Source organism: Aegilops tauschii, chromosome 7 (genome assembly GCF_002575655.3).
Source record: "Aegilops tauschii subsp. strangulata cultivar AL8/78 chromosome 7, Aet v6.0, whole genome shotgun sequence".
NCBI lineage: Eukaryota > Viridiplantae > Streptophyta > Magnoliopsida > Poales > Poaceae > Aegilops > Aegilops tauschii.
In genome coordinates this window covers 438921854-438993942 of record NC_053041.3, presented here as the reverse complement: position 1 = coordinate 438993942, position 72089 = coordinate 438921854, and positions in this window count along the sequence as shown.

The following is a 72089-nucleotide window of genomic DNA, read 5'->3' as shown; positions in this document are numbered from 1 at the left end:
ACAATTTTCGTCTTAACTTCAAGAAACCTTTGTTGTATTTTTCAGGCTAATGACAAGTTCTGGAAGGTCAAGTATGACCATGAAGCTGCTAAGAAAGCCAGGAAGGTTAAGAAAGCCGCCAGGAGAGCCGCTCCCCGCAAGAAGGGGAGTAAGCCTAGCGCCTCAGACCTGCTTCAGCTGGATGACACCTCCGAGTCAGAGGTAGCCCTTGATTCTTTAGGCTCTTCTTTTGTTTTTTGTTTGTTTTTAACCACCTTATTGACACTGATTATCAGCAGGAGGATACCGGAGCGAGTAACCCGGTGATTGAAGAGGTAACTATACTTTCCTCCGACTCGGAGCCCTTGCCAAGGCTGAAAGTCCGAAGAGTAACCCGGAAAGTAAGGTTTTCACATCCTTTAGCTTATCAAGATCCTCAATTTCTTTTGAAGCGACAGATTCATGAAAGCCGGAGGCAAACCCGGACCAACAAGGATGCAGACCTCTCCTCCAGCTTACCTGAAGCATCAAGGAAGCACCGGACAGAGGTTATCTCCAACTTATATCCTTTTCATCCTTTGGCGGGTGTTACTCGTCAACCACTCCATTCTTCTTATTCAAACTATCAGGAAACTTCACCTTCCTCTGGGGACTCCACGCAATCTAACTTGCCGGCTTTCAAGACCACACCTGGGTAATGATGAGCAGCTTATTTTGTGCTTATCTTACTCATGTTTTTGTACTAACCTTTTGACTTTCAGTGCACAAGCAAAGCTCAGCAAAAGGGCAAAGAAAAGTAACCCGGTCGAAGAACCGGTCTTGACTGAACCCAACGCCTCTGCCTCTGAGCCGCCGTCTGCACCAGCTCCACAAACCACCGCTCCAACTGAAGAACAAGCCATGGAGGGTTCTGATAACCAGGAGATTCCCAGCCCAGCTCAACCGGCCGATGACCCGGATGTGGTGATTACCCGGACTGAATTTGTTGAGCCGGGAAGACCCACCGTGTTGGCTAAATGCTCTGCTAAGGAGGAACTTCCGGAACGCCGCAGAGCCAGGCTGGACATTACTAACTATGCCAATCTGAGCATTGGAGATATTGTCGCTGGTTATATTGGTCAAGTGCGCAACAACCGGGACCTGGAAATTGACATGGTGAAGCAGATACAGCAAAAATCTGACGTACAACTCTCTTGCTTACTCCATAGTCATCCTTACCATGCTAGCCCCCAAGTCAATTACTTATGATAGAATATGTCGTAGACTTAATACCGGCTTACCTGGTAACACTCAAGGGCCGGGTTAAACAGCCTAGGTGAACCGGTCTTTTACCTTATGTTTTAATCAAGTACTTGAGCGACTTTGCACATTAGCCCCCAAGTGCCAAGCACCTTTGCCTGCAAAGTGCTTGGGACTTATTTTCATGAACCGGCACTGTAAATAGAACTTCTCAGCCTACATTAGCTCCCAAGTGCCAAGTGTCTTTGCTTGCAAAGGGCTTGGGACTTGAATGTTGCATGATAATTACCCAAACTGTAACCCGGAATTTGTACAGGCTGCCTGCAAGAAACTTGAATCGGAAATCTCTGATCTGAAGAACCGCCTGAAGACTCAGGAAAATGAGACCCAGAAGGCCAATGCCAAATTTGAGTTCAGTGTCTCTGCACAAGAAAAACTGAAGAAAAAATTTGAAACAGAAAGAAAAGCCTGGGCCGATGAGAAGACTGCCTTGCTCAGCCGGGCCGAACAAGCGGAGGCTGCTCTTACTGAAAGAACCACCGAACTCTCCGGCTTAAAACGCCATGTATCACAGATGGTCTCCGCAATCTTCGGTAAGTTACTTTGTAGCTTTTAATAAGTTTACATCATTCATGTCTCATAAGCCCCACCATTGCTATCAGCTCACCTGCCTTTGTTATACAGGTCCCAGAAGCTCCAATCTCAATCAGAACATGCTGACCAAGCTGAAGGCTGTTTACACCTTGGTGGAGCAACTCTACACCGGGTCACAGCATGCTTTAGCCGTTGTGGCTCTGTCCAATGAGGTTCCCACCCACCTGGCAGACGTACTCAGGCGGCTTGCTGTACTTCCTCAATGCTTCCAAGAGCTGAGACGGGCTTCTGCAAGAGCCGGAGCTATAGCTGCTCTGAGCCGGGCCAAGGCATTTCTACCGGAGCTAGACCCGGCCGACATCGCTCTTGGATACCCCAGCCTGAAGGAAGACAGCACCCCCTTTGACCAGAAAGACTTTCCCGCCTGCGTGAAGAGCGTGCGCCCGGTGGCCACCTTGATTGGGAATGACACAGACCTTACCAAGTATCAGCCGGGCTATGACGCGGAGAATCAGAGGATCCCAACTCCACACTATGAAGCAGTCAGCTTGATCCCTCCGACTCGTAAGCATACCTTCGCCCCAGAGGTTGACCCGGGCGGGTTAATTGATGATGAAGCTCAATTTGAAGCTTTGAGCGGCATTGACTGGAAATCATCAACCTTCCAGGTCATGGAAACAACCGGAGGAGCGAAGAGGGATGAGCCAGAAACTTCAACCCAACGAGCACTTTAAATCTTTAGGCGGCTCATGGTATGCTTTAAAAACAATGCCTCACCTTTTGGGCTCGGGGAGTCCTGTAATAGAGTAGGACAAACACTTAATTTTTTCGTGCCATAGTGCACATGTGCGGCGCTTAACTCTGTTGAAGCTGCTCTTTTATATTCCTCCGGATTATGTTTGATCATTTGCTTTCCTTAAACTCAAAGAGCGGTCTTTAATTGTCCTGCATAGAAAACAAATCACAAGTCTCTAGGCGGCTTATCGCACTGAGAGTCATATATTTTACATATAACCCGGAATATGAACCAAAGTCATAAAAGACCGGCTCTCAACTGTATCCTCGAGGTAACTATAACAGCATACCTGCAAGCCTTCAAAAATACTTCCGGTTTATGTAACCCAAATAATGAGGTCGAGAACTCAACTCTAGGTGGAGTAAGAACCACCCGTGCACACTTTTGATTTGATCCAAAGAACTTGTTGCAAACCAAAAGATCAAAAACTTAGGGGCTTCTGATTCGAATACGACCAGAGAACCGTCCCAAAGGGGTTAAGCTAAGATTCGAATGCGATCATATAGCCCCCAGTGGCTTTGGCGTTGCCGATCAAGAGGGTACAGACAGCTATGTTCTCATTGGTTCGAATACGACCTATGTTTGAACAGGAAGCCCCCAAATGACCTTGAGAATTGTTTAACGACGCTGATTCGAATACGATCCACGTCGGTTCCCAAAGGGGGTTGAGCTATGATTCAAATATGATCAAGAAAAACTCCCCAATGAGCTCGGCACTTTGCCAATCAAGTGGGTATCGACAGCTATGTTCTCTTTGGTTCGAATACGACCTATGTTTGAACAGGAAGCCCCCAAGTGATCATATTGTTAACAGCTAGATTCGAATACGATCATAAGCCGGATCAACCTCCAAGTGACCATGTAATGTTGTAATGGAAATAACAATAATACATTTACCTTTGGAGGAAAAAAGGACAGAGGTCCTGCTTTATTATTTATCATAATATATACATGGCTATAGAAATATGTACATTATGAGAGCCGGTGGTTCAAGTGTAATAAGGCCGAAGCTGAGCTATGTTCCACGGCCGACGGGTTTCTTCCTCCGACTTACGTGAATCTTTGCGCTCCCGAACATCGATAAGGTAGTATGACCCGTTGTGCAAGTTCTTGCTGACCACAAAGGGCCCTTCCCAAGGCGGGGATAACTTGTGTGCATCTGTTTGATCTTGGATAAGCCGGAGCACCAGATCACCTTCCTGGAAGACCCTGGACTTAACCCGGCGGCTGTGATAGCGGCGCAGGTCTTGTTGGTAAATCGCCGAGCGAGCTGCTGCCACATCACGCTGTTCGTCCAACAAGTCAAGAGCATCTTGACGTGCCTGCTCATTATCCGCCTCAACATAAGCCGCCACTCGAGGTGAGTCATGACGGATGTCGCTAGGGAGGACCGCCTTCGCTCCATAAACCATGAAGAAAGGCGTGTAACCCGTAGACCTGTTAGGAGTAGTATTGATGCTCCATAACACGAAGGGTAACTCCTCCACCCAACAACCAGGCGTCCGTTGCAAAGGGACCAAAAGCCGGGGCTTGATGCCCTTCAAGATTTCCTAATTGGCTCTCTCAGCTTGACCATTGGATTGAGGGTGAGCCACTGATGAAACATCAAGCCGAATATGCTCTCGTTGACAATACTCCTCCATGGCGCCTTTAGACAGATTGGTACCATTGTTAGTTATAATGCTGTGTGGAAAACCAAAGCGAAATATCACCCTTTTCATGAACTGAACCGTTGTGGCTGCGCCACACTTACTAACTGGCTCTGCTTCAACCCACTTTGTGAACTTGTCGACCGCCACCAAGAGGTGGGTCTTCTTATCCTTGGACCTTTTAAAAGGCCCAACCATATCAAGCCCCCAGACCGCAAATGGCCAAGTGATTGGAATCATCCTCAATTCTTGAGCCGGTACATGAGCCCGTCGCGAGAACCTCTGGCAACCGTCACATTTACTGACCAAGTCTTCTGTGTCAGCATGAGCCGTCAGCCAATAAAAACCATGATGAAAAGCCTTGGCCACAAGGGATTTTGAGCCGGCATGATGGCCACAATCCCCCTCGTGAATCTCACGTAAAATTTCTTGACCTTCCTCAGGGGAAACACAACGCTGGAAAGTTCCAGTGACACTGCGACGATGCAGCTCGCCATTGAAAATTATCATTGACTTAGACCGCCGGGTTATTTGTCTGGCCAAAGTTTCATCCTCAGGCAATTCTCCCCGGGTCATGTAAGCCAAGTATGGTACTGTCCAGTCTGGGGTAATATGGAGAGCCGCCACCAACTGTGCCTCCGGGTCAGGAACAGCCAAGTCTTCCTCTGTAGGCAACTTAACAGAAGGGTTATGCAAAATGTCCAAAAAAGTATTAGGCGGCACCGACTTTCGCTGAGAGCCCAGCCGGCTTAATGCATCAGTCGCCTCGTTCTTCCTGCGATCGATGTGCTCTACTTGGTAACCCTGAAAATGCCCAGCAATGGCATCAACTTCGCGGCGATAAGCCGCCATGAGGGGGTCCTTGGAGTCCCACTTGCCTGACACTTGTTGGGCCACTAAATCTGAGTCACTAAAGCATCTTACCCGGCTTAAGCTCATCTCCTTAGCCATCCGAAGACCATGGAGAAAGGCCTCGAACTCAGCTGCATTGTTAGTACAGGGAAACATCAACCGTAGCACATAGCAAAACTTGTCACCTCGAGGGGAAGCTAATACAACTCCAGCCCCCGAGCCCTCCAACTGCCTGGACCCGTCAAAATGAATAGTCCAGTATGTATTATCCGGTTTCTCTTCAGGCACCTGCAGCTCTGTCCAATCGTTGATGAAATCCACCAATGCTTGAGACTTGATGGCAGTGCGTGGTACGTATCTCAGACCATGAGGCCCAAGTTCTATAGCCCACTTAGCCACTCTTCCTGTGGCTTCTCTGTTTTGGATGATATCTCCTAGGGGAGCAGAACTAACCACAGTGATAGGGTGACCCTGGAAATAATGCTTAAGCTTCTGGCTTGCCATGAATACCCCATAAACAAGCTTCTGCCAATGTGGATACCGTTGTTTGGACTCAATGAGTACTTCGCTGACGTAGTAGACCGGCCGCTGAACCGGATACTCCTTACCAGCTTCCTTACGTTCCACCACCACAGCCACACTGACGGCTCGTGTGTTAGCGGCCACATACAGCAATAAGGGCTCCTTGTCAACGGGAGCAGCAAGGACTGGTGGCTCAGCTAGCTGTCTTTTCAAATCCTCAAAAGCAGTATTAGCAGCATCATTCCGGATAGAGTCATCTGTTTTCTTCATCATCTGGTACAGTGGCATGGCCTTTTCGCCCAACCGGCTTATAAACCGGCTCAAAGCAGCGATGCGGCCCGCCAGACGCTGGACATCGTTTATGCACGCCGGCTTAGCCAGAGAGGTGATTGCCTTGATCTTTTCCGGGTTAGCTTCAATGCCTCTGTGAGAAACCAGAAAACCCAAGAGCTTGCCTGCAGGAATGCCAAAAACGCACTTGGCCGGGTTAAGCATCATCTTGTAGACCCGGAGATTATCAAAGGTTTCTCTCAGATCATCTATCAAGGTCTCCTTCTCCCTGGACTTAACCACGATATCATCCACATAGGCATGAACATTGCGCCCAATCTGGTTATGAAGACAATTCTGCACACAACGCTGGTAAGTCGCCTGTGCACTCTTGAGCCTAAAAGGCATAGACACATAACAGAAGGCTCCAAATGGAGTGATGAACGCCGTCTTCTCCTGGTCCTTAACTGCCATTTTAATCTAATGGTATCCAGAATAAGCATCCAAAAAGCTTAAGCGCTCACAACCCGCCATAGCATCAATAATTTGATCAATACGGGGGAGAGCAAAAGGATCAGCCGGACAAGCCTTGTTTAAATCCGTGTAATCCACACACATCCGCCAGGTGCCGTTCTTCTTGAGCACGAGCACCGGGTTAGCTAACCATTCTGGATGAAAAACTTCAACAATAAACCCGGCCGCCAAGAGCCGAGCTACCTCCTCAGCAATGGCTTTCCGCCTCTCCTCATTAAACCGCCGGAGGAATTGCCTGACCGGCTTAAATTTCGGATCAATATTGAGAGTGTGCTCAGCGAGTTCTCTAGGTACACCTGGCATGTCAGAAGGTTTCCATGCAAAAATGTCCCTGTTCTCACGGATGAACTCGATGAGCGCGCCTTCCTATTTTGGATCCAGATTGGCACTGATGCTGAACTGCTGAGATGAGTCACCTGGAACAAAGTCAACAAGTTTAGTCTCATCAGCTGACTTAAATTTCATTACCGGCTCATGCTCCGTGGTTGGCTTTTTCAAAGATGTCATATCTGCCGGGTCAACATTGTCCTTGTAAAACTTCAACTCCTCTATTGCACAAATAGATTCAGCGTAAGCCGCGTCACCTTCCTCACACTCCAAGGCTATCCTTCGGCTGCCATGAACCGTAATGGTCCCATTGTGACCCGGCATCTTGAGCTGCAAATACACGTAACACGGCCGTGCCATGAACTTGGCGTAAGCCGGCCGCCCAAATAAAGCATGATACGGACTTCTTATCTTAACCACCTCAAAGGCTAGTTTTCCGCCCTGTAGTTGTACTCATCTCCAAAGGCCACTTCCAGCTCGATCTTACCGACTGGATATGCCGACTTGCCGGGCACCACGCCATGGAAAACAGTATTGGACTGGCTGAGGTTTTTATCAGTTAAACCCATACGACGGAAGGTCTCATAATAGAGGATGTTGATGCTGCTGCCTCCGTCCATGAGCACTTTAGTGAATTTGTACCCCCAACCTGACGAGCCACCACCAAGGCCAGGTGACCCGGATTATCAACCCGGGGAGGATGATCTTCCCTACTCCACACAATAGGCTGTTCAGACCATCTTAAATAGCGTGGAACCGCCGGCTCAACAGCATTCACAGCCCTTTTCTGGAGCTTCTGCTCTCGCTTGCACAGACTGGTAGTAAACACATGATACTGCCCACCATTGAGCTGCTTTGGATTGGTCTGGTATCCCCCTTGCTGCTGCTGTTGATGACCCTGGCCGGACTGCTGATTAAAGCCCCCTTGAACATTCTGAGAATTGGAATTTGAGCCGCCGCCCGGGCCATGAAAGCCGCCGGCGCCTGAGCCGCCGCCTGGCCCATTGTTGCCATTAAAAGCATTAGAATTTTTGAAGGCCTTCATGATTGCACAGTCTTTCCATAGATGAGTGGCCGGCTTCTCCCTAGAACCATGCCTTGGACAAGGTTCATTCAACAACTGCTCAAGCGTCGGGCCTGACCCCCCGGCTCGAGGAGGTGGTCTTCCCTTACGACGGTGGTTGTTGCCCTGCGCATTGGCGTTGGCCACAAACTCCATGCTGCCATCAGCCTTACGCTTGTTACCTCCCGGCTTCGCCGGGTTATGCTGGGGGCCCTTGCCATTGCCATTCCGTTTTCCCTTCCCTGTCCTCTCATCATCCGACACGGGATCCTTGGTACTATCAGAGTCGGCGTACTTGACCAGAGCCGCCATCAGCGTACCCATATCATTGCAATCGCGCTTGAGCCGCCCGAGCTTCATCTTCAGGGGCGCAAAACGACAATTCTGCTCTAACATTAAGACTGCAGAGCCGGCATCCATCTTATCAGACGAATGTATTATTTCCTTGACCCGGCGAACCCAATGGGTTGTAGACTCACCCTCCTGCTGCTTGCAGTTAGTCAAATCCACAATGGACATAGATTGCCTACATGTGTCTTTGAAGTTTTGGATGAACCGGGCTTTTAGCTCCGCCCACGACCCGACAGAATTAGGCGGCAGTCCTTTCAACCAAGTGCGGGCAGTTCCATCCAACATCATGGTGAAGTATTTGGCCATTGCCGCTTCGCTGACCTCCAGCAACTCCATAGCCATCTCGTAGCTCTTGATCCATGCCCCGGGCTGTAAATCAGCCGTGTAATTAGGTACCTTCCTAGGTCCTTTGAAATCCTTGGGCAGACGTTCATTACGGAGAGCCGGCACCAGACAGGGGACACCTCCGGTCCTCGTAGGTATACCCGCTTCGATAGAAGCCGTCGGATAAGCCGGGAGGTGCTGGTAAGCCGTCAACTGAGGCGCCTGCTCCGCCTCTTGCCGTGCCCTGTCTTGATCTACCGCGTTGAAAACTCCATTATGAACCGGGCCGTGGCCAGGAGGCAAGTCACGGCGTCGGACATTGCTTGAGCCGGTCGCTGAGACCATGTGCCTGCTATAACTCGGGCACCGGCCTGGACGAGGGGTTGAATGAATCATGTCCCGGCTATAAGAATATGCCTCCTGTTGCGCCAGAGCCGTCTGAAGGAGTTCTCTGACCCGGCGGGTTTCGACCGCCATTGGAGAGTCGCCCTCGATTGGGAGAGCCGCCAGTCGCGCCGCCGCGGCGACCATGTTTTCCAACGGGTTGGCATAATGACCCGGTGGTATCGGCACGTATTGAGGCGGTGTAGTGTTCACACGGGGGGGCCATTACTTGCGGCTGAATCGGCGTTCCAGCCCCGGGTGCCATGATCTCCGGCGGGTTACTAGGCCCTGCACCAGGCTTGTTGAAAAGGTTTCGAGGATCGTAAACCGGAGGGAGTCGAGATTGAGCCTTCTGATGCATCCTTCTCATGATCTCATTGGACGCGTTCTGATCCATCGTGAGCCGGAAGGACTGCGCCTGAATTAACTGAGTCTGGGCGTCGAGAGCCGCCCGCTCTGCAGCCATCCTGATCCCTTCTGCTGCTAAATCTTCGTTGGCTCTTGTGATGTCCAGCTTTAACTGTGCCACCTCCACATCATGTTGAGCTTGATCCACTGGGGTGACCGTAGCGGTTAACAGGGCCGTCATCCTGTCTGTGAGATCCATCAGCACCTGAGCCGGCGAGTGCACAGGGCCTCCTACCCCGACGGCGGGGTTTTGAACAGGTTGTGCGCCGGCCATAAAGATTCCAACCCGGCTCGGCGGCTCCAAAGGGTCCGGAATACTGTCGCCATCGGAACAACCCCTGATCCCGCCATCTTGAAGTTGGTATAACGAGTCGGTCTCCTCTGTGGATGACTCGCCGTCAGAGCGAGCGGCCGTCTCATCGCCCGATCCAGATCCTTCAGAGAGTCCTCCATGGACGCATCCCACGAAAGCGTGCTTCAAGGCAGGCAGAGCCCGGGCGGGTCATGCACGCTGAGCCGTCTCGATGAGATCGGCGCAGAGGTCCGGCTCAGGGCCCGGCTCACCAATCTTGCCAATGAAGACATGGATTCCGCCGAAGGGGACCCGGTACCCGTACTCGATTGAGCCGGCGTCGGGGCCCCAGTTTGCGTCGTCAATGTAGAGCTTGCCGCGACGACTCTTGGTCATCCGGCCCACAGTGTATCCCTTGAGCCCTTCGAAGCTGCCCTTCAAGAACTCAAATCCACCATGCGAGGGCCCCACGGTGGGCGCCAACTGTCGTGGAATTGTCACGGCAGATGTCCTCGTGCAAGGACTTAGTCGTGGAGCCATCGCAGCTAGGAAGCTTAAAGGGGTTAAACGGGACAAGGGACACGAGGATTATACTGGTTCGGCCCCTTACGATGAAGGTAAAAGCCTACGTCCAGTTGAGGTGGTATTACTTAGGGTTTCGATGACCAGGGAGCTTAATCGCTATGCCTGGCTATCGATCTATTGTCTCCCGTCCTGAACCGCCGCTGGGTCATCCCTTTATATAGAGAGGTTGACGCCCCCCGGCGGCTCTCAGAGTTCCGGCCGGCTTATAACAGTGTCCGGCTCGGACTCTTAGCTATTCTTGCCTTACACTACAAGTCTTGCCATAATGGCGGTTCATCACTACAGGCCTTAAGCCGCCTCCGGGTCTTAAGCCCATTACTGACCCACCTTCCGCAAGCTTGGTACTAGGCTTCACGTGATGATCATTATAATGTAACCCAGCCCCTCCTGGGTGGCTGACTCTAATGGTTACATCCTCAACAGGTCCCAAGAGGGGTGATCGAGCACCACTTGAGGGTGTGCCCCAATGTGCGCCATGTGAAGCAGAAGGCGCGGCGACAGTCCACGGAGAAGCAGTCCTTCATTGTTCAGGAAACCCGCAAGCTGGAGGCAGCAGGTGTCATTCGCGAGGTTCGGTACCCTGAGTGGCTGGCGAACCCCGTCGTCGTGCCAAAGAAAGGCGGGAAGGAGCGCATGTGCGTCGACTTCACCAACCTCAACAAGGCCTGTCCCCAAGATCCGTTCCCGCTTCCACGCATCGACCAGATCATTGACTCCACCACCGAGTGTGACCTGCTATGCTTCCTAGACGCGTTTTCAGGCTATCACCAGATCAAGATGGCAGTAGAGGATGTGGAGAACACAGCCTTCCTAACCCCGTGCAGGGTGTACTGCTACACTTGCATGCCATTCGGGCTGCGCAACACAGGGGCGACCTTCCAACGACTGATGCACATCGCCCTGGGTCAGCAGCTCGGGAGGAACACCGAAGCCTACATCGATGACCTGGACCTGGAGGAGACCTTCGCGAGCCTATGCCAGGTGGACTTGCGGCTCAACCCGGAGAAGTGTGTGTTTGGTGTCCCCTCCGGCAAGCTGCTGGGATTCCTCGTGTCCCACAGGGGGATCGAGGCCAACCGGGAGAAGGTCAAGGCGATCGAAGACATGAGCCCGCCACAAACCCTCAAGGAGATGCAGAAGCTTGCCGGCTGCATGACTTCGCTGGGGCGCTTCATCTCCAAGCTAGGAGAGCGCGCCCTACCAGTCTTCAAGCTGATGAAGAAGAAGGGCCCATTTGAGTGGACCCCGGAGGCTGACCAAGCGTTTTGAGACCGCAAGCGATACCTGACCAGCCCTCTAGTGATGGTGGCGCCCCGCCCTCTCGAGCCCCTGGTGCTCTACCTTGCCGCCACTCCTTACTCCGCCAGCGCAACTCTGGTGGCAGTTCAGGAAGAGCGCCAGGACAATGATACGTCGCGCCGAGCCACGCCCCCAGCCGGAGTGATACAAGACCCAGAGGGCACCGCAAATGCTGCAGCAACGCCAGCGGACGACCAGGCCCAGCTAGACGACGTCCTTGGGCCAGCAGATGCCTCGATGTGCGACCAGGCTCTGGGGGTTCCATCGCCTCAGGAGGCGCCACGACCTCCGACAGACGTAGGCCCCGTCGACACGCCCGCCCTTGTCGAGCACCCGGTGTATTTCGTCAGCACGGTACAAAGGGATGCAAGGGCGCGGTACCCCATGCCTCAGAAGCTCTTGCTCGCGCTCTTGGTGGCCTCGCGTAAGCTACGACACTACTTTCAAGGTCACCCAATCAAGGTCGTCTCGGCCTACCCACTGGAGAGGGTACTCAGGATCCCCAACGCTGCTGGAAGGGTCACCGAATGGAACATTGAGCTGCTGGCATTCTAGCTGGAGTTCAGCACAACCAGGGTCATCAAGGGAGCCGTGCTCGCCGATTTCGTGGCAGAATGGACGGACGCCCCGGGGCTTGAAGCAGGCGAGGATCGATCCCGCTCGCCGGGAAGTGAAGCATCCGATGGCTAGGTTATGTACTTCGATGGTGCATTTGCACGCCAGGGTGCGGGGGCTGGAGCGATGCTCATCTCGCCCACTCAGGACAAGCTCTACTACGCCATGCAGCTCTGCTACCAGCAGGGCAAGAAGGTCTCCAACAACATCGTGGAGTACGAAGGCCTCATAGCTGGCCTTAAGGCTGCGGTGGCCCTAGGGGTGAAGCGCCTCACCATCAGGGGCGACTCGCAGCTCCTCGTGAACTTCTCCAATAAGGTATACGGGCCAAGGTATGAGCACATGGAGGCATACCTCGCGGAGGTACGCAAAATGGAAAAGCAGTTCCCGGGTCTAGAATTGCAGCACGTGCCCCGTGGCACCAACAAGGAGGCCGACGACATTGTCAAAAGAGCATCCAAGCGACTACCCCAAGAGCCTGGCGTCTTTGAGGAGCGGCTCTTCAGGCCGTCGGCAGCACCTCCGCTTTCGAGGCCGGCGCCGCTTCGGGAGGAGCTCCCCCAACCACCTGCCTCGGGAGCCCCGGTCTGTGGCCCGACCTTGGGAGCGCGCCTACTCCTGGCACTCGAGCCTCAGGAGGGGTGCTGGACCAAGGAGTTCAAGGAATACCTGACGCAAGGGACGCTGCCGGAGAAAGAGGAGGATGCGGAGCGCGTGGCCCGACAGGCCATGGCGTACTGCATCCAGGACGGTGAGTTATACAGGAAGCGGCCGAATGACGTTTCATTTCGTGGTATCTCCGGGGAATAGGGGAATGAGTTGCTAGCTGACGTACACGGCGGAGACTGCGGACACCACTCATCGTCACGAACCCTCGTTGGCAAGGCATTCCGCAGCGGATTCTACTGGCCTACGACGCTCAACGACGCGACTGAGCTGGTGTAGTCCTGCGAGGCCTGTCAATTTCACGCCAAGCAGATCCATCAGCCAACCCAGGGCCTCCAGACCATCCCGTTCTCGTGGCCATTCGCAGTATGGGGGCTGGATATCTTAGGTCCGTTCCCCCGAGCGCCCGGGGGCTACCGCTACCTCTACGTCGCCATCGACAAGTTCACCAAATGAGTGGAGGTAGAAGTTGTCCGCACCATCTCGGCCGGACCCACGGTCAAGTTCATCAAGGGCCTCGTGAGCCGGTTTAGGGTCCCTAATCGCATCATCACCGACAACGGCTCGCAGTTCACTAGCAATCTTTTCAAGACATATTGTGTTAACCTTGGAACGTGGATCTGCTATGCTTCGGTGGCACACCCTAGGAGCAATGGTCAGGCCGAACGCGTCAACGCGGGGGTCCTGAGAGGCCTCAAGACCAGGACCTTCAAGAATAAGCTCGAGGCCTGCGGCAGGGGCCGGCACGATGAGCTCCAGTCTGTGTTGTGGTCCATCTGCACCACCGCCACCAAGCCAATAGGTGAGACCCTGTTCTTCCTCGTCTACGGAGCAGAAGTGGTTCTCCCTCACGAGGTCAAGCATCGCTCCACGCGGGTCCTGGCGTTTGATGAGGCGCAACAGGATGCCATGGGGGATGGACCTCATGTTGGGGGAGGAACTCCGCCGCGAAGCCACGCTTTGAGCGGCAAGATACCAGCAGGCGCTGCGACGGTATCACTGTCGCAGCGCCCGCTCCAGGACGCTCGAGGTGGGTGACCTCGTCCTAAGGTGGGTACTCTCCAGGGAAGGGCTACATAAGCTTTCACCCATGTGGGAGGGCCCGTTTAGGGTCGCCGACGTCTCCAGGCCTGGCGTCGTGCGCCTGGAGACGCAGGACGGGGTCCCCATCTAGAACGCCTGGAACAACCAGCACCTCCTGAAGTTCTACCCATGAAGTAAGGCCCGGCTCCTGTGAAGCAAGGCCCAGTGCCTGTGAAGGTCTCCGCTCATGACACTCTCATGTAATAATGAGTGGGGTTGTACATGCCCCGGAGTCTCAGGAGTGCCGCCCTCGGGCCTCGGGGGCTCCCTCCCACGTCCTAGTGGCAGCACTTAGCTCCGCGCTGGTGAGAAGACTAGACTAGGTGACGGACGCGGCTTTTTCATTTGCTTTCCGTAGTTGGCTTGCCTCTCTTTAAATGAAAATTTGCTTTCTGGTGTTTCTTGCCGGCTTGGTTCCATCGCCTTTTGCCTCTGTTTCTGCCCTCGAGTTCCTTGTTTTGACCCGTACTCTCCCTCGCATGCCTTGCGAGGGGGCTGGACAGGTGCTCTCGTGAGTGTTTTTCCTGTTCTTCACGAGGCACCCTCGCTCGAGCTCGCAACATGGCGCACCTCTCTCAATCCGTGCCCCTCGGGTACCGTGATGCGAAGCGCTGGGTCATGGCCGGCTGCGCCTACGACCAGGGCTAGGAAGGGCTCGGAAGAATAAGAGTTTCCTAATGAATTTTTGAAGTTCCTAGACGCCTCCCAAGCCAAGGAGGCCTCGCCAGGTACTGGGAAATGTGCGCCTCACGAGGTGGAAAGTACTTCGAGCGCGTCAAGCTAAGTTATTTCTATGCGCCTACATAAAATGCCGATGCTGCAACACGACACAGGAACGATAAACATAGCATAGCAACGCGGAAATCATGGTTCATTGCACGCCCCTGCAGGGCCCCATACTTGTCTCTCTCTTAATGTAGGAAGAAAAGGAAGAACGAAACAAAAGTGGCGCGTGCCCCCGCAGCAGTTCGCGAGGATGGGCCCATGGCGCTCTCCTGGGCTCAGCCAGACCCCTCCTCGCACTTCACTGGGGTGCGGCGACGAGACGACCCACTGCCACCCTTGAAGCGGGCGCGGCAGCGTGGCGGCTGGTCGGAGCCACCGCTGCTGGAGCTGTTGCCGGACGAAGAGTCGTCGTAGCTGGACGAGCCATGGCCGACGCCGAGGACAAGCCCGCCTTCACCCTCATCGCGGCCGTCGCCAAGGCTGAGCACCTCACCGCCGTTGTTGTCCTCAGGGCAGCACCCAACGCGGCAACCATCTTCCCCGAACACCCTCACATAGAGGGTCGCATTGCCATCGTACTTGAAGTGGAGGGTGCACCGCCGGCCCAGGCCGCACGCGCCGGCAAACGTCTGCCAGCCGCGGGCCAAGGCTGCGTTGCCCGCGACGGAGACCTCGACTGCGACCCATGAAGCCTTTCTACAGCAGTCGTCCGCTTGTAGCCAGAGACCACCTGGACCCGTGGCTGGCAGCTCGCCGGCAAAGAAGCGCGGGAGCTGAAGCCAGGCGCCGACCGGGTTCTCTGACCACACGATGAACGCCGGCAGCACCTCCGCCGAGTGGAAGCACGGCCGGGAGGCCGCGCGACCATGGCGCGCCTCCCTTCATTGACAAAGCTGCCATGACCTGGGCGACTACCACCGCGCGGAGAGGCCCCGCCGCGGCCGCGAGGGGCCACGGCGGGGGCCGCGGTGTGCTTGCGGGGACGGCCGCGCCTCCTCTTGGGCGGCGGTAAGTCGGGCCCCTCCTGGCAGGCCTTCCCCTTTTCCGCGGCCGAGAACCTCTTCGCAGGCGCCATGGGTGTCGCTACTAGCAATGAAGCAAGGGAGAAGAAGCGAATGAAGCAGGAAGAGATGAGCGACGGGGGCTCCGCCCCCCTCCTCATTAATAGCGGGAGGAGGCCAACAGGCGACCCCCACGATCACAGGTAATGATGATTTTTCTCTGCATGCAGCATGGACTCGTCAAGTCGGGCAGTTCCCGAGGCAGCATGAGGAAGCGGAGAGGCCCATGTCCAATCAATCGCCACGCGTCAAACGAGGCTGCAGGCTGTTGGGGCCCGCGGCGCTCCGCACTTGCCCTTTGACTTCGCCTCGATGCCAAGTACGAGCGCGCCTTGGGCCCGGGGGCATCCTGGGAACGGGGGTCCCCAGACTTTCCTGCCTGCGGCCCACGGCGTGGCTCCACTAGCGGCCCTGTATGGCCCATCTTCCCCAGCAAACACTCAAGACCCTCGCGAGGGGCCAAGCCTCGCGAGGCAGATGACGCAAGACCTCCTCGGGGCGGCCTCACCAGGCTGGTTCGCGAGGGGCGGAGAGATCAAGGCAAGCGGCACCTCGCAAGGTTTCTGTGACGCAAGCCATGACGACCGGGGCCAGGCGGGCGCCAGCGCGCAGTGTCCTTGTTTCCTCTTTGGTGTTAAAGAGGCAAGCGCAGGCGAGGATTCCCGAGGCATGAGGCAAAAGTTTCCATATCAGTGCAACGAGACCAAGACCAGCAGGACGGCAGGACGGAGGTCACCGTGGAGCCCAAGAGGGTGTCACCACCAGAGCCTTCGGCAGGCGAAGACCACCTTTAGTCAGGATAACTTGTACTAGTTGTCTCCCTTCAAATTTGGCCGTTGTGGCATCCCTTCCCGCCAACATTTGGGGAGAGGACCAGGGCCTCTATAAATAGGGCTAGCCACCATAGTAGGAGGCAACTGGTCCGAAGCCATTCAGATCATCCTCATCCACACAAAACCACAAAGCACAAGAGCACCTCTCCTCAGGAGGCTGTTCTTCCCCTGTAACTTTTCATCCTCTCATCCTCAACCCAAGAGGCAATCCACCACACCACACTGGAGTAGGGTATTACACCACAATGGTGGCCCGAACCAGTATAAACCTTGTGTCTCTTGTTCTGTGAGTTCGACGCGCTGAAGCTTTGAGATGGCGGTGAGGGCGTGAGCTAGAGGGGAAGAGATCTTCGTGCGCACCCCAGTGTTCAAACCTCAAGGGTTTTGCCGAAACCCGAAATCCGACACAATGTTTCGTTGGATTTTTACGTAATCAAAATTTATATTCAAATTGTATTTAATCTGACTTGAAATTTCGGGATAAAAATATTTTGTATCCCATCAAAATGTGGGAATTTTTTTTGAAATCTGTTTTGAACGTTTGGTTGAAATTATTAATCGTTGTCCTTGCTAGAAAATGGGCTGTACTTTTAACAAACTGTAAATGGGCTGTAGTAAATTCCATTAGAATTCAAAAATGGGATGTACATTCTTACAAATCGCAAATGGGATGTAAGTTCATGATAATCCCCAAGTGCAGGGAATCATCGTAGCTATTCCCAAAGGTGGAAGTGATAAGTATGGAGTGTCGAACCCACAAGGAGCTAAAGGTAAGATCAATATTCTCTCAAGTCCTATCTGCCACTGATACGACTCTACGTACACCGAAAGTTTGCTTCCAACTAGAAACGAGAAATAAAACTACGTTGTGGGTATGAAGAGGATAACTTTGCATGGTATCGGAGAGCTAAAATATAAAAGTAGGTGATGTTATCATAAAGTTAGAATATATTACTAAATATTATAAATAGCGAGTGTGGAATAATGATGGGTCGGTGTGCGGAATTATCCTAGGCAATCGTTACCAAGACCAGTAGTCGTCATTGCAATTTCATATGAGGGAGAGGCATAAGCTAACATACTTTCTCTTCTTGGATCATATGCACTTATGATTGGAACTCTAGCAAGAATCCGCAACTACTAAAGATCATTAAGGTAAAACCCAACCATAGCATTAAAGCATCAAGTCCCCTTTATCCCATACGCAACAACCCCCTACTCGGGTTTATGCTTCTGTCACTCAAGCAACCCACTATAAGCGAATCATGAACGTATTGCAACACCCTACAGCGGGAATCCCTCACGCTTGCGCGACACGGAGGGCACAATAGTACAGCACCAAAATAAAGCATACAACTCATACCAATCTAGATCATCAATCAACCCAAAGACAAAGGATATCTACTCAAAACATCATAGCATGGCAACACATCATTGGATCATAATATGTGGCATAAAGCATCATGTTCAAGTAGGGATTACAGCGGGGTGCGGGAGAGTGAACCAGTAAAAGAGATGAGGATGGTGGTGATGGTGGTGATGTTGATGAAGACGATCACCGCGGCGATGATTCCCCACCCGATGGCACTCCGGCTCCACCAAGAGAGAGGAGGAGAGGTTCTCCCCCTTGTGCTTCCTCCTCCATGGCCTCCCCCATAGATGGGGAGAGGTTCCCTCTGGTCCTTGGCCTTCATGGTGACGATAGCCCCTCTGGGATCCTCCCCCATGGCCTCCGGTGATGATGGCCCCCTCCGTCAGGGTGCCAGAGAGGGCCTAGATTGATTTCTCGTGGCTACAGAGGCTTGCGGTGGCGGAACTTCCGATCTAGGTTAATTTCTGGAGGTTTGGGTATTTATAGGAGAGGTTGGCATCGAGAACAAGTTAGGGGGACCCACGGGTAGTCCACGAGGCACAGGGGCACGCCCAGAGGGGGTGGGCGCCCCCCCACCCTCGTGGGGCCCACGGGACTCCCCTCCGGTAGATTTTTGTTCCAGTATTTTTTATATTTTCCAGAAAAAAATCTTCGTTGATTTTCATCGCATTCCGAGAACTTTTATTTCTGCACAAAAACAACACCACGATAGTTCTGCTGAAAACAGCGTCAGTCCGGGTTAGTTCTAATCAAATCATACCAAAATCATATAAAACTATTGTAAACATGGCATGAATACTTCGTATATTATAGATACGTTGGAGACGTATCAGCATCCCCAAGCTTAATTCCTGCTCGTCCTCGAGTAGGTAAATGATAAAAGAAATAATTTATGAAGTGTGAATGCTAGCAAGTGCATAAGTTTAATCAATGATAGTTCCAATCACTTTTTCTAGCATCATTATATATCATAACAGTAGCTCAAATCATAAAACTTTTCACGATCAAGTAACAAGTTATTCACATGTTAAAGTATAGATCATAAACTTTCTTGAAACTAACAAACTATATTCTCAGTCACCAAACAATTGCAATTCATCTTATTTTCAGGAAGGGTCTATGTCAGGGCTTTGATTTAGCAAACTCCACATACTCAACTATCATTTAATCTTCTACAATTGCTAACACTCACGTGATATTTATGGGTTCAAAGTTTTAATCGGACACAGAGAAAGATAGGGGCTTATAGTTTCGCCTCCCAACCTTTTACCTCAAGGGTAATGTCAACAATAATAGTTCATGATAAGTTACATCCAATTGGATATATATATATATATATATATATATATATATATATATATCCGGATCTTTCCAACACAATGTCCTTGCCAAAGGATAAAATGTAGGGATAATTAGATATATGCCCCTAGTTGTGTCCCACTCGTCTGTTTTACCCCTAATTCCCAAAAGTCACTGGTTCAATCCAAGTCACTTTGATCCTCTTATGCTTTTGCCCTTTGACCGTTTGACCGTCAGTTTGAAAACTTCATAACTAATTCATACAAAATCAAAAAAAATGCAAATAACATACCAAAATGTTCAGAAAAACATCACCTATATGTCAGTGTCATTTGCATTCATGAAAAAAGTGTTGGAAAGTGCACATCCGAGTTTTAGCTCTTTTGATACCACCATGAATAGTAAACTCTAAAAAAATTCAAAAAAATATGGTGGCAAAGAACGACAAGTTTTCTAAGTGCTTGCCAAGTTTCATTAGGGAACGACATTTGTGGAAGTCGTGGCAAAAAAATAATCTATTTTGGAGTGCTAATTGTTTTTTTTGCCGCGGCACCCACGGATGTTATTCCCTGATGAAACTTGGCAGGCACTTAAAACATTTGTCATTCTTTGCCACCAAATTATTTTTGAACTTTTTTGAACTTTTTTAGATTTTACTATTCATGGTGGTAGCATAAGAGCTAAAACTCGGATGGGCACTTTCCAACACTTTTTTTCATGAATGCAAATGACACTGACATATAGGTGATGTTTTTCTGAACATTTTGGTATCTTATTTGCATTTTTCTGATTTAGTATGAATTAGTTATGATGTTTTCAAACTGACGGTCAAACGGTCAAAGGGCAAAAGCATAAGAGGAGCAAAGTGATTTGGACAGAACCGGTGACTTTTGGGAATTAGGGGTAAAACAGACGAGTGGGACACAACTAGGGGCATAAACCTAATTATCCCTAAAATGTAAAAAGGAAAGGTGAAGATCACCATGGCTCTTGTATAAGGTGTAAGACAAGAATAAAAGATAGGCCCTTCGCAGAGGGAAGCAGAGATTGTCATGTGCTTTTATAGTTGGATGCACAAAATCTTAATGCGAAAGAACGTCACTTTATATTGCCACTTGTGATAGGGACCTTTATTATGCAGTCCGTCGCTTTTATTGCTTCCATATCACAAGATCGTATAAAGCTTATTTTCTCCACACTAATAGATCATACATATTTAGAGAGCAATTTTTTATTGCATGCAACAATGAAAACTTACTTGAAGGATCTTACTCAAAACATAGGTAGATATGGTGGACTCTCATGGCAAAACTGGGTTTAAGGATATTCGGAAGCACAAGTAGTATCTCTACTTGGTGCAAAGAATTTGGCTAGCATGAGGGGGAAAGGCAAGCTCAGCATGTTGGATGATCCATGACAATATACTTTATTTCGGATATAAGAAAACATAACCCATTACGTTGTCTTCCTTGTCCAACATCAACCTTTTAGCATGTCATATTTTAATGAGTGCTCACAATTACAAAAGATGTCCAAGATAGTATATTTACATGTGAAATCTCTCTTCCTTCAATATTCTTTCATGAATTGTTCAAGTGACCAATTCTGCGTTTGCTAACTTTCAATAAGTTTACTACCTATACTTATTATGTGTGAAGTCATTATTCCCCATGGTATAAGCATATGAAACATATATAAATTCATATTTATGATATTCAATTCATTCAAGCATTTACTCCTAGGATATATGTGAAGCACATGAGTAAATGACAAACTACTCCAAAAAGATAAAGTGAGGAACACTGAGTAGTCAAATAATTAACTAGCCATGGGAGGATTATTTTTCACTCAAGATTTCAGATCCAATGATTTTATTCAAACAGCAAGTAGAATTGAAAATACGCTCCAGGCAAAACACATATCATGTGATGAATAAAAATATAGCTCCGAGTAAGGTATACCGATAGTTTTGAAGACGAAAGAGGGATGCCTTCCGGGGCATCCCCAAGCTTAGGCGCTTGAGTCTTCCTTGAATATTACCTTGGGGTGCCTTGGGCATCCCCAAGCTTGGGGTCTTTCCACTCCTTATTCTCCTCATATCGATATCTCACCCAAAGCTTGAAAACTTCAATCACACAAAACTTAACGGAACTTCGTGAGATAGGTTACTATGATAAAGAGTAAACCATTAACTTTGGTACTGTCAAATACAAGGTTCATAATTGTTCTCACACAATTCCTACTGTACCATATCATTTCTACAATTTATATTGATAAATATAAGCCATAGAAACTAGAAAACAAGCAAACTATGTGATGAAAACAGAATCTGTCAGAAACAGAACAGTCTGTAATGATCTGAACAGAAACCATACTTCTGCTACTCAAACAATTATGAGATAAATTGGTGGACGTGAGGAATTTGTCTATTAATCTTCTGCAAAAAGAAGCAACTCAAAAGCACTCTTATCTAAAAAGTGGTAGCTGATCCCGTGAGCGCAAAGTTTCTGTTTTTTACAGCAAGATCACATTAACTCTCACCCAAGTCTTCCCAAAGGTCTTACTTGGCACTTTATTGAAACAAAAAGCTATAAAACATGATTACTACAGTATCTTAATCATATAAACACACAAGAACAGTAAGGGTAAATATTGGGTTGTCTCCCAACAAGCGCTTCTCTTTAATGCCTTTTAGCTAGGCATGATGGTTTCGATGATGCTCACATAAAAGAAAAGAATTGAAACATAAAGAGAGCATCATGAAGAATATGACTAGCACATTTGAATCTAGCCCACTTCCTATGCCTAGGGATTTTGTGAACACATAATTTATAGGAACAAGAATCAACTAGCATAGGAAGGCAAAACAAGTATAACTTCAAAACTTTAAGCACATAGAGAGGAAACTTGATATTATTGCAACTCCTACAAGCATGTATTCCTCCCTCATAATAACTTTATGTAGCATCATGAATGAATTTAACAATATAACCATCACATAAAGCATTCTTTTCATGATCTACAAGCATACAATTTTTTCTACTCTCCACATAAGCAAAATTCTTCTCATTCGGAATAGTGGGATCACTAATTCCTAAAGTTGACACTCTTCCAAACCCGCTTTAGATGATAGTATTATTCATAATCCAAAAGATATAGGAAAAGTTCATGGATCATTCTACAATTAATATATACTAACCAATATCCAAGCTCAAAATATATAAGTGAAGCACACGAAGCATTCTATAAAACCATACTCAAAAGATTTAAGTGAAGCATAAAGAGCATTCTATAAGGTCATACTCAAAAGATATAAGTGAAGCACATGAATCATTCTATAAATCTATGAAGGTCTATCTCATACTAGCATGGTTCTTAAAGGAAAAACAAAAACACAAAGGACACAAATCATGTGAACAAAACAAAAACCGAGGTATACCGATAATTGTTGAAGAAGAGAGATGGGATGCCAACCGGGGCATCCCAAGCTTAGATGCTTGAGTATCCTTGAAATATTTACTTGGGGTGCCTTGGGCATCCCCAAGCTAGAACTCTTGCCTCTCTTTATTCTTCTCACATCGGTAACTCCTCGTTCTTCAAACACTTCATCCACAAAAAACTTTAACAAAAACTTTGTGAGATCCGTTAGTGTAATAAAGCAAACTACCACTTTAAGGTACTGTAATGAACTCATTATTTATTTATATTGGTGTTAAACCTACTGTATTCCAACTTCTCTATGGTTCATACCCCCCGATACTAGCCATAGATTCATCAAAATAAGCAAACAACACGCGAAAAACAGAATCTGTCAAAAACAGGACAGTCTGTAGTAATCTGGAAGTTCAGTAAACTTCTGTAACTTCAAAAATTATGAAATAAATTTGAAAATTTGAAATATTTGTACATAAGTAATGTTAAAAAAATTTCATACCCATTTGACCTTCCAGTAAAAAATGTAAAATCACGCGCTACAGCCAAAGTTTCTGTTTTTTTTTTTGCACATAGTAAACAAGCAATCTAATCATCCTAAAACCAAAGCTTGGCACATTATTTTTATAATACAAAGGATATATACAAGGGGATAATTATTTAAAGAGAAACTTCCATGAAAAATTCTACATTTTTTCCATGAGCATGAACACAAGTGCTCAAGGTCGACCCTCACTTCTTCAATGCATAACTTTCCAATCACTTCTCTTTTTGAAAAACTTTTTAGGCATGAGAGGCAAGTAATTTTTTTTGTATTTTCATTCTTTTAAAAAAATGTATGTTTCACCCAGAACTAAACAGAAACAAAAAGGAAAAACAAAATCTACTTAGTGAAGAAAGCAAACAAGCATACACGAAAATATCAACCCCACGCTATTGCTCCCCGGCAACGGCGCCAGAAAAGAGCTTGATAATCCCAAGTGCAAGGAATCATCGTAGCAATTCCCAAAGGTGGAAGTGATAAGTATGGAGGGTCGAACCCACAAGGAGCTAAAGGTAAGATCAATATTCTCTCAAGTCCTATCTGCCACTAATACGACTCTACGTACACCGAACGTTTGCTTCCAACTAGAAACGAGAAATAAAACTACGTTGTCGGTATGAAGAGGATAACTTTGCATGGTATCGGAGAGCTAAAATATAAAAGTAGGTGCTGTCATCATAAAGTTAGAATATATTACTAAATATTATAAATAGAGAGAGTGGAATAATGATGGGTCGGTGTGCGGAATTATCCTAGGCAATCGTTAACAACACCGGTAGTCGTCATTGCAATTTCATATGAGGGAGAGGCATAAGCTAACATACTTTCTCTTCTTGGATCATATGCATTTATGATTGGAACTCTAGCAAGCATCCGCAACTACTAAAGATCATTAAGGTAAAACCCAACCATAGCATTAAAGCATCAAGTCCCCTTTATCCCATACGCAACAACTGTTGGGGAACGTAGTAATTTCAAAAAAATTCCTACGCACACACAAGATCATGGTGATGCATAGCAACGAGAGGGGGGAGTGTTGTCCACGTACCCTCGTAGACCGACAGCGGAAGCGATATCACAACTCGGTTGATGTAGTCGTACGTCTTCACGATCCGACCGATCAAGTACCGAACGTACGGCACCTCCGAGTTCTACACACGTTCAGCTCGATGACGTCCCTCGAACTCCGATCCAGCCGAGTGTTGAGGGAGAGTTTCGTCAGCACGACGGCGTGGTGACGATGATGATGTTCCACCGACGCAGGGCTTCGCCTAAGCTCCGCAACGGTATTATCGAGGTGTAATATGGTGGAGGGGGCACCGCACACGGCTAAGAGATCTCAAGGATCAATTGTTGTGTCTCTGGGGTGCCCCCCTGCCCTCGTATATAAAGGAGCAAGGGAGGAGGAGGCCGGCCCTAGGAGGGGGCGCACCAAGTGTGGAGTCCTACTAGGACTCCCTAGTCCTAGTAGGATTCCACCTCCCATATGGAATAGGAAAAGAGGAAGGGAAAAAGAGAAGGAAGGAAGGGGGCGCCCCCCTTCCCTAGTCCAATTCGGACCAGACCAAGGGGAGGGGTGCGGCCACCCTTGAGGCCCTTTTCCTTCTTTCCCGTATGGCCCAATAAGGCCCAATACGTATTCCCGTAACTCTCCGGTACTCCGAAAAATACCCGAATCACTCGGAACCTTTCCGAAGTCCGAATATAGTCGTCCAATATATCGATCTTTACATCTCGGCCATTTCGAGACTCCTCGTCATGTCCCCGATCTCATCCGGGACTCCGAACTCCTTCGATACATCAACATACATAAACTCATAATAAAACTGTCATCGTAACGTTAAGCGTGCAGACCCTACGGGTTCAAGAACTATGTAGACATGACCGAGACACGTCTCCGGTCAATAACCAATAGCGGGACCTGGATGCTCATATTGGCTCCCACATATTCTACGAAGATCTTTATCGGTCAGACCGCATAACAACATACGTTGTTCCCTTTGTCATCGGTATGTTACTTGCCCGAGATTCGATCGTCGGTATCACGATACCTAGTTCAATCTCGTTACCAGCAAGTCTCTTTACTCGTTTCGTAACACATCATCCCGCAAACTTATTAGTCACAATGCTTGCAAGGCTTATAGTGATGTGCATTACCGAGTGGGCCCAGAGATACCTCTCCGACAATCGGAGTGACAAATCCTAATCTCGAAATACGCCAACCAAACAAGTACCTTTGGAGACACCTGTAGAGCACCTTTATAATCACCCATTTACGTTGTGACGTTTGGTAGCACACAAAGTGTTCCTCCGGTAAACGGGAGTTGCATAATCTCATAGTCATAGGAACATGTATAAGTCATGAAGAAAGCAATAGCAACATACTAAACGATCGAGTGCTAAGCTAACGGAATGGGTCAAGTCAATCACGTCATTCTCCTAATGAGGTGATCTCGTTAATCAAATGACAACTTATGTCTATGGCTAGGAAACATAACCATCTTTGATTAACGAGCTAGTCAAGTAGAGGCATACTAGTGACACTCTGTTTGTCTATGTATTCACACATGTATTATGTTTCCGGTTAATACAATTCTAGCATGAATAATAAACATTTATCATGATATAAGGAAATAAATAATAACTTTATTATTGCCTCTAGGGCATATTTCCTTCAGTCTCCCACTTGCACTAGAGTCAATAATCTAGTTCACATCGCCATGTGATTTAACATGAATAGTCCACATTACCATGTGATTAACACCCATAGTTCACATCGTCATGTGACCATCACCCAAAGGGTTTACTAGAGTCAGTAATCTAGTTCACATCGCTATGTGATTAACACCCAAAGAGTACTAAGGTGTGATCATGTTTTGCTTGTGAGATAATTTTAGTCAACGGGTCTGTCACATTCAGATCCGTAAGTATTTTGCAAATTTCTATGTCTACAATGCTCTGCACGGAGCTACTCTAGCTAATTGTTCCCACTTTCAATATGTATCTAGACCGAGACTTAGAGTCATCTAGATTAGTGTCAAAACTTGCATCGACGTAACCCTTCACGATGAACCTTTTGTCACTTCCATAATCGAGAAACATATCCTTATTCCACTAAGGATAATTTTGACCGCTGTCCAGTGATCTACTCCTAGATCACTATTGTACTCCCTTGCCAAAATCAGTGTATGGTATACAATAGATCTGGTACACAGCATGGCATACTTTATAGAACCTATGGCCGAGGCATAGGGAATGACTTTCATTCTTTTTCTATCTTCTGCCGTGGTCGGGCTTTGAGTCTTACTCAATTTCACACCTTGTAACACAGGCAAGAAACTCTTTCTTTGACTGTTCCATTTTGAACCACTTCAAAATCTTGTTAAGGTATGTACTCATTGAAAAAACTTATCAAGCGTCTTGATCTATCTCTATAGATCTTTGATGCTCAATATGTAAGCAGCTTCACCGAGGTCTTTCTTTGAAAAACTCCTTTCAAACACTCCTTTATGCTTTGCAGAATAATTCTACATTATTTCCGATCAATAATATGTCATTCACATATACTTATCAAAAATGTTGTAGTGCTCCCACTCACTTTCTTGTAAATACAGGCTTCACCGCAAGTCTGTATAAAACTATATCCTTTGATCAACTTATCAAAGCGTATATTCCAACTCCGAGATGCTTGCACCATTCCATAGATGGATCGCTGGAGCTTGCATATTTTGTTAGCACCTTTAGGATTGACAAAACCTCCTGGTTGCATCATATACAACTCTTCTTTAATAAATCCATTAAGGAATGCAGTTTTGTTTATCCATTTGCCATATTTCATAAAATGTGGCAATTGCTAACATGATTCAGACAGACTTAAGCATAGATACGAGTGAGAAACTCTCATCGTAGTCAACACCTTGAACTTGTCGAAAAACCTTTTTGCGACAATTCTAGCTTTGTAGATAGTAACACTACTATCAGCGTCCGTCTTCCTCTTGACGATCCATTTATTCTCAATTGCTTGTCGATCATTGGGCAAGTCAACCAAAGTCCACACTTTGTTCTCATACATGGATCTCATCTCAGATTTCATGGCCTCAAGCCATTTTGCGGAATCTGGGCTCACCATCGCTTCTTCATAGTTCGTAGGTTTGTCATGGTCTAGTAACATAACCTCCAGAACAGGATTACTATACCACTCTGGTGCGGATCTTACTCTGGTTGACCTACGAGGTTCAGTAATAACTTGATCTGAAGTTCCATGATCATCATCATTAACTTCCTCACTAATTGGTGTAGGAGTCACAGGAACAGATTTCTGTGATGAACTACTTTCCAATAAGGGAGCAGGTACAGTTACCTCATCAAGTTCTACTTTCCTCCCACCCACTTCTTTCGAGAGAAACTCCTTCTCTAGAAAGGATCCATACAAAGCAATGAATGTCTTGCCTTCGGATCTGTGATAGAAGGTATACCCAACTGTTTCCTTTGGGTATCCTATGAAGACACATTTCTCTGATTTGGGTTTGAGCTTATCAGGATGAAACTTTTTCACATAAGCATCGCAACCCCAAAATTTTAAGAAACGACAACTTTGGTTTCTTGCTAAACCTCAGTTCATAAGGCGTCGTCTCAACGGATTTTGATGGTGCCCTATTTAACGTGAATGCAGCTGTCTCTAATGCATAACCCCAAAACGATAGTGGTAGATCGGTAAGAGACATCATATATCGCACCATATCTAATAAAGTACGGTTACGATGTTCGGACACACCATTACACCGTGGTGTTCCAGGTGGCGTGAGTAGTGAAACTATTTCACATTGTTTTAACTGAAGGCCAAACTCGTAACTCAAATGCTCTTCTCTACGATCAGATCATAGAAACTTTATTTTCTTGTCACGATGATTTTCCACTTCACTCTAAAATTCTTTGAACTTTTCAAATGTTTCAGACTTATGTTTCATCAAGTAGATATACCCATATCTGCTCAAATCATCTGTGAAGGTCAGAAAATAATGATACCTGCTACGAGCCTCAATATTCATCGGGCCACATACATCTGTATGTATGATTTCCAACAAATCTGTTGCTCTCTCCATAGTACCGGAGAACGGCGTTTTAGTCATCTTGCCCATGAGGCACGGTTCGCAAGCATCAAGTGATTCATAATCAAGTGATTCCAAAATCCCATCAGTATGGAGTTTCTTCATGCGCTTTACACCAATATGACCTAAACGGCAGTGCCACAAATAAGTTGCACTATCATTATTAACTTTGCATCTTTTGGCTTCAATATTATGATTATGTGTATCACTACGATCGAGATCCAACAAACCATTTTCGTTGGTGTGTATGACCATAGAAGGTTTTTATTCATGTAAACAGAACAACAATTGTTCTCTAACTTAAATGAATAACCGAATTGCAAAAAACATGATCAAATCATATTCATGCTCAATGCAAACACCAAATAACACTTATTTAGTTTCAACACTAATCTCGAAAGTATAGGGAGTGTGCGATGATGATCATATCAATCTTGGAACTACTTCCAACATACATCGTCACCTCGCCTTTTACTAGTCTCTGTTTATTCTGCAACTCCCGTTTCAAGTTACTACTCTTTAGCAACTAAACCAGTATCAATTACCGAGGGGTTGCTATAAACGCTAGTAAAGTACACATCAATAATCTGTATATCAAATATACCTTTGTTAACTTTTACTAGTCTCTGTTTATTCTGCAACTCCCGTTTCGAGTTACTACTATTAGCAACTGAACCAGTATCAATTACCGAGGGGTTGCTATAAACACTAGTAAAGTACACATCAATAATCTGTATATCAAATATACCTTTGTTCACTTTGCCATCCTTCTTATCCACCAAATAGTTGGGGTGGTTCCGCTTCCAGTGACCAGTCCCTTTGCAGTAGAAGCACTTAGTCTCAGGCTTAGGACCAGACTTAGGCTTCTTCACTTGAGCAGCAACTTGCTTGCCGTTCTTCTTAAAGTTCCCCTTCTTCCCTTTGCCCTTTTCTTGAAACTAGTGGTCTCGTCAACCATCAACACTTGATGTTTTTCTTGATTTCTACCTTCATCGATTTCAGCATCACGAAGAGCTCGGGAATTACTTTCGTCATCCCTTGCATACTATAGTTCATCACGAAGTTCTACTAACTTGGTGATGGTGACTAGAGAATTCTGTCAATCACTATTTTATCTGGAAGATTAACTCCCACTTGATTCAAGCGATTGTAGTACCCAGACAATCTGAGCACATGCTCACTAGTTGAGCGATTCTCCTCCATCTTTTAGCTATAGAACTTGTTGGAGACTTCATATCTCTCAACTCGGGTATTTGCTTGAAATATTAACTTCAACTCCTGGAACATCTCATATGGTCCATGACGTTCAAAACGTCTTTGAAGTCCCGATTCTAAGCCGTTAAGCATGGTGCACTAAACTATCAAGTAGTCATCATATTGAGCTAGCCAAACGTTCATAACGTCTGCATCTGCTCCTGCAATAGGTCTGTCACCTAGCGGTGCATCAAGGACATAATTTTTCTGTGCAGCAATGAGGATAATCCTCAGATCACGGATCCAATCCGCATCTTTGCTACTAACATCTTTCAACATAATTTTCTCTAGGAACATATCAAAAATAAAACAGGGAAGCAACAACGCGAGCTATTGATCTATAACATAATTTGCAAAATACTATCAGGACTAAGTTCATGATAAATTTAAGTTCAATTAATCATATTACTTAAGAACTCCCACTTAGATAGACATCCCTCTAATCCTCTAAGTGATCACGTGATCCATATCAACTAAACCATGTCCGATCATCACGTGAGATGGAGTAGTTTCAACGGTGAACATCACTATGTTGATCATATCTACTATATGATTCACGCTCGACCTTTCGGTCTCCGTGTTCCGAGGCCATATCTGTTATATGCTAGGCTCGTCAAGTTTAACCTGAGTATTCCGCGTGTGCAACTGTTTTGCACCCGTTGTATTTGAACGTAGAGCCTATCACACCCGATCATCACGTGGTGTCTCAGCACGAAGAACTTTCGCAACGGTGCATACTCAGGGAGAACACTTATACCTTGATAATTTAGTGAGAGATCATCTTATAATGCTACCGTCAAACTAAGCAAAATAAGATGTATAAAAGATAAACATCACATGCAATCAAAATATGTGACATGATATGGCCATCATCATCTTGTGCCTTTGATCTCCATCTCCAAAGCATCGTCATGATTTCCATCGTCACCGGCATGACACCATGATCTCCATCATCTTGATCTATATCAATGTGTCGTCACATGGTCGTCTTGCCAATTATTGCTTTTGCAACTATTGCTATCGCATAGCGATAAAGTAAAGCAATTATTTGGCACTTGCATCTTATGCAATAAAGAGATAACCATAAGGCTTCTGCCAGTTGCCGATAACTTCAACAAAACATGATCATCTCATACAACAAATTATATCTCATCACGTCTTGACCATATCACATCACAACATGCCCTGCAAAAACAAGTTAGACGTCCTCTACTTTGTTGTTGCAAGTTTTACGTGGCTGCTATGGGCTGAACAAGAACCGTTCTGTCACGACCGGTTTTTGAAATAATTATTGAGAGACCAATCCCTTTTACGGACCAGCGAGGAAGAATTCCTTCTCACTGGTAGAAAATATCTTGGTCACAGAAGAAAAATACCAGGAGTACTGAATATAATACAGAGTTGAGCGGAGATTGCCCAACAATTTATTACATGCACGCCGATAAAACAAGACGGCGGATAGGGTGGCATACTACTAACTCACGATAATAACGGTGGTGGAAATATCACCGCGAAGCGAGTGATATGACTCCTGAAGACTACAGCTCTTCGAGCGTCGGAGTGAGGCTCGAGGAGACTTATTGCGGGTGGCGGAAGCGAATATAATACAAGTGACCAATATCCGGGATCGCGCAGGACTGACTGGGACTCCTCTAGGTGTCGGACGCGCTATCAAACTCTTCATCCAAGAGATCACCTTCGTCAACATCTGGCCAAATCAACAAGCCAGGTGAGTACTATGAAAGTACTCGCAAGACAGTTCGGACATAAGATATAACAAATGTAAACATGAAGCATATGAACAATTTATCCAGTGCGTTCAGACATAGAGATAATAAATACTGGGTGCCAAGCGAGGGTCTGAATGACGCCTCGAGCGGAAACTGCAGAATAATAATACTGGTGCCAAATGAGGGTCTGAATGACTCCTCGAGCGAAAACTGCAAGAATAATAATACTGGTGCCAAACGAGTGTCTGAAAGACTCCTCGAGAGGAAACTGCAAGAATAATAATACTGGTGCCAAACGAGTGTCTGAAAGACTCCTCGAGAGGAAACTGCAAGAATAATAATACTGGTGCCAAACGAGGGTCTGAATGACTCCTCGAGCGGAAACTGCAAGAATAATAATACTGGTGCCAAACGAGTGTCTGAAAGACTCCTCGAGAGGAAACTGCAAGAATAATAATGCCACAGTCGGGCGTCGGGAAAGGGCTTATAACAGAAAATAAAAGCAGTGCGTGCCACAGTCGGACGTCTGAGCGGCGTCACATAAAGGGCTTATATTTAAAGTTCAATAATTTAATAGTTCGAGAACATAATTTATCACAAGTACGAGACGAATAAAAATTTAGTCCATCCACAGGAATAATAATTAAACTGGATTTACCACTTGAGCTTGTTCACCGGGGACAAGTTTTCCACGCGGATAGATATGGATATACTGATTACACTACTTGATCATGGATACGATGGCTTGGAAGGAAATTGACTCTGCAGAGTTTGTACTTAACCACAGCCAACGGATTTCAGTAGTCACAGGGACTAGTTCCGTCTACGGTGTTTTGGAAGGAACACGTCTAACCAGTACACACCCCATTCAACCTTCCGAAGCCAGGGATCACCCTCGGCAACGTTCAAGAAAAACCTTGAGACGGGGAGGCTACAACCTCGCGTAGCATGGGATCAAATTTCTATACGCGCGCTCTAAGGGGGTGCCCCCCCTCTCGGTCCCAACCGGAAACACCCATGCCCCCTGACCGGATGACTGGCTTTAATCCTGGGCCAAGGTACCATCATCCCGGCCTCTCTGTTTGGTGTGTACACGGAAAGAGGTTACCAACTTACTAAACCGCATCCTGGCAAATGAAACATGTGGTAGCACGGAAGGGGGAAAGAACGATAACGTGACTCCGTCCACGTTAACGTCGGAGAAAGTCGGATGACGCAAGGTGGTATGCTACAACAGTACCACCTTGCTGCCCTTCATGTCACCACATGATTAGGCCATCTCTCATCAGAGATCATCGCAACTTTGGAACAAGCGGGTAGTTGCCTTACAAGCAACGAGGTATTTACCGGCACTCATATGCCACACACAAACTGTCAAGCAAACATGCAAAACACTTATCATATCAAATGTTCAAACATGCTTGCCTGGTTCGGAGAAGTCGGAGTCTAGCTCGGCGAAGTTCGCGGCTCCGTCACCTCTTCCGGAACCTACGGCAATCACGAAAACGGGCACTAACGTGAAAACCAACGCGTGCACAGAAACTTTTCCAAATATTTTTCAAATAAATCCCATAAAAACTAGACAAAATTTGAAGATTGTCAGAAAAAGAATCACTCAAAAATCCCTTTTTATTAAAAAGTTATAAAGGTTTCTGTCCAGGGACTTATCTGTAATGAAACAGAAAAGTTCCAGGGTTTTAACTGAGAAAACAGAAAACGGTTCGATTGAAAATGCGCAAGCTCAAGAGGGAAAGCGTATTTGCCCGAAGGCGCCAACAGAAAACGGTTCGCGAAAGAATAGAACAGAGGCTGACATGCGGGGTCCACATGTCAGGTTTGAAAAGCTCGCCGGCGCCCGAAGACTGCGGTGGACGCCGGCGTCGAACCACGGTGAGCTAGGAGGATCGGAGGGTACCAAGAGCTTTAGCTTGTCCTTCCGCGTCGGTGGGTGGTGGACTCGACCAACGGGGAGCACCACGTCGACGGCGACACTATCTCCGGCGGGCGGCGGCTCGGGTGAGGATGGGGGACTCCGGTGGAGGGCTGCAAACTTCGAATTGAAGCACGGGTCAGAAGGAGGGATGCATAGTGAAGCTACTGGCAAGAGAAGGGAGGCGGAGGTGCACACACGGGGGCGAATCGAGCTGGATCCCGTGGCGGGTCGCGGCGGCCGGAGTCGAGGAAGGAGACCTCCTCGGGGCTCTTCCAGTGGCTAGGCGTGCTCTAGGTGGAGTGCAGGGATGGTGTGTGCTCGAGTTGAAGCTCGGGGCCTCTATTTATAGGCGGATCGACGGGGTGGCCGTGAACGGAGAATCTCCGGCGAGCGATTACGGCGATGCAGTGGATTGGCAGGAGGTTTGAGTGGCCAGGCAGCATCAGTGGAGGTTACTGGTGTCATTCCACAGCTAAACGGAGTTGGTCTTGGTGTAATGGCGTCGGTCCACGGTGAGATGGCCGCACGGGCTCGACGGCGGCAGAGAGCGCGCTCCGTGCCCTGCGGTTCACGACGAGAGCGGCAGCGCGTTCGGGGGAGTGGAAGGCCACGCGGCAAGCTCCGGTGGTTTGGGCGGCGCTGGGTGGCGCCGTCAGCGCCGTGCCTCCCGCTGGCGGCCGCAAAGCCGCCGCTGGCGTCAGTCACGGGGCGGCGCACCTTCTGCTGCTCGTCGCCGACGTCCGCAAGGTGCCAGGCGTTCGTGCGGTGCAGGAACAAGGGGGAGGGGACGAGGAGCAAGGCGACATCGGGGCACTGTCGAGATCGACAACCATCTCTGAAGAAAACGACAGTAAGCCACTGAACTGTTCTCTGAATTAACTGAACTTGACAATGACCATGCACTGCAGGTGCTTGACAGAATGATTTGGCTATGAGATAAAATTTTCTGGGGCTGTGACTTGGTGAGGTGACCACTCAATGTACCCAGAGGCTGCCTGATTTGACTTGGAATTTTTGGAGAAGGATTTGAATGAATTTCACCAAATTTGACAAATCTGGTCCAAACTTGCAGCAAGTGTAGTTTGAAAAATTTGAACTGAAGACCAGTGGATCTTCATGGATCTTTGTTGAGGGTTCAAAGGACTAGGGAGGAGAGTTGGTTTGGGGGCAAAAATCAAAACAGAAAGTAGAGTTCCTTTGTAAATCACCAATGGATAGAATAGAAGACAGAAATTTATTTGAATAAGATTTAAATGGAAAATAAACATAGGGGAGGTTCAACTTGCTGGATTAGATGCCAAACAATGTCCAAAGGTGAGGGGAGGGTTAGGAGAGAGTATTTGCACTAAGGCCATGGCAAGAGGGAAAAGTTGAAAGTGGTAAAGGATTATTCCAAAAGCCATAGTGCAAATTTCAAAGAGATTTTCAAAAGGCATTTTCCCAAGTGAAAAGTATTTTGTCTTGAGTCCAAATGAAAAGCAAGAACCTTCAAGACCAAAGGCAGATCTTGGGTGAATCCAAATAAAACTTTTGCCATAAAAAGAAATTTGAAAGGGAGAGTTCTTTTGAAGAAAAATTTAAATCACCTCCCTCAAGTCAAATAAAATCTTTTGAAAAATCCAAATAAAAACTTGGGTGTCACACGTTCTTACCTACGCATCAAAACCACAACGATAGTTTGTCAAGTTAGTGATGTTTTAACCTTCTCAAGGACCGGGCGTAGCCACACTCGGTTCAACTAAAGTGAGAGAGATAGACACCCACCAGTCACCTTTAAGCAATGAGTGCTCCGAACGGTGAAACCAGTCTCGCGTAAGCGTACGCGTAATGTCGGTCCGGGCCGCTTCATCTCACAATACCGCTGAACCAAAGTATGACATGCTGGTAAGCAGTATGACTTATATCGCCCACAACTCACTTGTGTTCTACTCGTGCAAAGCATCAACGCATAAAACCTGGCTCGGATGCCACTGTTGGGGAACGTAGTAATTTCAAAAAAATTCCTACGCACACGCAAGATCATGGTGATGCATAGCAACGAGAGGGGAGAGTGTTGTCCACGTACCCTCGTAGACCGACAGCGGAAGCGTTATCACAACGCGGTTGATGTAGTCGTACGTCTTCACGATCCGACCGATCAAGTACCGAACGTACGGCACCTCCGAGTTCTACACACGTTCAGCTCGATGACGTCCCTCGAACTCCGATCCAGCCGAGTGTTGAGGGAGAGTTTCGTCAGCATGACGGCGTGGTGACGATGATGATGTTCCACCGACGCAGGGCTTCGCCTAAGCTCCGCAACGGTATTATCGAGGTGTAATATGGTGGAGGGGGCACCGCACACGGCTAAGAGATCTCAAGGATCAATTGTTGTGTCTCTGGGGTGCCCCCTGCCCCCGTATATAAAGGAGCAAGGGAGGAGGAGGCCGGCCCTAGGAGGGGGCGCACCAAGTGTGGAGTCCTACTAGGACTCCCTAGTCCTAGTAGGATTCCACCTCCCATATGGAATAGGAAAAGAGGAAGGGAAAAAGAGAAGGAAGGAAGGGGGCGCCCCCCTTCCCTAGTCCAATTCGGACCAGACCAAGGGGAGGGGTGCGGCCACCCTTGAGGCCCTTTTCCTTCTTTCCCGTATGGCCCAATAAGGCCCAATACGTATTCCCGTAACTCTCCGGTACTCCAAAAAATACCCGAATCACTCGGAACCTTTCCGAAATCCGAATATAGTCGTCCAATATATCGATCTTTACGTCTCGGCCATTTCGAGACTCCTCGTCATGTCCCCGATCTCATCCGGGACTCCGAACTCCTTCGGTACATCAACATACATAAACTCATAATAAAACTGTCATCGTAACGTTAAGCGTGCGGACCCCTACGGGTTCGAGAACTATGTAGACATGACCGAGACACGTCTCCGGTCAATAACCAATAGCGGGACTTGGATGCCCATATTGGCTCCCACATATTCTACGAAGATCTTTATCGGTCAGACCGCATAACAACATACGTTGTTCCCTTTGTCATCGGTATGTTACTTGCCCGAGATTCGATCGTCGGTATCTCGATACCTAGTTCAATCTCGTTACCGGCAAGTCTCTTTACTCGTTCCGTAACACATCATCCCGCAAACTTATTAGTCACAATGCTTGCAAGGCTTATAGTGATGTGCATTACCGAGTGGGCCCAGAGATACCTCTCCGACAATCGGAGTGACAAATCCTAATCTCGAAATACGCCAACCAAACAAGTACCTTTGGAGACACCTGTAGAGCACCTTTATAATCACCCATTTACGTTGTGACGTTTGGTAGCACACAAAGTGTTCCTCCGGTAAACGGGAGTTGCATAATCTCATAGTCATAGGAACATGTATAAGTCATGAAGAAAGCAATAGCAACATACTAAACGATCGAGTGCTAAGCTAACGGAATGGGTCAAGTCAATCACGTCATTCTCCTAATGAGGTGATCTCGTTAATCAAATGACAACTTATGTCTATGGCTAGGAAACATAACCATCTTTGATTAACGAGCTAGTCAAGTAGAGGCATACTAGTGACACTTTGTTTGTCTATGTATTCACACATGTATTATGTTTCCGGTTAATACAATTCTAGCATGAATAATAAACATTTATCATGATATAAGGAAATAAATAATAACTTTATTATTGCCTCTAGGGCATATTTCCTTCAACAACCCCCTTACTCGGGTTTATGCTTCTGTCACTCAAACAACCCACTATAAGCGAATCATGAACGTATTGCAACACCCTACAGCGGGACCCCCTCACGCTTGCGCGACACGGAGGGCACAATAGGACAGCACCAAAATAAAACATACAACTCAGACCAATCTAGATCATCAATCAACCGAAAGACAAAGGATATCTACTCAAAACATCATAGGATGGCAACACATCATTGGATCATAATAGTGGCATAAAGCACCATGTTCAAGTAGGGATTACAGCGGGGTGCGGGAGAGTGGACCGCGTAAAAGAGATGAGGATGGTGATGATGGTGGTGATGTTAATGAAGACGATCACCGCAGCGATGATTCCCTCCCGATGGCACTCCGGCGCCACCAACAGAGAGGAGGAGAGGTTCTCCCCCTTGTGCTTCCTCCTCCATGGCCTCCCCCTAGATGGGGAGAGGTTCTCCCTCTGGTCCATGGCCTTCATGGCGACGATGGCCCCTCCGGGATCCTCCCCCATGGCCTCCGGTGATGATGGCCCCCTCCGGCAGGGTGCCAGAGAGGGCCTAGATTGATTTCTCGTGGCTACAGAGGCTTGCGGGGGCGGAACTTCCGATCTAGATTAATTTCTGGAGGTTTGGGTATTTATAGGAGAGGTTGGCGTCGAGAACAAGTCAGGGGGACCCATGGGTAGTCCACGAGGCACAGGGGCGCACCCAGGGGGTGGGCGCACCCCCCACCCTCGTGGGGCCCACGGGACTCCCCTCCGGTAGATTTTTGTTCTAGTATTTTTTATATTTTCCAGAAAAATTCTCCGTTGATTTTCATCGCATTCTGAGAACTTTTATTTCTGCACAAAAACAACACCACGGTAGTTCTGCTGAAAACAGCGTCAGTCTGGGTTAGTTCTAATCAAATCATACCAAAATCATATAAAACTATTGTAAACATGGCATGAATACTTCATAAATTATAGATACGCTGGAGACGTATCAGTTCTCTGCCACACACTTGTGGGCCTACTAAGTTGACGCGTCCCCTAAAAAAACTAAGTTGACGCGTATCCAAGGCTTTGTCAACTTATAGTCAACACATGGTTCTAGCAGCAGTGGTCGTTGGATGTCCATCCAACGGATGTCGTGCTTCTTCTTCAGTCTCGGATATTCTAGCTTCAGCCGCCCAAAAAATGATTCCTCCCCGTGACATCTGGGGTGCACCGTTTTGGAGGCTGACCTGTGGGCCTACTAAGTTGACGCGTACCAAGGGCTTTGTCAACTTAGTCATTATAAACAATTCTAGCTGCAGTGACCGTACGATGTCCATCCAACGGCCGTCGTGCTTCTTCAACCTCTGGTCTTCTTGCTCCAGCCGCCCGAAGCAGCACCGGTCATGCCGCCTGCTGCTGCCTCCCGTGGTCGGCTGTGCTGCCGCAGAGGCCTCACCGCTCCCTACTACTCCCACCGTTGGCCACGCCATCCCTCTACTCACCCACACCCCTTGTTATTCTGCGGTGACGGCAGCCTCACACCGCAGCCGAACCAGTGAACCAGTGAACCCTGTTATCCACTGTCACGTCTTCCCCGGCTCCGCGTCGTCCCCTTCCTAGGCCTCGCCGTCGTCCACCGCCCTGGTGCTCTCAGCGCGGCGTGGTCAACATAGTCAATGCACGACATCCATTGGACGTGGACTGTATGTGGAGAGGCTTACAGCTGGGTCCACGGCCACACACAAGGAAATGCCTCCTAATTATGCGCAAAATAATGATTCCTCCACCTGACATCTAGGACCAACCGAAAGGGCCTCTGTATTTCGTGAATAAAACGTTCCCGCCGCTGACAGCTCGGACCCACCAGCTATATCTTTGCATGCAAGGAAGTGCTTCCTTATTACGCACAAAAAATGAATACCTGATACGTCTCCAACATATCTATAATTTTTGATTGTTCCATGCTATTATATATTCTATTTTGGATGTTTAATGGGCTGATTTATACACTTTTATATTATTTTTCGGACTAACCTATTAACCCAAGGCCTAGTGCAAATTGTTTTTTTTGCCTATTTCAGTGTTCGCAGAAAAGGAATATCAAACGGAGTCCAAATGGAATGAAACCTTCGGGACAGTTATTTTTGGAACAAACGTGATCCAGAGGACCTGGAGTGGACGTCAAGAAATCATCGAGGAGGCCACGAGGTAGGGGGCGTGCCTACCCCCCCCCCCCCCGGCGCGCCCTCCACCCTCGTGGGCCCCTCATGGCTCCACCGACCTACTTCTTCCTCCTATATATACCTACGTACCCCGAAACTATCCAGGAGCACCACAAAAACCTAATTCCACTGCCGCAACCTTCTGTACCCGTGAGATCCCATCTTGGGGCCTTTTCCGGCGCTCCGCCGGAGGGGGAATCGATCACGGAGGGCTTCTACATCAACACCATAGCCTCTCTGATGATGTGTGAGTAGTTTACCATAGACCTTCGGGTCCATAGTTATTAGCTAGATGGCTTCTTCTCTCTCTTTGGATCTCAATACAAAGTTCTCCTCGATCTTCCTGGAGATCTATTAGATGTTACTCTTTCTGCGGTGTGTTTGTCGAGATCCGATGAATTGTGGGTTTATGATCAAGATTATCTATGAACAATATTTGAATCTTCTCTGAATTCTTTTATGTATGATTGGTTATCTTTGCAAGTCTGTTCGAATTATCAGTTTGGTTTGGCCTACTAGATTGATGTTTCTTGCAATGGGAGAAGTGCTTAGCTTTGGGTTCAATCTTGCGGTGTCCTTTCCCAGTGACAGCAGGGGCAGCAAGGCACGTATTGTATTGTTGCCATCGAGGATAAAAAGATGGGGTTTATATCATATTGCATGAGTTTATCCCTCTACATCATGTCATCTTACCTAATGTGTTACTCTATTCTTATGAACTTAATACTCTAGATGCATGCTGGATAGCGGTCGATGTGTGGAGTAATAGTAGTAGATGCAGGCAGGAGTCGGTCTACTTGTTGCGGGCGTGATGCCTATATACATGATCATGCCTAGATATTCTCAAAACTATGCTCAATTCTATCAATTGCTCGACAGTAATTTGTTCACCCACTGTAATACTTATGTTATCTTGAGAGAAGCCACTAGTGAAACCTATGGCCCCGGGGTCTATTTTCCATCATATAAGTTTCCAATCTATTTTTACTTTGCAATCTTTACTTTCAATCTTTATCATAAAAATACCAAAAAAATTATCATCTCTATCAGATCTCACTTTTGCAAGTGGCCGTGAAGGGATTGACAACCCCTTTATCGCGTTAGTTGCAAGGTTCTTATTTGTTTGTGTAGGTACGAGGGACTTGCATGTGGCCTCCTACTGGATTGATACCTTGGTTCTCAAAAACTGAGGGAAATACTAACGCTACTTTGCTGCATCACCCTTTCCTCTTCAAGGGAAAACCAACACATGCTCAAGAGGTAGCAATACCCCCCTGCTAGCTGGGACCCACCATATGGGAGACTGACTTGTGGGCCTACTAAGATGACGGGGACGGAGGGCTTTGTCAACTTAGTAAATACGAACGATTCTAGCTCCAGTGACCGTACGATGTCCATCCAACGGCCGTAGTGCTTCTTCAACCTCTGGTCTTCTTGCTCCAGCCGTCCAAACAAGCGTGGGTCGTGCCGCATGCTCCTGCCTCCCATGTTCGGCTGTGCTGCCACCGATGGCCATGCCATCCCTCTATACTCACCCACACCTCATGTTATTCTCCGGCGACGGCGTCCTCACACCGCAGCTGAAGCAGTCAACCCACGTACTCCCCTCTGTGTGGGCATCCATTGCCGCGTCTTCCCCGGCTCTGCGTCGTCCCCTTCCTAGGCCTCGCCGTCGTCCACCGCCCTGGAGCTCTCGGCACAGCGTGGTCAATGTGGTCAACGAACAACTTCCATCGGAAGAGTACTGTACATGGAGAGGCTGGCAGCTGGGTCCACGGCCGCAGCAAGGAAATGCCTCCTTATTACGCGCAAAATAATGGTTCCTCCACCTAACAGCAGGGACCCACCGGACGGGCCACTGTATTTCGTGAAAAAAACGTTTCCCCCCTGACTGCTGGGACCCAGCAGCTACATCTTCGCACGCAAGGAAGTGCGTCCATATTACGGGCAAAAAATTGATTCGCCCCCTGACTGCTGGGACCCACCAGCTACATCTTCGCACGCAAGGAAGTGCCTGACAGTTGGGACCCACCCGTTCGAAGCGTACGTAGCGTTGTCATTCTGGTCGCGAACGTGTATGTACATACTGGTCGATCGGTCAGTCTGCAGGTTGCAGCGATGAACCGTGGCCATGTAAGGAAGGGCACGTGTGGTAGTAGAGGCGCGCTCGTGTGGTAGTAGAGGTGCGCACGTAGCATGTACACGCACTACAGCGGCCAGGGTGTAAGAAAGTAAATACGGCCACGTACATACGGGCGGGGTCTCAAACGCCTACTCGCGCATACGTACGGCCAGGGCTCGTGTACATGGTTGTGGCTGGGTCGGAACGATGAAACTGCGTCGTCGTCGTGTTCATGGGGAGGCAACGGAATGCGTCATGTTCATCGGGAGGCAACGGAACGCATGATGTTCCTCGGGAGCCAACCAGCTTGGACAGAACAGCCGATGGAAACGAGGCCTGGTGTACCGCAGAACGGAGGAAACGGCCTTGTGTTCGACCGGCCACGGTGGAAACGGGATCCTGTTCATCGGGAGGGGTCTGGCGTACCGCAAAATAGAGGAAACTGACCTCCTACGGTCGAAACGGGGTCCTGTTGATCGGGAGGGGTGTGGCGTACCGCAAAACGGAGGAAACAGACTTGTGTTGGAGCGCTACGGTCAAAACGGGGGTCCTGTTCATTGGGAGGGGTGTGGCGTACTGCAAAACGGGACTCCACGGGATACTGTTCATATCCACTGTCGACTGCCTCCACGGGCTACTGTTCATCCACCGTCGACTTCCTCCAGCCTCCACCTGCGACTGTTCATCCACGGGCTCCTGTTCATCCAGCCTCCACCGCGCGCTCCTCCACCGGCTACTGTTCAACCAGCCCTCTCCATGGGGTCCTATTCAACCACCCCTCCACGGGCTACTGTTCATCCAGCCCTCCACCGGCTACTGTTGAACCAGCCCTCCACCGGCTACTGTTCAACCAGCCCTCCACGGGGTCCTGTTCATCCCCCGGCTCGATCGATCGGGGGTACTGTTCATCCAGCGGCAACGGCCTCTACTACCACGGGTTCCTATTCATCCAACCCCCATCGGGAACTGTTCATCCAAACCCCCCAACAACGCTCACTGTTCATCCAGAGGCAGCATCGATCGGCTTCAGTTAGCAGCAGTAGCGAAGGAATCGCTCGATCGAGTTTAGTTAATAGCCATCGATCGATCGCTCGGGTTCAGTAACGCGTAGCCTGCAGTGTAATCGCTCGGGTTCAGTTAGAGCCCAACGCCTCGTTCGGGTTCAGTTAGAGTGCAACGCCTTGCACACACGCGCGTACGTACGATAGAAACGTGCATCACTCGGCCCCGACCAGCCACCGTAACCGGGAACTCCCCGATATTTTCCTCGCCCTCGCTTTTACCATGGGTTTTTTCGTCATTGACGGCCCAAAGAATGTCATGTAGCTGCGTCTCCGGCCCGCCCAGGATGAAAAGCCCATTTTCTGTCATGATTTTCTGGCATGGAAGTAGGAGCCCACCACATCTATGATGACACCAGCTTTTGTCACAATTATCGTCATAGAAGTGTCATAAGTATGACAGAAAAAATTTCATTCGGCCCAAAATGTCATGGATGTGTCTTTTTTTCTAGTGCCTTCTGGCATTCTGCAGTTCAGTCCACATATACTACCCATTTCTTTGACACCGATGCATATGTAGTGTAGATCCTTGCTTGCGAGTACTTTGGATAAGTACTCACGATTGCTTTGCTCCCCCTTTTCCCCTTTTTCATTCTTCTCGGATGTCGTAACCAGATGGTGGAGCCCAGGAGCCAGACGCCACTGTCGACGACGACTACTACTACCCGAGGGTGCCTACTACTACGTGGAGGCCGCTGATGACCAGGAGTAGGTAGGAGGCTCCTAGGCAGGAGGCCTTGCCTTTTCGATCATGTTGCTTTTGTGCTAGCCTTCTTAAGGCAAACTTGTTCAACTTATGTCTGTACTCAGATATTGTTGCTTCCACTGACTCTTGTGTATTCGAGCTTATCGATACGTCTCCATCGTATCTACTTTTCCAAACACTTTTGCCCTTGTTTTGGACTCTAACTTGCATGATTTGAATGGAACTAACCCGGACTGACGCTGTTTTCAGCAGAATTGCCATGGTGTTATTTATGTGCAGAAACAAAAGAACTCGGAATGACCTGAAACTTCACGGAGATTATTTTTGGAAATAATAAAAAATACTGGTGAAAGAATCAAGGCCAGGGGGCCCACACCCTTTCCACGAGGGTGGGGGCGCGCCCCCTGCCTCGTGGGCCCCCTGGAGCTCCACCGACCTCAACTCCAACTCTATATATTCGTGTTCGGGGAGAAAAAAATCAGAGAGAAAGATTCATCACGTTTTACGATACGGAGCCTCCGCCAAGCCCTAAACTCTCTCGGGAGGGCTGATCTGGAGTCCGTTCGGGGCTCCGGAGAGGGGAATCCGTCGCCATCGTCATCATCAACCATCCTCCATCACCAATTTCATGATGCTCACCGCCGTGCGTGAGTAATTCCATCGTAGGCTTGCTAGACGGTGATGGGTTGGATGAGATTTATCATGTAATCGAGTTAGTTTTGTTAGGGTTTGATCCCTAGTATCCACTATGTTCTGAGATTGATGTTGCTATGACTTTGCTATGCTTAATGCTTGTCACTAGGGCCCGAGTGCCATGATTTCAGATCTAAACCTATTATGTTTTCATGAATATATGTGAGTTCTTGATCCTATCTTGCATGTCTATAGTCACCTACTATGTGTTATGATCCGGCAACCCCGAAGTGGCAATAATCGGGACCACTCCCAGTGATGACCATAGTTTGAGGAGTTCATGTATTCACTATGTGTTAATGCTTTGGTCCGGTACTCTATTAAAAGGAGGCCTTAATATCCCTTAGTTTCCGTTAGGACCCCGCTGCCACGGGAGGGTAGGACAAAAGATGTCATGCAAGTTCTTTTCCATAAGCACGTATGACTATATTCGGAATACATGCCTACATTACATTGATGAATTGGAGCTAGTTCTGTGTCACCCTATGTTATAACTGTTACATGAATAATCGCATCCGGCATAATTCTCCATCACCGATCCAATGCCTACGAGCTTTTCACATATTGTTCTTCGCTTATTTACTTTTCCGTTGCTACTATTACAATCACTACAAAACCCAAAAATATTACTTTTGCTACCATTATCACTACTATCATACTACTTTGCTGCAGATATTAAGTTATCCAGGTGTGGTTGAATTGACAACTCAACTGCTAATACTTGGGAATATTCTTTGGCTCCCCTTGTGTCGAATCAATACATTTGGGTTGAATACTCTACCCTCGAAAACTGTTGCGATCCCCTATACTTGTGGGTTATCAAGACTGTTTTCTGGCGCCGTTGCCGGGGAGCATAGCTCTATTCTTTGAGTCACTTGGGATTTATATCTGCTGGTCACTATGAAGAACTTGAAAGATGTGAAAACAAAAATTTATCCCTCAACTACGAGGGGAGGTAAGGAACTGACATCTAGCTCTACACTTGATTCACCTTCTGTTTTGAGTAAGCTTGCGACACCTAAACCTGCTTCTGCTATTAATTCTGATATGTCGCATGTTATTGATGATGCCACTTCTGCTATGCACGATACTTATGATGAAACTTCTTCTATGCTTGATACTATTGTGCCACTTGGTGAATTTCTTGATGAACAACTTGCTAGGGCTAGAGAGAATGAAATTAATGAAACTGATAATATTGATGAAAGTGATGATGAAGACTCTCCCCCTAAATATGAATTGCCTGTTGTGCCTGAGGGCTATGTTATGGATGAAGAAACTGCTAGAGACTTTCTTGCTTGCAATGATAGAAGTGGTCTTAAGAAATTATTAGCTAAGCTGAAACAAAAAACTTTGAATGCTAGAATGAAATATGATCCTGCTTATGCTACTTCACCTATCTTTGTTACTGATAAGGATTATGAATTCTCTGTTGATCCTGATATAATTACTTTGGTTGAATCTGATCCTTTTTATGGCTTTGAATCTGAAACTGTTGTGGCACATCTTACTAAATTAAATGATATAGCCACCCTGTTCACTAATGATGAGAGAACTCGCTACTACTATATCCTTAAAATATTTCCGTTCTCATTAAAGGGTGATGCTAAGATATGGTTTAATTCTCTTGATCCTGGTTGTGTGCGTAGTCCCCAGGATATGATTTATTACTTCTCTGATAAATATTTCCCTGCTCATAAGAAACAAGCTGCCTTAAGGGAAATATATAATTTTGTGCAAATTGAAGAAGAGAGTCTCCCACAAGCTTGGGGGAGGCTTCTCCAATTACTTAACGCTTTGCCTGATCATCCTCTCAAGAATAATGAAATACTTGATATCTTTTATAATGGACTAACCGATGCTTCCAGAGACCACCTGGATAGTTGTGCTGGTTGTGTTTTCAGGGAAAGAACACCAGATGAAGCTGAAATTTTATTGAATAATATGTTGACCAATGAAAATAATTGGACATTTCCTGAACCAACTCCTAAGCCAACTCCGAAGAAAAGGGGTGTTCTATTTCTCAGTCCTGAAGATATGCAAGAGGCAAAGAAATCTATGAAAGAAGAAGGTATAAAAGCTGAAGATGTTAAGAATTTACCTCATGTTGAAGAAATACATGGTCTTAATTTATCGCCTGTTGAAGAAACACATGGTCTTGATAACCCGACACAGGTAGTAAAGGTAAATTCTCTTTATAGATTTGATGAAGGTGATATTCCTCGTTATAAGTCTGCTAGCCAATGTTTAGATGAGTTTGAATAATTTTATTGTCAAACAAGAAAACTTCAATGCTTATGTTGGTAGACAATTAAAACACAATGCTTATATGATTGAACACTTGAGTGCTTATATGTCTAGAGTTAAAGGTGAACTTAAACTCATTAGTAAACATGCTTCTATGGTTACCACTCAAGTAGAACAAGTACTTAAAGCTCAGAATGATTTGCTCAATGAATTAAATAATAAGAAAAATGATAGTGTTGTTAGAGTTATGACTAGAGGGGGTAAAATGACTCAGGAACCTTTGTACCCTGAGGGCCACCCTAAGAGAATTGAGCAAGATTCTCAGAGAACTAATGTGGATGCTCCTAGTCCTTCTAAGAGGAAGAAGAAGAAAAATATAGGACTTTGCATGCTTCTAGTGAACCTGTTGTTGACATACCTGAGAATCCTAATGATATTTCTATTTCTGATGCTGAAACACAATCTGGTAATGAGCATGAACCTAGTGATAATATTAATGATGATGTTCATATTGATGCTCAACCTAGTAATAACAATGATGTAGAAATTGAACCTACTGTTGATCTTGATAACCCACAATCCAAGAATCAACGTTATGATAAGAGAGACTTTGTTGTTGGGAAGCACGGTAAAGAAAGAGAACCATGGGTTCAGAAACCCATGCCTTTCCCTCCTAAACCATCCAAGAAAAAGGATGTTGAGGATTTTGAGCACTTTGCTGAAATGATTAGACCTATCTTTTTGCGAATGCGTTTGACTGATATGCTTAAAATGAACCCTTATGCTAAGTACATGAAAGAAATTGTTACAAATAAAAGAAAGATACCGGAAGCTGAAATTTCCACCATGCTTGCTAATTATACTTTTAAGGGTGGAATACCAAAGAAACTTGGAGATCCAGGAGTACCTACTATACCATGCTCCATTAAAAGAAACTATGTTAGAACTGCTTTATGTGATCTTGGAGTCGTTGTTAGTGTTATGCCTCTATCTTTATATTGTAGAATTGATTTGAATAAGTTGACACCTACTGAAATATCTTTGCAAATGGCTGATAAATCAACTGCTATACCTGTCGGTATTTGTGAGGATGTGCCTGTTGTGGTTGCAAACGTTACTATTTTAATGGACTTTGTTATTCTTGATATTCCCGAGGACGATAGTATGTCTATTATTCTTGGAAGGCCCTTTTTGAATACTGCAGGGGCTGTTATTGATTGCAACAAAGGCAATGTCACTTTTCATGTTAATGGTAATGAGCATACGGTACACTTTCCGAGGAAACAACCTCAAGTCCACAGTATCAATTCTATTGGAAAAATTCCATCGATTACTATTGGAGGTTTTGAATTTCCTCTTCCTACTGTCAAAAAGAGATATCATATTCTTATTGTTGGGGATGTGCATATCCCCGTTGAGGTAACCTAGTGTTATTCGAAATTTCTCCGGTTTCATGTTATTCGAAATGAGTTTGTTAACAAGACCTGATCAACCTTGTTAGTGGATTCCTTTTGATGAGCATGAGATGGATGAAGTTAGAAAGCACAACCTTCTGTACCCTCCTTTTACTTTCTGTTATTTAGTTGAAATAAAGTAAAAATAATATTTTATGTTTGTTTTCTGATTTATCCGTGCAATAAGAAATACCCCGAAAATAGAAGTTCTCCAAATGCCCCGAAATTGAAATATGATTTTTTCTGGAATATTTGAGAATATCTGGCACTGAGAACACAGCGGGGGAGCAAGCACCTGGCCACGAGGGTCCAGGGCGCACCCCCTGCCTCGTGGGCCCATGGTGGCTCCCCTCCACTTATTCCTGCACCCACACACTCCTTCTTCCTCCCAAAAAAATCACCAACCAGCTCAAGCACGAGTTCTAGCTCATTTTGCTGCGATTTTCGATCTCCTAGCTCAAAGCACCTCTCACAAAACTGCTTTGGGGGATTGTTCCTTGGTATGTGACTCCTCCAATGGTCCAATTAGTTTTTGCTCTAGTGCTTTATTCATTGCAAATTTGTGCTGCCTAGGTGAACATGTTCTTGAGCTTGCATGTCAAATTTATATGGTTCCAAGTAGTTATAATGCATGATATAGTCTCTAGGCACTTGTAGGAGTAGTTGCTATCAATATTGTTGAGTTTGGTTCACTTTTATTTGAAGTTACTAAAAATTTCAGAAATTTTTCAGAGGAAGAAATATGTTTAGGAAAATGTACCAAGGTGGCCCTTCAAGGAAGCAAGGACCCAGGCTCGCAATGCGCGATGCCGACGATGAACCACCAAGGGACGCTCAAGTGCGGGCTTGTGAATGGCCTTCAGAGGACTTCATGGATCGAGCAGGAATCAAGGAAGAATTTAACGCATATGTGCGTAACGCTGATCTTGAGAGCTTCGTGGCAGATAAGTGCCGCCAGTACCACTATCTCACTGATTCCTTTGTGAGAAGGTTTGAATTTTCATCTTCACGCAATTCTCAAACTGTCCTGTTTAATCTTTATGAAAATTCTTATACTATGGACTTAGAGGATTTTAACACTGCTTGCAAACTTCCACAATGGGGTAGCACTAGTGAGCCTCGCAAATCGGAGTTTAGAGATTTTCTTGCTAGTATAACTATGGGAGAGTCTAGAGATATAACACAAGCTACCATAGGGAGCATTCATTTTCCTGCTATACATTATTTTTCTCTCTTCATAGGTAGGTGCATCAATGGTAAGGATGAAGCATGTCACATGTGTGTCCCTGATCTTAGTGTTCTCACGAGTGCTGTATTAGGAGATAAACATTATAATTTGGGAGCCATTGTTGCACGTAGGTTGCATAATAATAAAATTAATGGAGATTTCTTTGGTGGAATTTATGCAACCCGTCTAGCTAATTTTCTTGATATACCCATACGTGAGTATGATATTGGGTTGCCTCCTATTTATTTAGATTATGAGGCTATGGTTCGTCATCAGTTGGTTGAGAGGAACGATCAGTTCCTCCAGTACCGACTAATCTTTAACAGATGACACACCTATCACGTCGCTCTCCCTGCTCCTACTTTCTTTGACTTTCAGGCAAAGGGGAGATATGTCATAACCAGGGAGGAGGCAAATGAGTACGAGAGGAGGACGAGGGCAGCTCGCCTCCAAGCTGCAGCCCACGATGCAATAGCCGCTGCATCTCAGTAAGACCCCAACTATAACTTTGGATATCCGCCAGGCCAGCCGTGGCCATAGACCAACTTAGGCCAAAAGCCTAAGCTTGGGGGAGTACGTATTTCTCACCGACATTACATTCATGTTCACACACTCATTCTAGTTGTCGGTGCTCATACTCTTTCATTGTACTATCCATGCTAGTTTATTTCTTTTTCTTGCTTTCTTCTTGTGTGTTTGAAAAACTTTAAGAAAAACCAAAAAAATTAGTAGTAGCTTTTAGCTAGTTTACTTCCATGTTGTAGAAGTAATAATTAAAAGAAAACCCAAAAAGATTTCCTGTTCTTCTTTTGCTTGTTGGGAGCTTTCCCGTGTAAATAGTTTTATTTCTTTTCTTTTCCTTGGGGGTCATGGGGAGAAGACCATTATGAAAATGTTGAAGTGGCTCTTATATGCATTATTGTTGATTTAACCAAGAGCCCATATTGCCTTGTATTCCCCTGTTTATTGAATGCTTGCAGATTCTAGCTTAGTCCAATGCACGTGCACTATTATTATTCACATCGTTCGGTCGTGCAAGTGAAAGGCAATAATGACGATATATGATGGACTGATTGAGATGAGTGTGACGCCCAGATAATTAAACTACAGTGATCCCACGCTAATGATGCCATGTCACCACGGTTACTGTTGTTAACCTCGCGATGATTCGAAACCGTTTCAAAATTCAAATTCAAATTAATGTCAACAATAAAAGTTTTCAAAAGTTAAAACAAAAATGTTCGGGAGATGCCATATTTTGCATATGTAAATATGGTGTAATAAACACATTTTTATATAATGCCTAGGTATTTTATAGTGGATGGAAACAACAAGACAATTAAATAAAAAGAAAAGCAGAACCTAACTAAAAAGACAAAACAGAATAAAAGAAAAATCCCGCTGGCCCAATTAGGCCAAGCGGCCCAGCCAGGCCGCCCCACCCCCACTGGGCCAACTGGCCCAGCCAGCCCACACCCCTGGCCTATAAGGCCTACCCTAGCCCCAAACCCTAGCACCGACACCCCACTCACCCCCGAAAAATATCTTCCCCCCTCTCCCCCGATTGGATCGGGATCGAGAGGAGGAGGCCGCCGCTCGCCGCCCGAACACCGACGCCGCCTTGCCCTCGCCGCACGACGACGTCACCGGAGCAACCTCGCTGGCCTGCCTCCTCTCCGTCGCGCCGTCTCCGTCCTCCTCCTCATGCCCCGTTGCCTCGAACCCTACATGCTCGATGTGAGCTGCCGCCTCCCTCCTCCCTCTCTGCTTCCACAGCACCGCTGCCTAGCCACCGCATCTCTCCTTCCTCTACAGCTGCGGCTCGCCGCCGCCCGCGCTCACCCGCATCGCTTGCCGTGGCCGCGCCCTGGCTCACCGGTGGGCGCCCGCTACCATGCGCCCCTGCCCGGCACCAGCTCCGCCCGCCGTTGCACTACTCATCGCTCTGCTCCCCGCAGCTCGCGCCAGACTGTCGCGGCCCCTGCTGGCTGCGCCCGGGGCCGGCACCCACGCCCGCACGCGCCCCCTGTTGCGCTCGTCGTGACCTTCATCCCTCGCACGCGCGCGCACGACCCTGGCCGCGCCCGCGCCCGTGACCCCCCCCCCCCTCGCTCGCCAGCCCCGCTGCTCTGCTGCCGCCGCACGCCTTGCCTTCGCCCGACTGACCCCGCTGTCGCGGCCAACGGCCTCCCGCACTGGGTCGCGCCTCCCCGCTACGCCGTCGCCTCTGCCACTTCGCCCGCGGCCACGCGGACCTCCTTCCCGCGCCCTTTTTCGTGTGTGCCGCCTACTCCCTTGGCCGCACCCGCCGGCGGCCACCCCCGCCGCGCCCGTCTTGCCAAACACCGGCGCCCGCAGCGCCCTCTCGGGCGGTCTGGCGCTTGTCGCCTAGATGCGCCCGATGCCCATGGCCCGTTTGCCCGATAAGGCCTTCGTGCCACTGACCAGTGGGGTCCATCCCCCAGAACCTTTATATAAAAAAGAATTAAAAATAATAATAAAAGAAAATGAAAATAATTAATTAATTAACTTAATTAAAACTAGTTAATTAACCTAATCACTTAGTAGTTAATTAATCTGTTAGGTTAGTTAACAGTCAATGACAGTTGGGACCCACACGTCAGTTTGAACCAGTCAACGCTATGTTGACTGCTGACGTCATGATGACGTCAGCTTACACTACTCTGGATAATGTTGATTAAAATAATTAAATAAATCCTAGAAATGTTTTAAATCTTTAAAAAGTAATATAAAATAACCATAGCTCGGATGAAAATACTTTGTACATGAAAGTTGCTCAGAACGACGAGACGAATCCGGATACGCAGCCCGTTTGTCCGCCCCACATCCCTAGCATAGCGAAGACGCAACATTCCCCCTCTGGTTCATCTGCCCGAAAACGCGAAACACCGGGGATACTTTCCCGGATGTTTCCCCCCTTCGCTGGTATCGCCTACTGCCGCGTTTGGGCACTCCTAGCACCGTTACTTGGCATGTCACGCATTGATATGCATCTGTTTGCATTTATTCATTATTTCTTCCCCCTCTTCTCTCCGGTAGACTACGAGACTGACGTCGCTACTATGTTGACGACCCCTCCTTCTTGCCAGGGAAACCTGGCAAGCCCCCCCTGATCACCAGATATCACCTATTCCTTCTCTCTACTGCTTGCATTAGAGTAGTGTAGCATGTTACTGCTTCCAGTTAATCCTACTCTGCTGCAAAGCCTGTCATTGTTGCTACAGTTGTTACCCTTACCTGCAATCCTAAATGCTTAGTATAGGATGCTAGTATTCCATCAAAGGCCCTACATTCTTGTCCGTCTGCCATGCTATACTACTGGGCCGTGATCACTCGGGAGGTGATCACGGGCATATGCTATATACTTTATACTGTTACATTACTTATGATACTGTTCGGAGATGGGGACTGAAGGGGCAGGTGGCTCCATCCCGGTAGAGGTGGGCCTGGGTTCCCGACGGCCCCCGACTGTTACTTTGTGGCGGAGCGGCAGGGCAGGTTGAGACCACCTAGGAGAGAGGTGGGCCTGCCCTGGTCGGCGTTCGCGGATACTTCAATTAACATGCTTAACGAGATCTTGGTGTTTGATCTGAGTCTGGCCACTGGCCTATACGCACTAACCAACTACGCAGGAACAGTTATGGGCACTCGACGTCGTGGTATCAGCCGAAGCCTTCTTGACGTCAGCGACTGAGCGGCACGCGCCGGATTGGACCGTAAGCCTGCGCTTGTATTAAGGGGGCTAGGTCTGCTTCCAGCCGCCCTCGCAACGTGCAGGTGTGCAATGGGCGATGGGCCCAGACCCCTGCGCCATAGGATTTAGACCGGCGTGCTAAGCTCTCTGTTGTGCTTAGGTGGGGCTGCGACGTGTTGATCTTCCGAGGCCGGGCATGACCCAGGAAAGTGTGTCCGGCCAAAGGGAATCGAGCATGTTGGGTAATGTGGTGCACCCCTGCAGGGAAGTTTATCTATTCGAATAGCCGTGTCCCTCGGTAAAAGGACGACCCAGAGTTGTACCTTGACCTTATGACAACTAGAACCGGATACTAAATAAAACACACCCTTCCAAGTGCCAGATATAACCCGGTGATCGCTCTCACACAGGGTGACGAGGGGAGGATCGCCGGGTAGGATTATGCTATGCGATGATACTTGGTGAACTTACCATCTACTCTCTTCTACATGCTCCAAGATGGAGGCTGCCAGAAGCGTAGTCTTCGACAGGACTACCTATCCCCCTCTTATTCTGGCATTCTGCAGTTCAGTCCACCGATATTGCCCCTTTAGACAGATACCCATGCATTTGTAGTGTAGATCCTTGCTTGCGAGTACTTTGGATGAGTACTCACGGTTCCTTTTCTCCCTCTTTTCCCCCTTTCCATTCTACCTGGTTGTCGCAACCAGATGCTGGAGCCCAGGAGCCAGACGCCACCGTCGACGATGACTCCTACTACACCGGAGGTGCCTACTACTACGTGCAGGCCGCTGACGACGACCAGGAGTAGTTTAGGAGGATCCCAGGCAGGAGGCATGCGCCTCTTTCGATCTGTATCCCAGTTTGTGCTAGCCATCTTATGGCAACTTGTATAACTTATGTCTGTACTCAGATATTGTTGCTTCCGCTGACTCGTCTATGATCGAGCACTTGTATTCGAGCCCTCGAGGCCCCTGGCTTGTATTATGATGCTTGTATGACTTATTTTACTTTTAGAGTTGTGTTGTGATATCTTCCCGTGAGTCCCTGATCTTGATCGTACACATCTGCGTGTATGATTAGTGTACGATTGAATCGGGGGCATCACAAGGGGGAGGAGGGCTCGAATACAAGTGCTCGATCATACAAGCCAAAGCCGCATCGGGGAAGCGGCAAGCAGGGACGGGCCGAAAGCGGCGGCACGGGGGAGGAGGAGCATCAGGGGAACACAGGGGCGCGGCCACACGCCGGGCGCGGGCGTGCAGGTGCGCGGCCGGAGCGCGGGGAAGAGGAGAAGGAGGAGAGGGTGCGGTCGGGCAGAGGTGGCTGTGCGGGCAGTGGCGAGCGCAGGGGGCAGGGATCGCGGCGTGCGGGGTGAGCGAGGGAGACGGGTAGCAGGGGGGCGACCGTGGGCGCGTTCAGGGGCGCCGGGGCGCGCGCGGTGGTGCGAGGGAGTGCATGCAGCGGTGGGGGTTACGAGCTCCAACGAGCTCGGGCGACAGGGGGGAGAGGAGGAGAGGTCGGGCCTCACTTCCGGTGTAGGGGAACGGCAGTGTGCTCGAGGAGGAGGACGAGGTAGACGACGACGGTGACGGGGAGGCGGTCCGGTGACGGGCGCGGCGCGGGGCGTCGGGGCGACGAGGACGCCCGATCCAGATCTAGATGGGGGCGAGGGGGGAAGAGAACGGGGGAGTGGGGGTAGTGGGGGGTGAACTGCTAGGTTCGGTCGCCCAGGGGATAAGGTGGGGCGATGGGGCGGTTGGGCCAGCCTGGCAGCCCAGAGGCCAGCTGGGCCACGGTCCAGCAGGTGGGTCCTTCACTTTTCTTTTCTTTTGTTTTTTTTACTTATTTTTTTTTATGTTTTCTTTTAGTTTTGTATTAGCAAAATACCAAATGGCACCTTAATTGATGTTAACAAATATGCCACTGCCACATTAACTAGTTACCTAATCTAAAATAGTTTTGTAATTATTTATTATTTAAAAGTATTAAAATAATAGTTTTCGCTACTGTTTTATTCATCTTATAGCATTTCAATGTTTTATAAAAGTATGGTTTCTTCACCATAATCACCTATGCATTATCTGGCACAAACCGAACATTTTAGTTTTAGTATTTGAAAGCTTTTGATGTTTGCCTCATATGTTGAATTTGAATTTTGAACCGGTTTTTGAACTAACGAGAGATTAGTAACAGTAACCGAGGTGATGTGGCATCATTAGCGTGGGATTACTGTAGCCTAATTGTCCGGACGTCACAATTCTCCTCCACTACAAGAAATCTCATCCCGAAATTTAAGGGGTGGAGTAAGGGGGAAAGACTAGGTTACGAAATTCTAATGATTCTCCTCGGTCTTGGTTGCTCCTCTCGAAGAGGTCGATCCACTATGTTGATGTCTTCATTTCTCTGCTTGAAGTCATCATGATGAAGCCGGCATCCTTTCTTCAGGACCACCATCGTACTTACGGAAAAGGTTAAGGGGGAAGACTCGGGAAGGACGAAGCTCAACACATGCTAGGTACCTGGGGGCTATCTCAGTGAACGAGGCGTAGATGCATCTCTCGAGTTGAAATTCAAGTAAGTCATCGAGAGCAAGGTAAGAAGGTGCAATAAGAAGTTTCAAGCGGATAGGCAATCGTTCGATGTCCGAAAAAGTGTGTGAAAGGGGTTCAGAGCATCGAGATTAAGTATTGCATCTGATACCAGAACAGATCACTAGGAAGGTGGCTCATGAATTGCATATGAAGCCAAGCGTAAGGGACAACTTTCAAAATAGGGGTGTACAAGAGAGTCGGGTTTCGATCCTGTGGAACTGTGGGTTATGGGCCCACCATGTGGGTTAAAGTAGAAAGGGTGCTGACATCTTGCACGATCATGATAGCAAGGCATGTCAGAGGGTAGCCTGTCAGTTATATGTCAGCAACATCGTCGGTACCAAGGGCGAGGGACAAAGAGAACCATTTTCCAGCTCGTTGAAACGAGGCGGACCAATAGGCAAAGTTCTCGTCCATCGGTGGCTACCGGAATGTCACCAACAATAGTAACAGGGTCTTACTGACAGAGTTGTACACCGAGGTGTTTGCACAAGCAGGGAATTAATACTGCTTAGATCATAATGATCACCAGAAACGTTAAACCAACCAATGGAAAGGAAAATATGATTATCAGATTAAACAGAACAATGGAAAGGAAAATGTGTTTAAACACATATTTCAGGGGTATATCCTTCCCAAGGACAATGGTTAGAAGAGAACCATTTAGGTTAGGGAAGAGGAAGTTCATGACATTACCCAAACAACGGTGTTTGAATAATTGATAACGAAAATTTAGCATTGTGCTTCAAATGTTTTTATTGAAGATCGGAGTACCACAGACATGCTTCGAGATAGCATTGACATGGTCATTAGGTAAGATCAGGCTATGGATACACAAAGGATCCATCAGGAACAACTTATAGAGTAAGTCTTACAATTTCCTCATGGAAGAATAGCTAACCTTGCTAAAAAGGAAAACTTATAACAATAGGTCCTCCGGCCAGGTGTGTTAGGCATGACATCACCTTACCGGGTCATAAATAGACCAATGTTATAACTCTTGGAAATATGTTCCAACCATCATATCTGACCGAGATTCAGATCTGATTGGTTTCAGGATAACTCAGACTCAGGATGCCTGAGAAGAAAGGTGCAACACAAATTGTCGAAACGACATCGAAGATTCTCGGGAGATGAACTATGGAAGCGAGTTCCGAACAAGGGTTCATCATTAAATCAAGGAGAGGTGAGGAGGTGACTGATTGACTCAGCGACAATCCATTGAGATTTCCAAAAGATGGATTTCCACCAGTATTCGAACAAGGAGATAAAATTTGTCCGATCAAATGATATAATGATGTATGCTCGAGGAAACCATACACAATTAAACATTGGTTGAAAAGGTGCACCCAAAATAAGGGCCTATGTAGCATGATCAATGTTTAGAATGGTGATTCGATAACCAATGGTCTAAGAATGAAATGTCGACCATTAACTTCAAAGCAATAGGGTCGCTAGAAGTTTTAAAATCACACATCCAAGTTCAACTGTCAGTTTTTCTTCGGTTGGAAACAACACGGGGACCAAGAAGGAATGGTGATGGTGAGAAGTATCACTTGTATCAAGAATTCTCAAGAGGTGGTAAAATTCCCATGACATTCTTGACATAAAAGGTGGTAATACTCAAAGGTAGAACACAACATAAGCTGGATAGCAAGGAACTCAAAGTACACAAAACACGAACAAGTTTGTGTTGAACGGAAGGCAATAAAGTGGTCAATGATAACACAAATCATCGGGGGCAAGGATGGTATTTCTCATCATGAATTCAATTGCTATCCTGGAAGAGCTCAGAATGCCGATGATGATCACGACACATTTGTCGAGAGATTTCATGAAGATGTAATCGATTGGCGATGACATCAAGTCAAAGGAATGATGAAGCGAAAGGATATTGGAACCACGGGTATGACACAAATTCGAAATCAAGCTTGCTGCTCAAGGTGAAATGGTATTATGGGGAAGATCGACGTAAGCTTTGCTCACCGTCGAAAGTTGTGCTCCGAGAAGAAGGACCGGGTGGCACAGTTTAAAATTTAGCGCCATAATGATGTAGCCAATCAAGCTAGGAATGACGTGATCGGGTACAAACTCATAAGTAAAGAAGATTACTAAGAGTTGTTTGATCGCAGTGCAGACTCGATTCAGTTATCGGTGGTTTTGAGTGTTTAAAAACTCGAAGCCCGTGAAAAATTGGAATCAATGAGAATGTAGCACTTGATGAAGAACTCCTAAGAAGTTATGCAGTTCCGTGATAATCTCGAGATACCAGGGGGTAATACTCGACAACAAACCAAAGTAGAGGTTGGGCTGGGGTATTGCTCTGTAGAAGACAGGTGCTTAAACTTGCATGTGAAATGGTATTTAAAGGAGAACATGGCCAGGACCACGATTGCAAAAGGCCAGATTCCAGATATAAGATGAACTTATACCCAGGGAATAATTAATTTAAGAGAAGCTTTAATGATAAGATCTACATCGTTTCCATGGGCATGAACACAAATCAAGGTCGACTCCCACTTCTCTAATGCATAACCTTTCATTCACTTCTCATTTTCGAAGAAGTTGTAATGTTGAAATTTTATCTAGCAAAATACCAGAAGAGTATGACTCGTGAAAACTTTCGAGGTCACACATATTAAGGAAGGCCTAGGTTCAACCCATCGGGGCATCGTGGAAACATATATCACAAACTTCAGGGGTAAATAACTCAAGCTCGATAGTAGAGCATGGGTGACAAAACGAGAGGATACAATTTACTGAAGGCATTGTGTTTCAAGGAAAGAACTTCTCGAGGTTTTTGTATATGAAAGACACTGTCGGATGATATTCCAACAAAGGATCTGTCGGTCCATAGCGGAGCTGACGTGAGTATCGGCACACAACCAGAGGAAGAAACAATGTGAAGGCATTGGATTATAGAAGCACTGACTAATTCAAAGCTCACATGTAAAGGAATTATAGTTTCCAAATCAAAGGATCAGAAGCAAATGCTCTGATTAAGGATGGATAACTTGAGTAAGCTTAGGGGTACAAACAACGACAATTTGATTGGTTAAGACCCAGCTCATGTTAAAAAATGACGTCTGAGCCGGAAGGATGAATTCTAGGATATGATTGAGGATTGTGAGCATTCGCAACATATTGAATCAATGGACTCAAAATGATATTTGACAAAGGATGCCAATAAGATTACCAGACTTATGGGATTAACCATAATGCAAGCAAGCAAGAATTTCAAGGGCAAGACGATGCTCAGGATTTTTGGAAAATCGAATGGTATTTCGAAAAATTTTGTGAAACACATGAACAAGTGGGAAAGAGCGGATACTCGGCAAGCGCGAGGAATTATCCGTAAGGGTATTCATGAGGCAAGAACTGTATAGCAGTAAGCTCAAAGGATTCTTGGAACAACGGAGAGCGGTTCGGGGCATCTTGTATTAACAAGATCAACTTGGAATAAAATTAAGAACGACAGGTGTAAGTATTTATCCATAGGGATAGATCAGTGGTAGGGAATTGCAAAAGCAACGAGCACAAAGTCTCGAGAACATCGGAGAGTATCTTCAAAATCCTTCGGTGCACCAGGCAATCATCTGGAGTGAGGGGCTCTCCGGGAGGAAGTAGTTACGAGAACCTAGAGTCAGAGTTAGTAAAATCATTTCACCCGAATAGAAGAGAGGTCAGAGTCCCAGAGTATAGGTCGAGGAATAAAAGTTCTAATACCACCCAATGGCGACGTGGGCCCGTAAGCCACACAGCCATGTTAGTAAAAGTTTTTTTTAATGACTAGACTCGACTTCGGCCAAGGAGTTGGAAAGGGGATTCCTACAGGCAGTTAGCTCTGATACCAACTTGTGACACCCCCGATTTGACCGTACACTAATCATGCACGCAAACGTGTATGATCAAGATTAGGGACTCACGGGAAGATATCACAACACAACTCTAAAACATAAATAAGTCATACAAGCATCATAATACAAGCCAGGGGCCTCGAGGGCTCGAATACAAGTGCTCGATCATAGACGAGTCAGCGGAAGCAACAATATCTGAGTACAGACATAAGTTAAACAAAATTTCCTTAAGAAGGCTAGCACAAAAGTAGCAACGATCGAAAAGGCAAGGCCTCCTGCCTAGGACCTCCTAACTACTCCTCGAAGCCGAACTCCACGTAGAATCATCCTCGGGATCTCTAGCTCCTGGACTCCAGCATCTGGTTGCGACAACCAGGTAGAATGGAAAGGGGGAAAAGAAGGAAAAAGCAACCGTGAGTACTCATCCAAAGTACTCGCAAGCAAGGATCTACACTACATATGCATGGGTATATGTGTAAAGGGCCATATCGATGGACTGAACTGCAGAATGCTAGAATAAGAGGGGGATAGCTAATCCTGTCGAAGACTACGCTTCTGGCAGCCTCCATCTTGCAGCATGTAGGAGAGAGTAGATGGTAAGTTCACCAAGTAGCATCGTATAGCATAATCCTACCCGGCGATCCCCTCCTCGTCGCCCTGTTAGAGAGCGATCACCGGGTTGTATCTGGCACTTGGAAGGGTGTGTTTTATTAAGTATCCGGTTCTAGTTGTCATAAGGTCAAGGTACAACTCCGGGTCGTCCTTTTACCGAGGGACACGGCTATTCGAATAGATAAACTTCCCTGCAGGGGTGCACCACATAACCCAACACGCTTGATCCCATTTGGCCGGACACACTTTCCTGGGTCATGCCCGGCCTCGGAAGATCAACACGTCGCAGCCCCACCTAGGCACAACAGAGAGGTCAACACGCCGGTCTAAATCCTATAGCGCAGGGGTCTGGGCCCATCGCCCATTGCACACCTGCCTATTGCGAGGGCGGTCGGAAGCAGACCTAGCCTAGCAGGCGTTCCAGTCCAATCCGGCGCGCGCCGCTCCGTCGCTGACGTCACGAAGGCTTCGGCTGATACCACGATGTCGAGTTCCCATAACTGTTCCCGCGTAGTTGGTTAGTGCGTATAGGCCAGTGGCCAGACTCAGATCAAATACCAAGATCTCGTTAAGCGCGTTATTTTTAAGTATCCGCGGACGCCGACCAGGGCCAGGCCCACCTCTCTCCTAGGTGGTCTCAACCTGCCCTGTCGCTCCACCACAAAGTAACAGTCGGAGCCGTCAGGAACCCAGGCCCACCTCTACCGGGATGGAGCCACCTGTCCTTTCAGCCCCCTCATCAGAATCACTTGCGGGTACTCAACGAGCTGACCCGACTTTAGTCACCACATGTGTCATGTATATAAAGTATAAAGTATATACCCGTGATCACCTCCCTAGTGATGACGACCCGATAGTATAGCATGGCAGACGGACAAGAGTGTAGGGCCACTGATGGAACACTAGCATCCTATACTAAGCAGTAGGATAGCAGGTAAGGGTAACAACTGTAGCAACAATGACAGGCTATGCATCAGAATAGGATTAACCGAAAGCAGTAACATGCTACACTACTATAATGCAAGCAGTATAGAGAAGAATAGGCGATATCTGGTGATCAAGGGGGGGCTTGCCTGGTTGCTCTGGCAAGAAGGGTTCATCGTCGATGTAGTCGATCACAGGGGTACCGGCAGCGGTCTCGGGGTCTACCGGAAAGAAGTAACGAAGGGGGGACACAATAAATAACAGAGCAATCAAAGCATCACAAAGCATAACATGGCAATACGCTGTGCTAGAGGTGATCTAACGCGGCAGGAGGTGATACCGGCGAAGAGGGGAAACATCCGGGAAAGTATTCCCGGTGTTTCGCGTTTTCGGACAGATGAACCGGAGGGGAAAGTTGTGTGTTCGATATGCTAGGGGTGTGTGGCGGACGAACGGGCTACGTATCCGGATTCATCTCGTCGTTCTGAGCAACTTTCATGTACAAAGTTTTTCCATCCGAGTTACGGTTTATTTTATATGATATTCTAAAGTTTTAAATCATTTTTAGAATTTATTTAATTAATTTAATTCAACACTATCCAGAACAGTATTTGCTGACATCAGCAGTCAACAGAGGTGTTGACTGGGTCGCTGACGTGTGGGTCCCACTGGTCATTGACTTAGTTAACTAAACAGGTTTAGCTAAATTAATTAAAGTGATTAGGTTAATTAATTAGGCTTAATTTAGATTAATTAAAGGGATTAATTAATTTAATTAATTATCTTAATTGATTAATCATATTATTATTATTTATTTTTATATAATTCTTTTTTTTATTAAACCGTTCTGGGGCGCTGGGGCCCGTTTGACATAGGCCCAGGGGCCAAACGGGCGCGGGCGCTAGCGGGTTTCAAGCGCGACCCGATCGGGCGCACGCATAGGGGCGCCGCGGCGAACGAGGCCGGCGAGGCCGGGCGGTCGCCGGAGGGGGACGCCGGCGGGAGGGCAGCAGGGCGGGGGAGGCGAATGGTGGACGGCGGCGAGCAGTGGCCAAAGCCGCGTCGGGGAAGCGGCAAGCAGGGATGGGCCGAAAGCGGCGGCACGGGGGAGGAGGAGCAGCAGGGGAACACAGGGGCGCGGCCACGCGCCGGGCGCGGGCGTGCAGGTGCGTGGCCGGAGCGCGGGGAAGAGGAGAAGGAGGAGAGGGCGCGGTCAGGCAGAGGTGGCTGTGCGGGCAGCGGCGAGCGCAGGGGGCAGGGATCGCGGCGTGCGGGGTGAGCGAGGGAGACGGGTAGCAGGGGGCGACCGTGGGCGTGTTCAGGGGCGCCGGGGCGCGCGCGGTCGTGCGAGGGAGTGCATGCAGCGGTGGGGGTTACGAGCTCCAGCGAGCTCGGGCGACATGGGGGAGAGGAGGAGAGGTCGGGCCTCACTTCCGGTGTAGGGGAACGGCAGTGTGCTCGAGGAGGAGGACGAGGTAGACGACGACGGTGACGGGGAGGCGGTCCGGCGACGGGCGCGGCGCGGGGCGTCGGGGCGACGGGGACGCTCGATCCAGATCTAGATGGGGGCGAGGGGGAAAGAGAACGGGGGAGTGGGGGTAGTGGGGGGTGAACCGCTAGGTTCGGTCGCCCAGGGGATAAGGTGGGGCGATGGGGCGGTTGGGCCAGCCTAGCAGCCCAGAGGCCAGCTCGGCCACGGTCCAGCAGGTGGGTCCTTCACTTTTCTTTCCTTTTGTTTTTTTACTTATTTATTTTTTATGTTTTCTTTTAGTTTTGTATTAGCAAAATACCAAATGGCACCTTAATTGATGTTAACAAATATGCCACTGCCACATTAACTAGTTACCTAATCTAAAATAGTTTTGTAATTATTTATTATTTAAAAGTATTAAAATAATAGTTTTCGCTACTGTTTTATTCATCTTATAGCATTTCAACGTTTTATAAAATTATGGTTTCTTCACCATAATCACCTATGCATTATCTGGCACAAACCGAACATTTTAGTTTTAATATTTGAAAGCTTTTGATGTTTGCCTCATATATTGAATTTGAATTTTGAACCGGTTTTTGAACTAACGAGAGATTAGTAACAGTAACCGAGGTGATGTGGCATCATTAGCGTGGGATTACTGTAGCCTAATTGTCCAGGCGTCACACACATGTTCACGCATGTAGTTGAAACAAATCAACATAGCCTTCACGATATTTATGTTCATGGTGGATTATATCCTACTCATGCTTGCACTCAATGTTTATTAATTTTAATGCATGTTCATGACTGTTGTCGCTCTCTAGTTGGTCGCTTCCCAGTCTTTTGCTAGCCTTCACTTGTACTAAGCGGGAATACTGCTTGTGTATCCAATCCATTAAAACCCAAAGTTATTCCATATGAGTCCACTATACCTTCCTATATGCGGTATCTACCTGCCGTTCCAAGTAAATTTGTATGTGCCAAACTCTAAACCTTCAAATGAAATTCAGTTTTGTATGCTCGAATAGCTCATGTATCAACTAGGATTGTCCGTATCTTCCATGTTAGGCGGGTTATTATCAAGAGGAGTGAACTCCGCTCCTCACTCACGAGAAAATGGCTGGTCACCGGGATGCCCAGTCCCATGCTTTATGCAAATCAAATCAAAATAATTACAAACAAAACTCCCCCGGGACTCTATTTAGTTGGAGGCACTCGTTGTTTCGAGGAAGCCATGGATTGATGCTTGTTGGTGGAGGGGGAGTATAAACTTTACCATTCTGTTTGGGAACCGCCTATAATGTGTGTAGCATGGAAGATATCGCCATCTCTTGGTTGTTATGTTGACAATGAAAGTATGTCGCTCAAAATATTATTTACCTCTGCTTTAAAATCGAGCTCTGGCACCTCTACAAATCCATGCGTCCCTCTGCGAAGGGCTTATCTATTTACTTCTATGTTGAGTCATCACCCTCTTATTGAAAAGCACCAGCTGGAGAGCACCGCTGTCATTTGCATCCATTACTATTAGTTTATATTGGGTATGACTGGATCTCTTTTACCATGAATTACAATGTTTAGTCAGTCCTTGATCTTTAAAGGTGCTCTGCATTTATGTTTTGCGGTCTCAGAAAGGACTAGCGAGATACCATCTTGTTATATCATATCAAGATTGTTTTGAGAAAGTGTTGTCATCCGAGATTCATTATTATTGCTCGCTAGTTGATTATGCCATTGACATGAGTAAACATGAGACCTAGGTGTTATTGTGAATATGGTTAGTCATAATCTTTGCTGAAAACTTGAATGCTGGCTTTACATATTTAAAACAACAAGAGCAAATAGAGTTTGTAAAAGTTTTTCTTTATCACTTTCAGTTTATCAACTGAATTGCTTGAGGACAAGCAAAGGTTTAAGCTTGGGGGAGTTGATATGTCTCCGTTGTATCTACTTTTCCAAACACTTTTGCCCTTGTTTTGGACTCTAACTTGCATGATTTGAATGGAACTAACCCGGACTGACGGTGTTTTCAGCAGAATTGCCATGGTGTTATTTATGTGCAGAAACAAAAGTTCTCGGAATGACCTGAAACTTCACGGAGATTATTTTTGGAAATAATAAAAAATACTGGCGAAAGAATCAAGGCCAGGGGGCCCACACCCTTTCCACGAGGGTAGGGGCGCCTGCCCCCCTGGGCGCGCCCCCCTGCCTCGTGGGCCCCCTGGAGCTCCACCGACCTCAACTCCAACTCTATATATTCGTGTTCGGGGAGAAAAAAATCAGAGAGAAAGATTCATCGCGTTTTACGATACGGAGCCTCCGCCAAGCCCTAAACTCTCTCGGGAGGGCTGATCTGGAGTCCGTTCGGGGCTCCGAAGAGGGGAATCCGTCGCCATCGTCATCATCAACCATCCTCCATCACCAATTTCATGATGCTCACTGCCGTGCGTGAGTAATTCCAGCGTAGGCTTGCTGGACGGTGATGGGTTGGATGAGATTTATCATGTAATCGAGTTAGTTTTGTTAGGGTTTGATCCCTAGTATCCACTATGTTCTGAGATTGATGTTGCTATGACTTTGCTATGCTTAATGCTTGTCACTAGGGCCCGAATGCCATGATTTCATATTTGAACCTATTATGTTTTCATGAATATCTGTGAGTTCTTGATCCTATCTTCCAAGTCTATAGTCACCTACTATGTGTTATGATCCGGCAACCCCGAAGTGACAATAATCGGGACCACTCCCGGTGATGACCATAGTTTGAGGAGTTCATGTATTCACTATGTGTTAATGCTTTGGTCCGGTACTCTATTAAAAGGAGTCCTTAATATCCTTAGTTTCCGTTAGGACCCCGCTGCCACGGGAGGGTAGGACAAAAGATGTCATGCAAGTTCTTTTCCATAAGCACGTATGACTATATTCGGAATACATGCCTACATTACATTGATGAATTGGAGCTAGTTCTGTGTCACCCTTGTTATAACTGTTACATGAATAATCGCATCCGGCATAATTCTCCATCACCGATCCAATGCCTACGAGCTTTTCACATATTGTTCTTCGCTTATTTACTTTTCCGTTGCTACTGTTACAATCACTACAAAACCCAAAAATATTACTTTTGCTACCGTTATCACTACTATCATACTACTTTGCTACTAAATACTTTGCTACAGATATTAAGTTATCCAGGTGTGGTTGAATTGACAACTCAACTGCTAATACTTGAGAATATTCTTTGGCTCCCCTTGTGTCGAATCAATAAATTTGGGTTGAATACTCTACCCTCGAAAACTATTGCGATCCCCTATACTTGTGGGTTATCACTTATGTATGCGAGCCCTCTAGGCCCCTGGCTTGTAATATAAAGCTTGTATTATTTTAATTTGTGTCTAGAGTCATGTTTTGATATCTTCCCGTGAGTCCCTGATCTTGATCGTACACATTTGCGTGTATGATTAGTGTACGATTGAATCGAGGGCGTCACAAGTTGGTATCAGAGCTGACTGCCTGTAGGTAGCCCCCTTTCCAACTCCTTGGCCGAAGTTGAGTCTAGTCAATGGATTTTTTTACTAACATGGCTGTGTGGCTTATGGTCCCACGTCGCCATTGGGTGGTATTAGGATCTTTTATTCCTCGTCTATACTCTGGGACTTTGTTCTCTCTTCTATTCGGGTTAAATGAATTTATTAACTACATTAGGTTCTCGTAACAACTTTCCCCGGAGAGCCCCTTCATTCTGGATGGTTGCCTGCTTCACCAGAAGACTTCGAAGATACTCTCCGATCTACTCCCGAGAACTTGTGTTCATTTCTTTTGCAATCCCTTCACACCGTTGAATCCTTATGGATAACTGCGTACCCTCCTCATTCATACTTCCATCCCTTCTTGTTATTACAAGATACCCGAAAGTATTCTCTGACTTTCGAGAATCCTTTTTCTGACTGCCTTGCAGCTCTTTTCCGCCTGAATAACCCTACGAATAATTCCTCACACTTATCGGGGATTCGTTCATCCCCAGTTGATCATATGTCTCACAAAATTCTTCGAATGCAATTCGATCTCCCAAAGATCCTCTGCAGCCTAGTGCTCCTGAAGTCTTGTCTGCTCGCATTATGGTTACATTCCATATGTCTAGCAATATTCATTAGTATCCTTTGTCATCATCATCTTGAGCCTTTGATTCGATTTGTTTGTGAATGGTCTCAAACTTCAGTCGAAACTAGAATTCGTCCCTTCGGCTCAGACGTCACTCTAGACATGAGCTAGTTCTTGGCAAACCAAACCTTAATTGATTGTCGATATATGTCTATTCAACTTACTTATGTTTTGATCAGATCCTCTGCTTTTGATCCCCCCTGATATGGAAATCATAATTCCTTTGTATTTAAGCTTTGAAATTATGCAGATGTCCATATAATTTGATGCCTTTGCATTATTTCTTCTTCTGGTTGAACATCGACACTCACATCGGATTCCTTGTGGTCTACCAAATCCTTTGTTGGATAATTATCCGACATTGTCCTTCATATTCAAAAATCTTATGAATTCTTCCCCTGATACGTAATGCCTTTGGTAAATGGTATCCTCTGCTTTCTCAACCATGCTCTGCTATCGAGCTTGTGTTTTTTTACTCTTGAAGTTTATGGCGTATGTTCCTAAGATGCCCCAATGGGTTGAACCAATGCCTTCCCTATCCTGTGTGAACCCGAAAGATTTCACAGGTCATACTCATTTGGTATTTCACCAGGTAAAACTTCCAACACTAATGCCATTTCAAAATGAGAAGTGAATGTAAGGTTGTGCTTTGGAGAAATTGGAGTCGACCTTGAACTTTGTGTTCATGCCCATGGACCTGATGTGGGACTTATCAGGGAAGCTTCTTGTAATAATAATAATTATTATCCCTTTGTTATAAGTTCATCTTGTATCTATGCTTGGTCCTTTGCAACCGTGGTTCCGACCATGATTTTTTTTGTTTGATCCCATTTCTCGGACAAGTTAAAGCGCTTGTCTTCTACAGGTCAATACGCCTGCCCAACCTCTATTATGATCTACCTTTGAGTATTACTCCTGGTAGCTCGAGGATATCATGTCATTGCACTACATCTTGTGCACTTTTGATGAAGTACTACCTTAACCTGTCTTTGTCACTTCATTGGTTCTGGGTTGTTTGTCAACCAAGAACATCGATAAGTGAATCGATTCTACACTCCGATTCAATAACTCTAAGTATTTTTAGTTGCTTACGAGTTTAATAATCCTTCAAGTCATCCCTAGCCTGATCGGCTATATCATTATCGTGCCAAATTTTAACTGTGCTACCTGGTTCTTCTTCCCGGAGCACAATTTTTGCTTTGAACAACAAGCTTGGTTTCAAGTTTGTGTCGTACCCGTGGTTACAATAACCTTTCGCTTCATCATTCCTTTGACTTGATGTCATCGCCGATCGATTACATCTTCATGAAATCTCTCGACAAATGTGTCCTGATCATCATCGACATTCTGATGCTCTTCTAGGATATCAATCAAATTCATGATGAGAAGTACCATCCTTGCCCCCTCGATGATTTGGGTTATCATCGACAACATTCTTGCCTCCCCCCCCCAACACAAACTTGTTCATATCATTTTGGCAATACATCCTTATGACATGTCGATGGATTGTTGCTGAACCCATCAGCCACATCCTCATCTTGTCCATGACGAAATTGTACGAACTATTTTAGCAGTTCCCGCAGGATCCATTGTGAATCCAAAAGTCTGACTTTTACTTGATGACCATGTCAATGCTATCCTGGAGCATGTTTGTGGTACTCCGATCGTCAACAAGAACATTGGAAGCGCAATGCTAAATGTTTCATGATCGATTCTCCAAACCCTGTTGTATGGGTAACAACATGAATTCCCTCAACGCTTTACCTAGTTGGTTATCTACTTACTATAATGCCATGGATATCGTCCTCTGCTTGTCCTTGGGAAGGGAATACTCCTTACAATTGTGTTTAAACATATTTTCCTTTCTATTGTTCTGATTAAACTAACAATCATATTTTCCCTTCCATTGTTTTGTTTAACCTTTCATATAATTTATGAGATCTAAGTAGTAATAGTTCCCTACTTATGTAAACACCTCGGTGTACAATTTGTCAGTAAATTTAACAATTGATTGAAGACGAAAGAGGGGATGTCATCCGGCGCATCCCCAAGCTTAGATGCTTGGTTGTCCTTGAATATTACCTTGGGGTGCCTTGGGCATCCCAAAGCATAGGCTCTTGCCACTCCTTATTCCTTAGTCCATCAAACCTTTACCCAAAATGTCGGGGAAAAGGAACGACACCTATGGGATCCCAGGGAATCCCTTCTACGGTTGGCGGGGCACGGAGCTGTGCAAAGAGCGGGTCTAGAAGATCAACGCGGGGGAATTTTTTACCGGTTCGGGCCGCGAATGATGCGTAATACCCTAGTCCTGCTTTGGTGTATATTTGGTGTTCTTGGGTTCTTGAACTAGCTGCAGTGCATGCCCAGTCCAAAAAGTTTGAATCCTTCCTCGGTACGCCTCGGGCCTCCTTTTATATGTCAAAGGGGTCGCCACAGTGGCACACAGGAGGTGGAAAGTATGTACAGTGTACAAGTCTATCGCCTAGCACCATAGGACAAATGCATTTAATGTGCTGTCGACGTGCCCTCTTGCTTTATCGGGGACGGCAACGAAGCTCGTCCCGTCCGTCACCGCCTCGCCTCACTCCGACGCGCGTCCAAGCTGACGAGGCATGCAGCGCCACGCTAGCTGGTTGCTGCTGAGCTGGTGCGGTGGCAGGGTCTTCACGAAGATCTGCATGCCACCACGCAGGTGTTTGGCTAGTTGGCCTAGAAGCTCCATGCTGCCACGCATGCGCTCGCCTAGTTAGCGGGTCGGCCACCACATCAGAACGGGCGCGGGGCAGCGAAACCTTGGTAGGTGGGGGCCTGCCTGTGGCCCTGCAGATGTCCCCGGCAAGGGTCTTGCCGGGGCCCCTAGCAAGGGTCTTGTCGGCGCCTCGTGGGCGTCCCCGGCAAGACTTCGTCTTCTGGTTCTCATCTAGTCGTGCAGGCCTTTGGTCTTCACAAAGATCTGCATGCCACCATGCAGGCGCCTCCCGAGCCTTGGTTCCAATGTTGTCGATGGTGTTGGAACTCTTAGGCTCAAGGGTGGCGGCCTTGTTGGTGTTGGGCAAGTTGCCCCGGCAAGGCTCTTGCCGGGGCTACGCAGGCCGCTGATACGTCTCCAACGTATCTATAATTTTTTATTGTTCCATGCTATATTATATTCTGTTTTGGACATTAATGGGCTTTATTATACACTTTTATATTATTTTTGGGACTGACCTATTAACCGGAGGCCCAGCCCAGAATTGTTGTTTTTGCCTATTTCAGAGTTTCGCAGAAAAAGAATATCAAACGGAGTCCAAACGGAATGAAACCTTCGGGAACGTGGTTTTCGGAACGAACGTGATCCAAAGGACTTGGACCCTACGTCAAGACATCAACCAGGAAGGCACGAGGTAGGGGGGTGCGCCTACCCCCCTGGGCGCGCCCTCCACCCTCGTGGGCCCCACGTTGCTCCACCGACGTACTTCTTCCTCCTATATATACCTACGTACCCCCAAACTACCAGATACGGAGCCAAAAACTTAATTCCACCGCCGCAACCTTCTGTACCCGTGAGATCCCATCTTGGGGCCTTTTCCGAAGCTCCGCCGGAGGGGGCATCGATCATGGAGGGCTTCTACATCAACACCATAGCCTCTCCGATGATGTGTGAGTAGTTTACCTCAGACCTTCGGGTCCATAGTTATTAGCTAGATGGCTTCTTCTCTCTTTTTGGATCTCAATACAATGTTCTCCCCCTCTCTTGTGGAGATCTATTCGATGTAATCTTCTTTTACGGTGTGTTTCTTGAGACCGATGAATTGTGGGTTTATGATCAAGTTTATCTATGAAAAATATTTGAATCCTCTCTGAATTCTTTTATGTATGATTGGTTATCTTTGCAAGTCTCTTCGAATTATCAGTTTGCTTTGGCCTGCTAGATTGATCTTTCTTGCAATGGGAGAAGTGCTTAGCTTTGGGTTCAATCTTGCGGTGTCCTTTCCTAGTGACAGTAAGGGCAGCAAGGCACGTATTGTATTGTTGCCATCGAGGATAACAAGATGGGGTTTATATCATATTGCATGAGTTTGTCCCTCTACATCATGTCAACTTACTTAAAGCGTTACTCTGTTCTTATGAACTTAATACTCTAGATGCATGCTGGATAGCGGTCGATGTGTGGAGTAATAGTAGTAGATGCAGGCAGGAGTCGGTCTACTTGTCTCGGACGTGATTCCTATATACTTGATCATACCTAGATATTCTCATAACTATGCTCAATTTTGTCAATTGCTCAACAGTAATTTGTTCACCCACCATAATACTTATGCTCTCGAGAGAAGCCACTAGTGAAACCTATGGCCCCCGGGTCTATTTTCCATCATATTAATCTCCCATCAACAAGTTATTTCTAGCTTCGTTTTTATTTTGCTTTCTTTACTTTGCATCTTTATCATAAAAATACCAAAATTATTATCTTATCATATCTATCAGATCTCACTCTCGTAAGTGACCGTGAAGGGATTGACAACCCCTTTATTGCGTTGGTTGCGAGGATTTATTTGTTTGTGTAGGTGCGAGGGACTCGTGCGTGGCCTCCTACTGGATTGATACCTTGGTTCTCAAAAACTGAGGGAAATACTTACGCTACTTTGCTGCATCACCCTTTCCTCTTCAAGGGAAAACCAACACAGTGCTCAAGAGGTAGCAAGAAGGATTTCTGGCGCCGTTGCCGTGGAAGTCTACGCAAAAGTCAACATACCAAGTACCCATCACAAACCCTTATCTCCCGCATTACATTATTTGCCATTTGCCTCTTGTTTTCCTCTCCCCCACTTCACCCTTGCCGTTTTATTCGCCCTCTCTTTTCTGTCCGCCTTCCTCCCTCTTTTTGCCCCTTGCACTTTCTGCCAGTATGTCTGAAATTGGGGAAATTATTGTCGATATGGACAATAATAATATCCTGGAAAATTATGATGCTCCTGCTGAGGAACCCCCTATCTTACATACAAAAAAATTCTGAATTGGTAGTGGTAATATTATTGGAAAAGGAGTTATCCAAGATTTCTTTACTTGTGTTGGTGCTTTGCCTTCTATGGGTAGTTCTATTCTTCATAGAACTAGTAGTCTTGCGGACGCTATCGCCATGCTTGTAGTTGAACTTGAAAGACAATTTATGCACATGCATCCTTGCATACAAAGGATTTTCCTAGAATTTTCTAATAATGAGCATCCATCTGTTAAGCGTGCCGCTACTATCTTTCTGGCTCATGAGTTCAGATTTATAATAAAAGAGGCCAAAGAAATCTTTGCGCATTATAGGGTGGATGCTGGCCGTCCTCCCATAGAAACTATTTTATTTGATCAAGAGGAAATAATGCGTTTTCAATCTCTAGACTATGTTGCTTTTAATGAAAACCTTAGAAAAAAGGTTCCTACCAATATTCTAGTTGATAGAATTTCTAAACTTAATAATGATTTTGCTATTCGAATAATGAGCTAGGATATTCTCTCGAATATAGGCTCACAAAGTGCTGTCAAAAGAATGCTTATAATGATGAATTAGTTGTGCAATACGAAGGGCCAAAGGAGGAACCTATACCTCCTAAAGTTGATCTTGGGGATTTTTGTCCCATTAAATTTAGCCCTTTTGATTACTTTTGCTTGCCTCAAAGAAAACTTGCTGCTGAACATAGAGAATATGAAATGAGTTTTAATAATCTATCTTATTATTATGGCAATACCTAGATCTATCCTTGCTATTATGCCTAGCTAGGGGCGTTAAACGATAGCGCTTGTTGGGAGGCAACCCAATTTTATTTTTAGTTTTTTGCTTTTTGCTTCTGTTTAGGAATAAATATTTGATCTAGACTCTGGTTAGATTTGTTTTTATGTTTTAATTAGTGTTTGTGCCAAGTTTAACCTATAGGATCTTCTTGGATGATAGTTATTTGATCTTGCTGAAAATTGCAGAAACTTTCTGTTCACGAAAACAATTGTTACAAATCACCAGGACGTGATAAAATATTGATTCCAATTGCTTCTGATCAATAAACAAATTTTCTAGGTCGTCCTATTTTGGCTGAATTTTTGGAGTTCCAGAAGTTTGCGTTAGTTACAGATTACTACAGACTGTTCTGTTTTTGACAGATTCTGTTTTTCGTGTGTTGTTTGCTTATTTTGATGAATCCATCGCTAGTAAAATAGTTTATAAACCATAGAGAAGTTGGAATACAGTAGG